This window comes from Cucumis sativus, chromosome 1 (assembly GCF_000004075.3).
Source record: "Cucumis sativus cultivar 9930 chromosome 1, Cucumber_9930_V3, whole genome shotgun sequence".
Lineage (NCBI taxonomy): Eukaryota > Viridiplantae > Streptophyta > Magnoliopsida > Cucurbitales > Cucurbitaceae > Cucumis > Cucumis sativus.
The window spans coordinates 23,202,857-23,274,061 of NC_026655.2; the positions used below are offsets into that span (position 1 = coordinate 23,202,857).

Below are 71,205 nucleotides of genomic sequence, written 5' to 3' on the forward strand. Positions count from 1 at the left end.
TCTTTATTTTTTTATTGCCATATGTACTATTTTTTACTCTAAACAAAAATAATCTACATCTCAAATACAAAATTATTATAAAAGCTATGACTAAAATATCTTATACTCTAAACACTATGTATTATAATTTATTGACTATAACAACTAATTCAATGACTCCAAACACTTTCTGGATGTTATAAAGGCAATAACTGGGTGTGGAGCAAAATGTACGTACACAAGTGTCGTATATTGTCACATGAAAACTTATGACTAAAAATTTGCATGAGCTACATAAAGATTGGTGTCGTTCGAAATACAGATGAATACGTTTTTACAGTATAATTGTTTAGAAAAATTGATTTGGCAGGGATGAGTTTGTATGGGCAAACTTTTAGGATGACCTAATTCTAATTTTGTAAGTACAAGATTATCTAGGTAATGGGTTTAATTGAAACAAAACTACAAACACATGTTTGTAAAGAATAGAATAAATTAAAGTAAATTAAAGGAAGAAACAAATAATTGGGGTCTCCATTACACTATGGGTTATTAAGCTTTACAACCCAATCCAGCATTTTGTGTGGAATATTCATATTTATATACATTACCCAAATTGACTTCTATGTTTTATAATTCCTATCCACCATGCTTTTGCTTTTGCTTTTTTATTCTTATTATTTTATGAATTAAACATTCCCTTTTACATTCATTCATTTTTTTTATAATATATTTACAAAACAATTAAGTATTCATATGTTTGTTGTTTTTTAGGTTAGTGGGATGAAATTACCTTATAAAACGAATCAAAATATAACAAAAATTTTATATGTGTTTCTTACATTGTTTATCAGTTATTGGATAGTAATCTATGTATCAATGTCTACTATTAGTATAATTTAAATTTGTGTTATTTTATCTTAAAATATTTTTAACAGTTTTATCATTTACAATATAATTTTTCTTACAATTTAGAATTGGGAAAAATTCTCTTTCCATGCATATGCTTCTCTGCGTGAAAAATTATCTTTTTAATTTTTAAAATTTGATAAGTACGTGAATTTGGTTATTTAGTTTTGAAAATGTACCTTTTTACTCCCATGGTGATAAATAATAATTTTAATGATTTGGTTTGTAAGAATTTTGGTGAGTATTGATGTTTTATCTCTATATTTATCATACAATTTAGTTTTATAATAATAAGTGTTAAAAGCGTTTCTATTAATGTTAAATTATTATATAAAATGATTATGAACCAATTTTGATTTTGTATTTAAAAATACTCATTGGGTCAATTTTTTTTAGTATAAGATCGACTTAGTTAGTTGTTGGAGTTGATGGTTGAAGTTGTCTATTGGAGGGGTGGTCGCATGGATAAAATGAAGTTCACAATGGTCATTGATGAAGACTTATAGAGTTGATGAACGAAGCCTTGAGAAGATACATCAACTCATCTCAACTCAACTCAAGTTGATGACCAACACACCTCCTTTATGATTTGAAATCTTCCTACAATAATGCACTAATATTTATACTTCGATGTGAGAAATCAACAAAATGAAATAAGTTGAGTAAGGCCATCAATGAACTTGAAAATGCATAAATTAGTTTGTTTCCAATTATATATGGGATAAGAAAATGAAACCTCCCGTATCCAAATTGATAGTAAAGTTTTATGTAAGTTTAACTATGGTTATAGATTAAGTTTTCTAATAAATATGCAAACTCTCACCACAAACACTATTAAGAGTGAGTAATGTAATGGTAAGTGGTAAACTGAACCTATAATAAAATCTCTCTACCACCTTCTCTTTCAATCTATTTTCAATCAACTCATATTCACTCCTCAACATTTATTCCCAATGTCAGTGAGATTTGTATCAAAATGACACCTCAAACACACAATGGTAAATATTGAAATTACATTTAAAAAGGAAAAGAAAAACACTAACAATAATTCAACTAAGAAAACCCACAAATAGCCACTTTTTTTATACATATATATTAGATTAGAAAAAGTTGCCAAATTAATGAGAAATCTTTTTATTTCAAAAAGGCATATTCCAAAAAGAAAAAAGTGGTGAAAAAGACAAATTGAATTTTTAAAAAATACATAGAAATAAAAAAAAAAGAAAAAAAAAGAAAAGTTTTTTTTCTTGAGTAGTGACCACTTTTATTAACCACACAACCCAAGGTTTCCCCCATACACAAACAATACATACCATCATGATAAGGACTTGCATTAGTAAAGACAAATTATGCCCCACGTGTCACTCTTTTATTGGCTCACACATGGGGTCCTACTCACATTATATTTTTCACCTACTCCCCACCTCTCTCTCTTCTCTCTTCTCTCTTTTGTTTGAGCTGGACCAATGAGAATTCAGTCAGCAAAGGTCAGCCCTAGTCAAAAGGGAATTGTGGGTCCTTCTTTTCCTTACGTGGCAATTCCTTTATATATATATGGAGAAATTTGGTTTTCCTTTCACACATTCATAATAATATTCATGAAATTACTGAGGAGGATTCAATATACCATTCTCACACTATCACTCTGTTCAATTTCCTCATTGCTTATCCTTGCAATTTTAAATTTTAAGGGTTGGTTTGGTAACGTTTTTTTTGCTTTCTATAATGAAGAACAAGAATGCTTGTGTTTTTTTTAAAAGCAAATAGAATTAAATGAATGATACTTTTATTTTTTTAAAATAATATATTTGGTAGTGTCATTTTCATTAATTAAATACACTTTCTATGTTGGTATAGTTTACTCTTTCAAGCTTCATAAATCACATCCCAAGTTTCCCAATTATTAATTTACATGTTTTAAACAAACCTAATAAATTCACCTAATAAATTTATAAGTTCTATTTTGGAAGGTCAAATACTATGCTCAACTATCTACTGATAAAGTCAATAATTTGATAGTTTCCACCATAAATTAACTCAATTTAATTAAATATGTACCATTGTTTTGAAAAATATATTATTAGATTTCAAACGCATGTAAATTAAAATGACCGTGGGTTGAATTAAACGCAAAGTCTACTTAGTGCAATATAGATCAAAATGTTAGCTCTGAATAGAAGAGTAAAAGAGTAGAAATGTATTTAAATATGGATAAAAATGTTTAAAAGTATAGTATTTGATATTACAAACCCAATTATATATTTTTTAGAAAATACAATCTGAAGTATGTTTTCAGTAAATCTCTATTTCCAAATTGCTAAAAATTGGTGGTAAGGAGGAGAAGAAATTTGGAAGACCCTCCATTTTTCATTGTTGGCGGGTGAAATACTATCATTTTACTTAGGAAAATCTACAGCATTTTCCCGCGTCGCCTCTTCTTTGTTGTCTGCTGAGCTGACACTGAACCTCCTCAAAAGGAGGAATCTAAATTTAGCTGGTTTTTTCTTTTTTTAAATTTAATTTTATTTGGTTTTCCCCATGAATTCTCTTTCCTGTTTTTCTTTAATCCATAAAATGCTTAAGCAGAGTGGGGTTCTTGTTTGGGTCACTCACATGCACTCTCACCTTCAGTAAAGAGGGTTTGTGACTGTCTACTGAAAGAAAAACACAAACCCCATTTCCCTTTTTCTTCAGCAATCTCCTCCAATCTTCATTAAAGAACAGTCTCGAGTTCTTTACTCTCTAAAACACCCTAATCCCACTTCTGTTTAGGGTTTTTGGGTGGCAAAATCTTTTGGTTTTTGGTCCCATCTTCTTTATTGCTCTCTACTTCTTTATTTGTAGACCCATTTCTCCCTTTTTCTTTTGTTCTTCTTGGGTTTTCTTTGCTCACTGCATTGTATCTCAAAGCTGTGAGAAAAGGTATGGAGTAGTTTTATGCTCTTTGAAGTCCCAAGGTTTTGTTTTTTCTTCTTCTTCTTCAGGGCATTGGTTAAGGGTGTGGCTACATTGCTCTGGCAGAAGGGGTTTTGTGAGGAAATGCTGCTATATTTGTGCTCAAATCTCTTAAAATACAAGGCTGGTGTTGTTTATTTTGCTTGTTTAAGTATTGGTTTATTTTCTGCTGAAGATTAGAATTTGTGTGGTGGTTGTTGTTGGAATGCCCTTGAGATAGTACATTTCTGTATTTGGGTTGTGAGCTTGCTGTTGAGTTTGGTTGTTTTATCTTCTTTGCTTTATTGGTATTTTTGTTTTTTTTGGGTTTGAGCTCTTTGCTTGTAAGAATCTAAAGCTTGAGGGTTGTCTTGGATTTTCTGTTTTCCTGAAAAGTACTTTTTGGGGTATTGGGGAAAGTCTGCTGCATTCTCTCTTTGTTGTTGGTTCTTTTGCTTTCGGAGTTGCATTGAAATGAGGGCCTTGAGGATTTTGGCGGTGTCCTTCATGCTTGTTTCTGCTATGGCTCAGCTCCCTTCACAAGATATATTGGCTTTGCTTGAGTTCAAGAAGGGTATCAAGCATGACCCAACAGGGTTTGTTGTTAGCTCATGGAATGAGGAGTCCATTGATTTTGATGGCTGTCCTTCTTCTTGGAATGGGATTGTTTGCAATAGTGGAAGTGTTGCTGGAGTGGTGTTGGATGGTTTGGGCCTTTCTGCTGATGTAGATTTGAATGTGTTTTCAAACCTAACAAAACTTGCAAAGCTTTCCTTGTCAAACAACTCGATAACAGGGAAGATGCCGGACAATATAGCCGAGTTTCAAAGTCTAGAGTTTCTTGATATCTCAAATAACCTCTTTTCTTCATCCTTACCACAAGGGTTTGGTAGGTTAACCAGCTTGCAGAACCTATCATTGGCTGGCAACAACTTCTCGGGTAACATCGATCCAATTGCTGATCTTCAATCAATTCGATCATTAGATTTAAGTCACAACTCATTTTCTGGCTCTCTGCCTACAGCATTGACTAAGCTGACAAACTTGGTATACCTGGATCTATCTTTCAATGGTTTTACTGACAGGATTCCAAAGGGTTTTGAGCTCCTTTCAGAGCTTGAGGTGCTTGACTTGCATGGTAATATGCTTGATGGCACACTAGATGTTGAATTTTTCACTTTGTCTGGTGCTACTCATGTTGACTTCAGTAACAACATGCTAACGAGCTCTGACATGGGGCATGGGAAGTTCTTGCCTCGACTTTCTGATTCCATCAAGCATTTAAACCTCAGTCACAACCAGCTTACTGGATCGTTGGTTAATGGAGGCGAGTTATCACTGTTTGAAAACTTGAAAACATTGGATTTAAGTTACAATCAGTTTTCAGGAGAGCTACCTGGTTTTAGTTTTGTGTATGATCTCCAAATTTTGAAACTGAGCAACAATAGATTCTCTGGAGATATTCCTAATAACCTATTAAAAGGAGATGCTTCAGTTTTAACTGAACTGGATTTGAGTGCCAACAATCTCTCAGGTACCTAACTTTCCTCTTGTTGTTACATTAGTTTATGTTGAAGGTAGTTTCTTATATTGTTTAACATATCATTTTGTGGTTCCACTTTAATACTGTTCTAACAAATTGGTTTATCATTCAGGGCCAGTAAGTATGATCACATCAACCACCTTACTTGTCCTCAATCTTTCGTCCAATCAGCTTACCGGTGAACTTCCATTGCTGACCGGAAGTTGTGCTGTTCTTGATCTCTCTAATAACCAATTTAAGGGAAATTTGACAAGGATGATAAAGTGGGGGAACCTTGAATTCCTTGATCTTAGTCAGAATCTTTTGACAGGGCCAATCCCTGAGTTAACTCCACAGTTCTTGCGGTTAAACTTTCTGAACTTATCCCATAATACTCTGAGTAGTTCACTCCCAAGTGCTATTACCAAGTATCCAAAGCTTCGAGTCCTTGATCTTAGCTCTAACCAGTTTGATGGCCCTTTGCTGGCTGACTTGCTCACAATGTCCACTTTGGAAGAGCTCTATCTGGAAAATAATTTGCTCAACGGTGCTGTTAAGTTCTTGCTTCCTTCCCCTGGTAAAGCAAACCTCGAGGTTCTTGATCTTTCTCATAATCAGCTCGATGGCTATTTTCCTGACGAATTTGTATCTTTAACTGGCCTTACAATGCTGAATATTGCTGGAAACAATTTTTCTGGATCCTTGCCTACATCCATGTCCGATCTGAGTGCATTGATCTCATTAGACATGTCACAAAATCATTTCACAGGTCCCCTTCCAAGCAACTTGTCTAGTGACATTCAAAACTTTAATGTTTCATCTAATGATCTTTCGGGAACTGTCCCCGAAAATTTGAGAAAATTTCCACGTTCTGCATTCTTTCCTGGAAATTCAAAACTGAATCTTCCAAATGGTCCTGGATCAAGCAATAATCAAGATGGTAGATCAGGGAGAAAGAAAATGAACACAATTGTAAAAGTAATAATAATTGTTTCATGTGTAATTGCATTGGTTATTATTGTCCTCCTTGCTATCTTCTTCCATTACATCTGCATATCAAGGAAAAATCCACCTGAGCTTGCCAGTACTAAAGACACTCGTAGACATAGTTCTCTAAGCTCCTCGGCCATTGGCGGAACTGGAGCTGGTAGCAATCTGGTTGTTTCAGCTGAGGACCTTGTGACTTCAAGGAAAGGGTCGTCGTCTGAGATAATCAGCCCCGATGAGAAACTAGCAGTAGGAACTGGTTTCTCCCCAGCAAAAAACAGCCATTTCTCTTGGTCGCCTGAATCAGGTGATTCATTTACTGCTGAAAACCTTGCAAGATTGGATGTGAGATCACCGGATCGTTTGGTTGGTGAACTTCATTTTCTTGATGATTCCATCTCATTGACACCAGAGGAGCTATCAAGAGCTCCAGCTGAAGTGTTAGGGAGAAGCAGCCATGGCACTTCTTACAGAGCAACACTAGAGAGTGGGATGTTTCTGACAGTTAAGTGGTTGAGGGAAGGTGTAGCGAAGCAGAGAAAGGAATTTGCTAAGGAGGCTAAAAAGTTTGCAAATATCAGGCATCCGAATGTCGTTGGCTTGAGAGGATATTATTGGGGGCCTACTCAGCATGAGAAGCTCATTCTTTCGGACTATATCTCACCTGGAAGCCTTGCAGTCTTTCTATATGGTAAGTCTTGGGTTAATTCATTTTTCCATTCTGCTTGAACTACAATTTTTATTGCCAAATGAAAAAGAAAATTACCTTTTATTGAGTTGAACTAGTACCTCTTGTGAATACATTGCTACTTCTACGGGATGGAAAATTGAAATAGACTAACATTTTCTATTTGTCTGTCACATTGAAAGAACTAATTGGTAGTTAGGAAGATTGAATAAAGATACTTGATTTGGAGTGTTCAAAACTTTCTTCTTATTGCTGTGCTGATTCAAACATTAATTGATGAAAGATTGCTTGTTTCATTTTCAAGGGATCTTTCAGTACTGATCTTCAGACGATCTTTTTCTTGCTTCTATTCTGAATGGTTTCCTGCCAATGTAACATTTTTTCAGATCGTCCGAGTAGAAAAGGTCCTTTGACATGGGCTCAAAGGCTCAAGATAGCTGTTGATATAGCACGTGGCCTGAACTATCTCCATTTCGATCGAGCTGTTCCACACGGAAATCTTAAAGCAACAAATGTACTACTAGATGGAGCAGACCTGAATGCTCGAGTTGCTGATTATTGCCTTCATCGCCTCATGACTCATGCTGGCACTATTGAACAAATTCTCGACGCTGGGGTCTTAGGCTACCGTGCACCGGAATTGGCAGCTTCCAAAAAGCCACAGCCCTCATTCAAGTCTGATGTCTATGCATTTGGAGTGATACTTCTGGAACTTCTAACTGGAAGATGTGCTGGTGATGTGATCTCTGGTGAAGAGGGAGGAGTTGATCTAACAGACTGGGTGCGGTTACGGGTGGCCGAAGGGCGGGGCTCCGACTGTTTCGATACCTTATTGTTACCCGAAATGAGCAATGCGGCAGCAGAGAAGGGTATGAAGGAGGTGCTTGGTATAGCTTTACGATGTATTCGAACAGTATCAGAAAGACCAGGTATCAAGACTATATACGAGGATCTTTCCTCCATATAGATAGAAGCTGGAGTTTGTTTTGTTTGATATAATTTTTTTTCCTTTAATTGGGAATTTAATGTCTCATTAGCTTCTCATTTCTGAATTAGATTAGGGTCTGTTCTTTGAGGTAGATAAAGGAAGGGCTTCTTCCATTCCCTCAGTTTCATTGACATTGTTAGTGTAATCAGTTGTACTGAAAGTTGGTTGTAAAAAAAGAACATGCTTTGATGGATACAAAGAAATTCCCTACTTTTGCCCCTTCCCAATATGGGTCTTTTTGACCTTGTGAACCTTAAGGCAAGGGCATTTTTTGTCTTTTCTTTTTGGTTTTCTTGCCCTTTTGTTTTGTTGGTTTCTTTGCTTTTCTGTTTTGTTTGGTTTCTTTGCTTTTCTGTTTTGTTTGGTTTTGTTTGTTTTTTCTTTCAAATGGGCTTCAGATGGCTTCATCCACTGGTTTCTTTGGATCATTCTACTTCACCTCATATGTAAAGGATTGAATCTTTTGAACTGTGAAAATTCTAGTTTTCTTTCTTCAAATTGATTTGACAATGCTTGCAGTTTTGAACAAAAAAAAGTTATTAGCCCTAAAGAGTTTTTTCTTTCTTTGCTTCATTGGAGAGACGCACTCCTTTCCTTTCACCCTAAACCTGCATTTTTAAGAGACTTCACTCTTTCTTATTTTAAATTTTTGTTCGGTTATTTTTAACTTTTTAGTCATAGAATATGTTTCATTAATTATAAATTAATACAATTAAGTCAATATTGTCATAGAGTTCATGGTGACTTATAACAGTTTATGCTTGAAGTGTAGACTATTATTTTAGCTTTTATCTACGTTGCTCTTTCTGTAGGATAATATTGAGCTAAGAACTAAACTAAAATATCCCATTCCACTCCTCTCTAATAAAAAGCCCTTAAAGAGTTTATATATAATAAATTTCAATGTTCTATTACGGTAATTGGATAGATATTTTAAATTATAATAAAAGAATTTATTTGTCGAGGTTTTGATAGGAGTTGGCTAATGATCATTGAAAATTGTAATCAGAGGTAGGCGACAATGATTAGTGTAAAACAATTATAACTAGAGGTTGGCGAGAATTGTTGTCAAAAGTCAACCGAAAAAGTTAGAATAAACAACAGTAAAAAAAAGATTATAAATATAAGACGAATTGTAAAAAATAGCAAATTTGACAAAATATTTACAACATATACCATAATAATAAACATTGATATGCTTCTATCAGCGACGTTGATAAATGATAGACAATTTCTATTATCGATAGAATAAAAATAATTTGCTATAACGTATAAATATTTTAATTTATTTTGCTATTTTTAAAACTAACAATTCAAAAAAGGTATTAAAAAAAACAATAGTTGAAATTTTATTATAACTTACAACATTTATCAAATTATAATTAAAGAAGTTCGAAATTTTATTTTGGACAAATGAGTAAGAAAAAAATATTTGGGTTTAACAAATCAAATATTACCAAAATTCAAAACTAATATTAAAAATAACTATATATATATATGAGAACCATTAATTTTTAATTTATATTTTCTAAATAAAAATAAATGTTTTAAAAAGGGTAAAAAATAGAACATTTCAAAAAAAATATGGAAGATAGATAAAATATAAAATATGTTAAGAAAAAAGAAAAAAAAATCCAATTTGTTGTGTTGTCAATTCAATTGTGTCAAACATCAAACTCCATAATATTTCTTCAAATACAAGAATAAATGTAATTGTTTCACAACTTCTTTTATAATTCATATTGTAACAAAAAAGGGCACATTTTCAATCACTATCTTATTTAGTCTTTTTATCTTACAAATTAGATATAGATTATAAATAAAGATATGGATTGATAATACATTTATAAATTAGACATTAATAAAAGAAGAGTCCTTTTCGTTAACGTTTACTCTGTTTCAGGTGATGATGGACGACGTGTCGGATCAGCATTATCCCGGAGAAGCTGCCGACGTGACGTCTGACTCAAAACTCAACAACACTTTCTTCTTTCTTCACTCATCATCTCTTCTTCTTCTTCCCATCGCCGGAACCACTTTTCCGTCCTTCAATGGCGATTTTTAGGGCTGCAGCTTCTTTCAGGCATTATATGAGCAAATCTTGTTTCAAATCTTTTCCAGTTGGGAACGAGACACCTTCTATTCGTAGATTCTTCTCTGCTGATTCTTTGGCTTCGTTCCAGGCAAGTTCTTTGATTTTGTTTCGTTTTTGAGAATGATGGGATGGGATCATCATCATCATCATCATCATTATTTGTTGTTTCTCTCTCCCTTTCTGAAATGTTATTTCTAGCTTGTAGAGCCAAATGATGATTGGTATGTTTAGGGATTGAAGAACTAGCAGAAATGCTGTGTTTGAACTGATGGAAATGTTTCCAAGTTTAAGTGAATGCTTTTGTTCTATAGGATATGATTAACATAGTCTACTGATGTTTTGCAGCCATAGGATTAATGCAAAACTTAAAACATGTATTTTGTTTTTGAGAATTAAGCTTATAAAACACTTCTTTCACTTATTGTTTGTCTTTTTTATAGTTTTTTTTATCTTAACTAAGTTGACACATCCTTAACACCCTCATCGTATCCAATACAAATCAAAACATAAATGACCTTTCAAAAGTTTAAAAAATACTCTTAAACTTTCTAAAAGAGTTTAAATTGCAGCTCTTTTGTGTCTCTTTTTAGCTAATTATTGTTTCTACTTTGTTTTGTATGTGTTTCTGATTGGATAGACGAGTTTGTATCTCTTTTTTGGGCTGGTAGCCATATTCACGAAATCTTGTGTACTTGGACTTTTATGTCTTAGACAGTAAGTTTACTTTCTGATATGATGAAGGTGCTAAGGGGCTTCAACTTTGTCAATACATTAAAGTACTAAAATCCTTTTGTGCTTCCATTAATCTGTTTCTTCCTTCATCTTTCCACCTTGATTAATGATTCAGTTTGGGCCACGATCTCTGATGCTTCTTTAATTTGCAGCTCCTTTGTTTGACTGTATTTTCATTCCTAGTCTTTTTAGAGTTTGTTTCTATGTTTCTTATTGAGCTGTATTGGCTGTGGTTAGCCTCCAGTTGGTCTTTAATTGTTGTTTGGTTCTCTATTTTGTTTGGATGTGATGAGGGTGTTAAAGGAGATGTCAATCTAGTTGAGATATTTGGGTGCACCTCTTGATTCTTGCTTGGTTTTGTTTTGTATGCTCATTGTATAATCCTCTTGTATTATGAGCTTTTGTCATTATCAATAAATGAGGATATTTCCTTTTTTAAAAAATATAGACCTTATAAAGTGTGCAGTTTTATTCATTTATTTTTCTTGGATAAATAAATGTCAAACCGAACAAAGAAGGGTGTACGTGTTGAAGAAGATTGGGGAGGAAAAAAAAAAGGAAATAGAGAAGTACAACGGTGTCAATGGTTTTTATTCATATAGCATAGGTTTTTTTGTTTTTGTTTGTTTATTTTTTGTTTTAATTTTTGAAATTAAAAGTTGAAGGGTAGTTTTTACACCGAACTCTAACGGTTTCCATCCAAAACTATTTGTAATAGTTTTTTTGAACTCATTTTGGAAATTCTAGAGTATTTTTGAAACTTTTGAAAGTCCAAGGATATTTTTCACACAAACTGCAAAATTTAGGAGTATTTTGTATGGATTAGCCTAATTTTTAAAACGTGGTTTCTTATGGATGATAGAAAATAAATTTCTTAAAAACTCTCTGATTTCCGTATACGAAATCTTATAGTAAGGACTAATCTGACATAAAAATTTGTACTCAAGAGTTTATAGAATGCAATGCAATCCATTTAGTCTTGACTCGGACCTTATTTTAATAGTTTTTGCAACTTGATGAGCGATATGGAATTATACTATTAGGTTGCCAACTTGGCATAAGTAAACCCTATTGCTCTTTGACAATTGTGATCTGGCAGTGGGGCAGTTCGCATTCTTTTTCGAAGACTCAAGATCATATACTTTTTGACTTGATAAAATGTTGCTTGCTGCATACTTCTTTAATTCTAACTCCTCAATTCAATAGTTAGGAAACATGGATTCCATTTTCTTTCACGTTCCTGTTTTGACATTTTTCAGACTAAAAAAAAGTGCATTTAACAATGTTTTGCAGAGTATTGGATTCATTGGACTGGGAAATATGGGGACCAGAATGGCAAATAATCTAATAAAGGCTGGATACAATATGGTTGTACATGACATGTAATTTACTTGAATCTTCTGTTGTAACTAAAGGCCATTGTAAAGATTTTGTTAAACTGTCCTTATTCTAGAAAATGTCTGTTGATCCAAAAATAAGTTCATAGTTGGTTGGTGATGAACCTGGTAGGAAACATACATGATCTAGGTGGATTTCACCTGATATTTTTTTGTGTAAAGCATTTTTGCTGTTCTTTCATTGAAAAAGTGACTTGGTTTGACTTACATTGACTGTGCATAACTTTTTTTCTACTAGAAACCGCAATACAATGAAGAATTACTCAGATCTGGGAGTTGCCACTAAAGAAACACCTTTTGAAGTTGCAGAAGCTTCTGATGTTGTCATTACAATGCTACCATCTCCTTCTCATGTGAGTTGTTACCGGCTTTCCCCCCCTTCATCTTGAAGGGGTCTATTTTATTACTTGGATTGTATATTTATTTATGTTGAGGCTGTGACATGCATGTTTTATGCTTTGACTTTATTGGCTTCTCCTTCACTTAAGTTGGAATTTTATGTTCCATGATAGGTCTATTTACTTTTTGGTATGTACATGACAATCTTACTTAGATTTCTGACGTACATATGCTGAGGAAAGCATTGTGTTATCTTAATTTAGAATTGTATGGAGAAGATGGACTATTATATATTCTGAAGTAGAATTTAATAGGCATTTTATGTGTTTTTCTTTAAAAATGAGTTTGAAATGGAATGATACTGAAGAACTGTTTGCTCTAAAGTGGTTATCAACTTTGTTATGTTGCTTCAGACTCGAATATCACCTTCTATACCATTTTAATTTGTTCAAGTTGATCACATGACTTGTGCCTTGTCAATGAACAAAAAAACCAAGAACAATTACTTCAAATTGGTCAAAATAAATAGCTACATCAGTAGAATTTAAGCTTTAAATGTACAAGCTCAAGTTTTGTTATGAATGGTACTCGTTTGTATATGATACGCTTGTTGGTATCTATATGCTTTTATTTTGTAAGAAATTTAAAATATTTTTGAAGATTGCATGGTTCCATAGTGTGATGATCTCATTTTTCTGCTGCTTGGGTTGTAGAGCTTATCTTTCTTTTACATATGCTCTTGTTGATATCATCCTTAGTTTTCTTCTGATTTATGCATGTAGGTTCTTGATGTGTATAATGGTTCACATGGTTTGCTCCATGGTGGCTGTCATATAAGGCCGTGGTTATTAATAGACTCCTCCACCATTGATCCACAAACATCAAGAGAGCTTTCCGCAGTTGTCTCTAGCCGTATTTTGAAGGAAAAGAGAGGTAGCTGTTTTAGATCAACAGGAACTTGGACACTTTTCATATGAACTCAATGTATAGTATGACTCATCTTGTAACTTGTTTGTCTGTAAAAAATTGTAAACTCTGCAGCATACTAATCACGGAATAGCCTGAATTGGTAATTTTTTAAAGAATTGTTAGAACTTCCATATTAGGAAGAAACAATTATATTAAATACACTCACACTTAACTAAAATTAACATAAAATAGTTCCATTATGTTAATTTTAGATTAAGAGTTGGTTTCAATTTGTGTTGAGTGAGCAAGTGAAGGAAATTAATAGGGAGGGTTGCATATTTATGACAATCATTGACACCATGACTAGTTCTCTGTTTGTTTTGTTTTGGTACTTTTTTAAAAATTACAATTCACATTCTCTCTTTTTCTAATCTATAATGTTATATTGTTTATGGTAATCCTTTGTGTATCTATTTTCTAGTGACTCAACGAACAAGTCAACGTGAAAAGATAAAATAAATTTTCAATCCTCAATTTACGGCTATTCCTTGTATCTTATGACTGTTTTTAATGTAGGTTCTTGGGAAAGCCCTGTCATGTTGGACGCTCCTGTATCTGGAGGGGTTTTAGCTGCTGATGCTAGGACACTAACGTTCATGGTATAAGTTCATTATTGGCCTCTGTAACTTTGTATGTGCTGTATCTTGATGGAATTATGTCATTTTGATTTAGAAGATGCATATACTGCTTAGTGAAATAGTGTGGAATATTATCATGCATATCTAGTTTCATTTATCCACTTGATCTTGAAGTGTGAAAGGAATGAACATAGAGACATTAGACAAATCTCCTGGACCTGTTGAAACTTGCTTGATATAGCACATGGAAATATTTTCTGACGGCAATGAATTAGGCAAAAAGAAAGCAATAACATGTGATGTTGCCTTGGCTAGCACTCCGTGGTCAAGCATTTGAGGGTCTTTTGCCACTTCAAGTTTTCTTATGGGTTTACTCTTTACTTACTAATAACTTTTTTCTTGTACTGTCTTTGAAGTAATCTGATTTGGGTGTCGTAACAACATTGATAGAGTGATGAACATGAACGAGGTTACTGATAGAGTAATGAACATGAATGATGGTTCCTGCAGGGAGAAGCTGTGTGGGTGTTTGGCTTGTCGCCTCTCTAAATAGGAGACTTCTTGTGTCAGCCATCAAAGAGAGGATCTCATGGCCAATTTTTCATATATATAGGACACGTGGTTGTTAGTAGCAGTTTTTTGATGACCTAAACAGTAGCCAGTTTGTTTCCCCACCCTGCATATTGTTTAACAAAAAAAAAGGTCATGCCAACTCTTCTTTTGTTTTGACACGGTGAAGTGGTTTTATGCAAATTTATAAGTCTGTAGATTGATCGAATATAATCTACCCTCTTGTTAGTGGAAGTTTGCATTTATCATTTGTGGTGCTCAAATATACATAAGCTTGTTTATTACTGCATTTTCTTCCTCTTCTTTTATTCTGAGCGAAGAAGCACATGTACAAATATGAGACATGGGTACGGTACAATGGGGACATGATAGCACGCCATATTTTGAAAATCTAGGACACGTCACAGGAATGACATGCTTATTAAAATATATTTTTAGTAATATATATCATTTTTATACCAAAGAGAAATTCAAAGTAAATGGATTGATGCATTTATATGCTTAAACAACTTAGCTTGATGTATTTCATGGTCAAAAGTTATTATTGTCACATGTGTTTTTGTAGTCTACTCAACAAGTGTTCGATGGATGTATAACATACAAACACACTGTGCTTTTTAGATTATGAGAAACAAACACATGTCTAGCAGTCCTCTAGGCGCGCACGTGTGTGTGTGGGGGGGGGGGGGGGGGGGTTAGGCAGGGGTTTAATAGAGCATCTTTCTAATTAGATTCTAGTTTTTAGCTTTGTCTTGCCTTCTATATTTTTCTTCATTAACTTTGTATTTTTTCTTTCTTTCATCCTATGCTAAATTTTTACTTAAGAGATGACAATTCATCAGGTTGGTGGTCTTGAGGAAGCTTACCATGCTGCAAAAGCCTTGTTTCTTTCAATGGGCAAAGGTTCAGTTTATTGTGGTGGATCTGGAAATGGATCGGTGAGTTTCATTTCTCTCCTTTTGTTTTATTTTTGTTGTATCTGGTGATTAAAGCTGTGATTCTATAAATTATCATAGCTACAGTGCTTTGGATCTTGATGACATACTAAATATTGACATTTTGCAGTTGTTTAATGAATAACTAGTTTCTTAATTTTATGGTTCATTTTAGAAGCATTCTGTTTCACATCATCATTACTTGATTGTTTGAATAAATATTCATATGTAGTTTATTTGTTTTCCAAATTTCTGTTGCTTTAAATGCAAAACAAATGCTTCTGGTTTAACGTGATAATAAAAGTGCCTGTCCCATGGTACACAAATGCTTATTTGCACATATATATGGAAAATCAACAAAGTTGCCGTTATTTGACAAAATTCACCAGTAGATGCCATGTTCTCTCTATTTAAAGGACATCCTATTTGGTTGTAATGCTCATTTATGTTTATAAAATCGTAGACTCGTAGTTTGTTAGCTATGGAATTTCAAACCACCATCTAATATGTTTTGACTTACTGTAGCTTTCTTTATCAATTATCCTTAATCATCTTGAGCATTTACAAACATTTTACCTAAATTATTTCTTCATCAAGAATAAGTATTGTATGATTTCAACTTTTGTATCATATGTGAAAATGTCATTCTCAGGAGATCTGTTGCTCGACTCTGATACATGCAGTGTGTTATGTCATAGGCAGCAAAGATTTGCAACAATTTGGCATTGGCAGTGAGTATGCTTGGCGTTTCAGAAGCTTTGGCTCTAGGCCAGTCTCTTGGAATTTCTGCTAAAACTCTTACAAAAGTATTCAATTCATCAAGTGCTCGCTGTTGGAGTAGGTATGTATGTGATTCATATGAGATCATAGTAACATTTGCCTCTCTGAAGATTCAACCCCTCATCCCCCCCCTCCCCACACCAAAAAAAAAAAAATCGCTTCTTCTAGCCGTGCTTTGGTACTTGCGCCTGCAGGGTATTTTAAACTATTCACTATTAGAGGGTAAATACTTATATTTATTTTGGTAAATACTTATATATGACAATTTAGGTGTTTTATCATCTATGACAACTTTTTAGTATTATCATCTATGATATTTTGGTGAATATATATGACAAATAAGGGTTCTTGGTATTAAGCTCACTCAAAGAAACAAACTTGGAACCTCTTAGTCAAACCAAGAGACCTTAAGTGCTTAGTAATGGGCGCGGGCAGCCCTCCTTGGAGGCTATTCTACTGCAAATTCTTATTTGTTTCATTTCCTGATCCAATTAAATTTTAGCGGCAACAAGTTTGGTGGCATGCTAGGGATATGCAATTGATCTTGTTTAGATTCATCTAGCTTTTCTATTCATTGGGTTAGGCATTAGATGGTTATGCAATTTACAAAAAGAAATATCTCTTAAAATTAGTAGTTTCTTCCTTTTAGGCTATAGCATTTTGGAGACATAATTAGATCAAATTGTTATCAAGTTCTTTTCTCATGCTAAAACTTCTCTATTAGTGAAGTTTATTAACGTCAAGTAATTTCCACGTGATAGTGAAAGTTACAATCCAGTTCCTGGGGTGATGGAGGAGGTGCCCTCTGCAAGAGATTATGATGGTGGATTTGCGACAAAGCTTATGGTTAGTCATTTAAACCCGTTTATTCTTTGAAGGATAAGTATATGCCATTGACAACTCTCTTGTTGGGATATTCCTCTCTCATCCCTTTTTGGATTGGTTATCATGCGCTAAGTAGTTGATCTACGCTCTTCTTTAAATAATACAACCAACCTCTTAATTAAGTTTTAATTTGTTTTTTTTCCCTAAAAAGGATATATTACAAGCGCTTGTACTTAAATTTAGGCTAGGAAGCATGGACAACGAACACCGACATTGATACGGTGACAAGCCAATTTAAAAAAAAAGTAGGACACGACACGTTGGAGATACATTTTTTTATTAAAAAAATTAAATATATGTTGTGCATATAAACATATTGTGAAACATTTCATTTGAAAACATCAAAATTACAAGTTAAACACCATAGAATTCATGAATTTATGCATGAAGGTTTGAACGTGAATGTTTGGGCGTGAAGGTTTGGACGTGAAGTTTTGGGCTTGGAGAAATGAGGGATATCAATCATGACTGTGGGATGTCTGTTTTCTATGAAGAGAAAAGGGCAGAGACAATAATAATAAGCCTAAAATGTAGGGTTGATGGTCTGTCTTTGGGCGGGGCATTTTTCGCTTTTAAAATGTTAGTTTTAGTAAAATTTTTCTTCCCAAATCTGCAGGTTTCATGTCCCAAAGTGACCCAGACGTGTCTATTAAAAAATAATAATAAAATAATTGACACACCAGCTGGCGTGTCGGAACCATTTTAGAAGTGTAGGTGCTTCTTAGAATTTAGGAGCAGTTTGCCAGTTAATCCTTGGGAATTCTAACATGTGCCATGAACACATAGAATTTGACCGAGTTTAGAAGTATAATTTTGAGATTATGAGAGTTGTGCTTCTAAATGAAATACTTTTTAGTTTTTATGTTTTGAGTTTTATCATCATCATCGTACCTATTAGGAATGATTTTCATGTGCTTAAAATTCCTTTTTCATCTCAAACTGGTCAACATGTGTTCAAGTGCCTTTAAAGTCTTCAAAATTCACTTTTGGCCATGATCAAATACTGAAAAAATTGAAAAATAATTTAGTTTGACTACAAACATATTCAACGGTCTTCTAAAAGTCTTACTTCAATTGTACTTTTTGTTGAACGCAGTTTAAAGATCTAAACCTTGCAAAAGCATCAGCTGGTGAAGTTGGCCTCCAACATCCACTCACCTCCCAGGCGCAAGAGATGTAAGTTTAGAGGGGAAAAAAGACACGTTAATTTCCTTTTCTTCTTTTCTTCTCCTCTCTCTTTTTCTAATGCCTTTTTTGTGTCACATTGCCTGAATCACCCTTTTAACTATACAGTTAACCTCCCAACTCTCGCAAAAAATTATAAGTACTTATTAGGCCTCATTTGGTAATCATTTCGTTTTTTGTTTTTGGTTCTTCCACCTCTAGATCTTTGGCTTGATATCTACTTTTTGAAAACTAAAAAATGTTTTTCTTCTCTTTTTAGAATTGACCTAAGAATGGAACTCTTCTACTCAGCATAACAAACCACGCCAAGAAATAGACTTAATTTAAAAAATGCAACTCTTTCACCTTTTCGGCTCTACCCACCCCAGACCTCTTTAACTATTTCTCAGAAAAATATGTTCAAAATTACGTTAAATTTTTGTTTATAAAATATAAGTTCTAACATTTCATAAATGAAAATTTTGAATTTTCTCTTTTACCTTTTCTCTTCCCCCTATTACTATTCCTCCAGTGTTCCCTCAACCCTTTGCTCTTTTGGTCGTCTCTCTACTGTTTTGAATGTATTTATATCCATTCTACTCCTATTTTGGTACAAGCTTGATGAAAATGTTAGTTCATATAAATTATTTATTTGTCAGATACAAAAAACTCTGCGAGGATGGATATGAAAACAAAGACTTCTCCTGTGTTTTTCGTCATTTTTACTCTGGAGATGACGAGTTATAACCTGATTCTGTGTCAGCCCCCAAAGCTACTGCGTTGAGTAAATCATTTACTATACTACTCTTGATGGAACAAACCATGTACTTGTAGCAGCAGTTATATGAACCATTAATAAAAGGAGTAGAATAAGTTATGTAGTTTTTTAGGGGGCTCTAATGCAATACATTATTCTTCTAAATGCTATACTGATTAACGACTTGAATTACTTGGCTACTAATTTCTATTGGAAGAATCATCGATATCACAAGTCTAAGACTGAAACAAGACATGTTTCTACGGGTGTGCCATGAGGGTGTGTTATGGATTAACAACTTCAATTACTTGGCTACTTATAACTTTCCACTAAATATAAGCAGAAAATAAGTGACAGACAATTTAAAAGAAAGACTTTAAAAATACAATGCAATAATTAAGGTGGAAAAACTCTAAATTTGTGAGAAAACCACATATTAGAAAAAGTTTACTATGTGACCAATAACATAAGTATTTTCTCCAAGAGTATTCTTTCAAAAGCTTTTATATCACTCACGTCATTATTTCACTCTCAAACCAGAGAATATTTTATGAATCTAACTAAATATGTTTTTATTTGAGACGAATCTTTCTAACGTGGAACGATTGTATTTCTAATATTTTTTCAAAACTTCAAAAATTTCATCTTGGCAAGATATTTGAAGAATTCATAGTTTATGTAAAATCTATTGTTTTTATCGACAATCATGATTCTCAACTCAGAGAATTACAACTTACTCTATCATAAATAGTAGACTACTTTGCATGTTGTGAAACCTTGTTGAAATTTATGGTGTAGACTTCTACTTACTTGACTCACTTGAAAGTTCTTTAGCTACTGACGTAACTTTTACTATACATATTGTATAATCATCAAATCAATGGTATGTGCAAACTTACGAAACTCCTGACACTACGTCTGCTATCATGGTAAAACAAACATAGAATGTTGGTAAGTTTTGTCTTTTATTAGAAGAAGAGATTGCCATCTTTTGTGAAGAGCTATTAGTAAATATAACTTTTCATAAAATTTTAAATCTTTTTATCAAATAAAATCCCTTTAAAAACAAACAAAACAAACTGATAATATTTTCATTTAGAACAAGAAAGCTTTTAAAATAAAAATGAATCAATTTATAATAAAATCAAGAGCTTATTTCTAATACATATATAACTACTATCCAATTTCCCTTCTTAAAAAAGCACTATATATATATATAAGAAACTATTGAATTTAAATCTGAATGTGACATAAAAAAAAAAAAAAGTATTCAGTTTTGTATGCATGTAAAAAGATAGACATAACAGTCAGATACATACAAAACTAAAGGATCATAAACATAAAGAATTCCATTTTGAGGTGTGCTTAATGATGAGAGGGGGCATTGGGTGTGGAATCTGATTCTGATGTGGACGCGGTTTTCCTTCGCTATTTCTCACATATCTTTTGAAACCTCTCTTCCTTCCCAACAGACTATGAATGGGGGATGCATTCTTGTGGCGTTACTGAAGCTATGAATGCTACGCACTGCTTGCAACGCCTCCTGGGTCGGATGGCTTTTCCTCTGTTGTTTTATCAACAATATTCTATTGGGATATTTAAGAGTGTCACCATGTCTTAAACCAGCGAAAATCACGTCGCTGTGTGCGTTTGTTTGACTTCAAAAAGAATGTGAATGGAAGATTATCATGATAACATAACAATGTGTTGGCAACATTATTTAACAGTTTCTATGGATGATTTTGAAGAAATCTATGTTGCACCAATGATAGGGAATAATATATTCAAATCAGGTTGAATTTTAACGAATAGTACTCAACAATATATCATCTCAGAAGTTCATTTATGAAGTTTTGGCATGGAAGAAGTTCTATATTTGTTGGCATGAAAATTGTGGTGGAGGCCAGATAAGTATATATATCAACTCTGTATAGATGAGGTTGGTCTCATTACAAGTGATAAGGTACAAGATTCAAGCATGGACAAGCTAAGGGTGATATTTCATTTACAATTCACGATCACCATCAGTAAGAGACAATCATCATTAAGCATATCTTCAACCCTCAACTTCAAGTATCTCTATAAAATTGCAAAACACTATATAAGTATAAGTTTTACTCTCCCACTGTCTTACACATATCCTAATTTATTACTTAAAGTATATCACAAACAACTTACAAACAAATATAACAAATATTTATGAAAGCAATACAACTATTATATAATTATATTTGAATGCAAAATTGTATAAAATACAGTTGAAGAAACTCAAAAGAAGCTAAGACTTAATTATTACTCAGAAACGAGAAAGTTTCCATGAGAAACCCATCAGGGGTGGTGAAGAAATCGGTGATTGGCTACCCCATAGTCAACTAAACCAAATTTAAAGTCCAAAATTTAGGGATGGGTACGTAGATTAACCTCAGTCAGGTATGATAAAACAAATAAGCTACGAGACTAATTATCAAGCTATTGGAGATAAGCAAAGAAGGCTACAAGACATGATCAATTAGCAACGATATTATCGAACATAACGAAATATTAACAAAGAAGATTGATATGACGAAGCTATGTTAGGAGATAATATCCTAAAGGTGAGTTTGGCACAATTTAGATGAAGAAGCACATTGAGAAATCAGTTGAACCTCATAAGGGTTTGACTTGATAGGCCCAAACAGCCCCCCTAGCAAGTCCATATTAGGAGGGATAGGAGGGTGTGAATGTACTCCTAACATAGGTCTTATGATTAAAATAATCATAGTTAAAAAGACTATAAACCCTAACTTGGGAGTGAGGTTAATTAATGTTATGGGTGAATTCCAAAATCAAAGATCAAAGACTACTCTAAGAGCCAAAGATCAAAGAAATAAGCAGAGGGAAGTATTTTAAAGTTTTCATTCTAATTTATTTTCTAACTAATTCAATATAATTTATCCATCTATTTAACAAACGTAAAAACTAAAATGTTTGTTTTGAAACTACCGACTAAGTAGATATGAAATTCAAAAAATACATTTTACTTGAATAAAAATGAAATTAAAAAAACGTTCTAAGTTCGCCTAAAAGCATAGAGAAAAAGTTTTGGATTTTGGGTTATTTTACGAAATTACTATCTTGCCCTCAACCCAATTCTTTTTACAATTGGGTTTGGCTCCGCTTGGACGTTCTTCTTAAGCCTCACCGCCTCCGGTGGTTGTTTCTTCTATCTTCCTTTCTTCTCTGGCCAGAACGGATCACAACTTTAAGCTCTTCGTTTCTCAGACCATATCCCAAACCAATCTTCATTTCTATCAGCATTTCCGGAATCCTTTTTCGTTTTCCGGTATTCGGAAAACAGTGAATTGCGTTTACCGGCGGCGATTGAGTGAGAAGAACTGGCTACACAGGGCGAGTTTCATTCCTTTGGTAAAGTGTGCAACGAGATATAGATATCAATTTTCGGTGGGCTTTGGTTTTCTAATAAGACAGTACGTTGAGGCTTTGCTCTTTTCTCTAAACTTTTCACACAACTTTCAGTTGGTGTGATTGCAATTAGTTGTATGGTTAGGCCTTCTGTGTTGATGAACTGTTTTGAATTTTTTGTTTTCGTTGGCATATGGTCTTCCTTCATGTTGTCTAATGTCCTCTATCTCTGCTTGGTTACGGGCAGGTTAAATTCAGGTTTGCAGATAATGGGAAGTTTCTGGTGGTTTTTTTGTTCTTTAGTTTAGCTTCCTTTCTTTTTTTGGTTTTTTTCTCTTTAGGGAACGATAGGGGATTCTGGGTTCTCAGATTTTCTGCTTTACTATTCTCCCCCTGTTCAATCAAGTCTGACATTCTTAGTGTGATAGGTAGTACTGGGTGTTGTAACTTCTAGTATAGAGTTGACAATAAGGGGAATGGATTATTATTTTCATTTTTTTGTCATTTGGATTTTGATACCTTGGTTGCGGTATTGCAATGTGTTGATAAGTTTATTGGTTAATATGCTGATGGTTTCTGTTTTTTTTTCTTTTTCATGTTGATTTGTTATGCTGTGAGAGAATTTGTTTTTCTTACAAATTTGGGGGTCTTTTAATGTGTGTTTCATGTTCTGCTTCTTAAACTATTGACTCATGCGATTTCTTTGTTTCACATTTAGATGGCCAGATGGGATGAAATTTTTTCTCTTCCAGTACAGAATCCTCCAACCTTGGAATTTTCTTCAGCTGATCTTGTGTGGTCTAAGGTTGAAGGATGGCGTGACAACATGGATAGAGTTGCTGTAATCCCTTTTGCTAGAGTTGGTGATTTTGTGCGTGGTGAGTCTTCAAATAAAGAATGTCCAACCAGATTTCATGTTGAAGCAAGGCGGCGAAGAGCCTTGAAAGCACCTTTCAAGGCAAAGGTTGATGGTGTACTGGAATACATTTTGTAAGTCCCACATTCATTAATTTCTATAATATGTACAGATGTTTTCATGTAATTATTTTTATTGTTTCTTCAAGTTTAAGAAGTTTAGTTATTTCATTGAATATGTAGGTATTGGTGTTCCTTTGGACCTGATGACCACAGGAAAGGGGGAGTCAGACGACCCAGTAGAAGTACTTATGTACCAAAGAAGAAAAATGCTGGACGGCCAAACACTAAAAGGGGTTGCACCTGCCACTTTATCGTCAAACGCTTAATTGCTGAACCATCTATTGCACTGATCATATACAATGAAGATAAGCATGTAGATAAGAAGGGGTTGCCATGCCATGGTCCTCAAGACAAGAAGGCTGAAGGTACTCGTGCTATGTTTGCACCCTACATCTCTGAAGATCTTCGTCTACGTATATTGTCGCTTCTGTATGTTGGTGTTTCTGTGGAGACCATTATGCAAAGACATAACGAATCTGTAGAGAAACAGGGTGGTCCATGCAATCGTGATGACCTTTTAACTCATCGATATGTAAGAATACAGGAGAGAAGCATCAGACGTTCCACTCATGAACTTGATGAAGATGATGCAGTAAGCTTATCTATTTGGGTTGAAGGCCACCAAAGTAATGTCTTCTTTTACGAGGATTTTACTGATACAGACACCTTTACTTTGGGAATTCAAACGGAGTGGCAATTGCAACAAATGATAAGATTTGGCAATCGTGGCCTTCTCGCATCAGATTCAAGGTTTGGAACAAACAAGTTGAAGGTATGTCGGTCAATTTTTATGTCTTCGTTTTTTCAACATTATTAAATTATAAGATTCAATTTCAATGCCAGATGATGCTAATTATTCCTTTTCTGCATTTTTGTCTAGTATCCAGTTCATAGTCTTGTAGCATTCAATTCAGACTACAATGCAATTCCAGTAGCTTGGATTATTTCAACGAGATTTGCTAGTGGGGATGCCCATAGGTGGATGAGGGCTCTTCATAGTAGAGTTCAAACCAAAGATCCTTCATGGAGATTAGCTGGCTTTGTTGTGGATGATCCTCTTGCTGATGTACAAACAATAAGGTTATCCTATTTTTCTCTGAAGTTCTGAAATTAAGGGTACTTTTGGAAGCTGAACTTGACTGACCTAAAAATCTGTCCCAAATCTGTAAGATTAACATGGGGCCTCATAAAATGAGATGTTAAACAGCTTGATAGGTCATGAAGGATTTATAAATTTTGGAATAGTTTGTTTCTTTGTTTAGTCTTTCTGTATTGGTTAAAGATGCTTATTGATTCATGCTGTCTAGCTAAAGTTTTGTAGTATTGGATATGAGAAGAATATGCTGGCTTCTCTTTTTGAACCGTTTGTTGGATTTAAAACAATGCACACCTTGATAAATTCACTTAAGGAACTTTCTTTCTTGTGATTCTTAATAGGAGCGGCTTTGACATCTGTTTTCTGTTCAAATTCTAGCACCTGCCTTAGGTTTACTTGATTGGTTTGATCTAATTGTTTCTATTGGTAGTGTGAATGTTTCTAATTAATGAAAGTCAAGCCATTATTCGTGATTGAAGTTTCAATACTTTTCTGTATAAAAATCATAAAATTCCTTCTGTGACCATTCAAGTATGTTGCCCTCTGATGTTTGAGTTTTGAGAGTATTTCTTTGCTTTTATTCAGGGAGATATTTCAGTGTTCTGTTTTATTAAGCTTCTGGCGGGTCCGCCATGCATGGCATAAAAACATACTGAAGAAATGTTCTGAAAATGAGAAACGAGCTGAGATATTAAGACAACTTGAAAAAACAGTGGATGGAGTTCGCCAAGGTGATGAAAACGTGGATTCATTTGAACAGATGATTAAAGATCAAGCTGATGATCCAGAATTTGTTGACTACTTTAAGGCAACCTGGTGTCCGAGACTAGGTCTATATCCATCTCTGCTTTAATCATGAGTATTTCTGAGAAAAAAATTGTTTCTTTCCAGTTTATCATACTTGCTAGATGTGATGATTTTTTTTCCGTAGATATCTGCATAATCTACATCATCTAAAGTCTTCTGATGACCACAACTTGATAACTAATGTTAGGATTTTCACAATGCCCTTGTATTTGAATTTAGATATCATTCAGACACGTGCCTTTTGTGTTTTTCATTCTTTTCCATTTGAAGGAGGTACATGTTTTCGGGTCAGAAAACAAATGAGTTAAAGGATTTACAGTTTTGCAATTGTGAATTTTAGTTTTTTGAAGGCTAGATTGTATATTCCTTCATGTGCAACAAGTTACAAAATCTTGGTGGGTAGGAGCACATTGGAGTTCTCATCGTCTGAATTTTTTTGGTCTTAGGGATGTGGACTACAGCACTAACAAGCCTTCCACTCGCCAGTCTCGAAACATGTGCTGCAATGGAGTTTTACCACAGCCAGTTGAAGCTCAGATTGCTGAATGAGAAAGATTGTGCTGTTTATCAGCGTACAGATTGGTTGGTTGACAAGCTGGGCACAAAGGTACATTCTTACTTTTGGCTTGATGAGTACTCGGAGAAGAATAATTTTTCTCGGTATTGGAAAGATGAGTGGATGAGTGGTTTGACATATTGGCGCAGAGCATTGAGAATTCCAGACTCGGATGTTATTATTGAAGGTGGTATTGCAAAAGTAACCGACCAAATTACTCGAGACAGGAAGTTTGTTGTTTGGAATCCTGGTTCGCATTTTGGTATTTGTGATTGCCAATGGGCAGAAATGGGTAACCTATGCGAGCATATGTGCAAAGTTATTAACATGTGCCGTAAAAAAGGGACAACAAGACCGTCGGTCAGTTTATTGCAGTATCAGAAGGCCTTGACTGACATGCTGCATCGTCCACCTCATGATTCTTTAATACGTGATCATGCTGTATCCTTTGCAATGTCTGTACAGAAGCAGTTGAATGCACTAATCAGTATGGGAAATGACCTAGAGTTGAGAGGTCCTTTTCAGGCTCGTATGATAAAAACCCTGGAAAATAAAATTGATAGGGAAGTATCTACTGGTGACACAGAATCTTTTAGGGATAATGTACTTAGAAACAAGTCCAAATTGAATCAGAACGAGAGTGACTGTGCCTCTGGACAGGAAGCTTCTAATAATATTACTGATAACTCTAGTAGTGAGCTTGTTGATTTAACTGTGACTGGAAACCGCGTGGATGGTGCAACTGCTGAGGAAGAATGCCCTTGTACTGAGATGGATATTGATACAACTTCAATCTGTATATCGCCACCTCGACTAAGTTCTGTTGAAGAGGTTGTAGGTGGCAATTCCTTCCAACAAAGTAAAAATGGAGTACAAATCGATATGGAGTTTGATATTCTACCTTCCAGTTACGATGCTGTCTGTAGTTTAAATAAATTTGTAGACAATCAACATCACCATGAAAAGATAGAAGTAGATTCATCACTCATGAATGATCCTGTAACAGCAGCCGATTTTTCGGTCCAGTGCATGATGAAATCTCAGAATGGTATTCACAATGATGGTCCAGAGCCCACTATTGCGTCATAAAAGATTATATCCTGTTAGATATGAACTCTGGGAACTATTGAAGCTCAAGAATGCTGTTGTGATGCAAATTTTGCGGGTCTAGATGAACGAATATGGGTCCTAAATTCTTCATGGCACAATTCTTCCCGCGGCTAATAATTAAGCTGTTCACAACTTATTCTGTCTGGCCACAGTAAGATTTCACTTTAATCTACCAATGATGGTTTGATGAAGTTTGTGCATTGATGAACTTTCATTTGACGGAGAGAGGTTGAGGCCTCTGAACTAAGAACTCTCAGATTACCTGCCAGATACGATATTTTTCACATTTAAAATTCTCGAATATGAAACCATGAGATTCTTTCTGCACTTCCACAAGGCTGTGGCTGTGCCTTAGTAGCATCTGAACATTGCTAACTGGGGGGATACTAAACTCTGGATGATACTACATGAATACTTATTTTTTATATATTGACTTCACAAACGGAGTACTCTTGCGCAGACCGGCACTGGCAAATGAAATTAGATGACATGTGGTAGAGTTTAGGAGAGATGTGGAACAGTAATTCCGATTTCTGTCATGTGGTTACTTAACCTTATGTTTTAGGCGAACAGTGAAATATCCACCAGTGAAGATGAAAATGTCATTTCATGGAGACCGGTGAAGCTTTCTTACTGTTCTTGAGTTATATTGTAAAAGATTGATAGAGTGAATATGGTTTGGCATGGCTGCATGCTGACAATAGAAAGCAGGCAGAAATTCGACTCAAATTTGACGGAATCCTGACTTTAGGCTCTACATTGGTAAATTTTAGTTGTTCAGAATTCAGAATGATGTTACTACCAAATTTGTTGATTTACTTGAAGTCTCGGAGGCTCATGTGGTTTGTTATCGACCAAGTCTTTTGCGGTTGAGGTGAAAACAAAGCAGCAAAAGTTAAAACTGCATAGAGTTAATGTAAATTTGGCCAGAGGCTATTGATTTGTCCTAAACAATGAGTTCAAAATCCTTCTGAGGTGATTGACTTATTTTGTTATTTTTCTTATTAAATCATATGGGTTCTGGATTTTTTTCCCCCTTAAATTAAATGAAGGGCTGACACTGAGCAGAGGATCACAGTTTGATGCTAAATTTTGTGAATTTGCCTGCCCTCTGTCTCTGCCTTGTCTCTTCCCATCTAGGTAATGTACAATGATCCTTAACCTTCAAATATTTTTGTTTTAGCCTCTCGATGCTGTTACATGAGATCTCAGAAATACTACTCTAATATTCAAAATATTACTATCTTTAATAAACATTGCAAAACTATCCTTACAATTTCAAATAAAGTTAAGACTTGGAATAGTGTTAAAGGTGAATCGGTGACTTAAAATAGAAGTTTGGATTGTCATATTGTTTTAGATTTCAATTTTTGGCCAAGTTTTCACTCCAATGGTAATTTTGAATCGATTATGATAGTTAAAGATGGTTTGTAACGTTTGAAACTACAAGTGACAGTTTAGTCAAATCTTTTAGCATGTAGCTGTGAAATTGATTCTTTGCTGCTCTTGCTTCTCTCTCCTTTCAACTTTGGCCCCATCTCTTCAACAAATTTCAACAAATCTATCACGACCCTAGCAACTTGACATGAAATCAAATCTTGAGACACAAATCTGTGGACACTCTTACCTGCCCAAAGAACATCAATTATGACATGCATTCAGTTAAGATTTACCCTTGTGCATATCAACTTTTACACTGACTTAGAAAGTCCTATAATTTTGACTTTAAACTTCACTGATTATCCACTTTTTTCTTAAATAAATATTCTCATTTCTGCTGAATGAATTATAAAATTAGTTCCATATGAAATAAATGATACTTCATCAAGGAGAATATGTCGTTGAAATTTGATGAGTTTTTTTTAGTTCAACCATGGTAGGATAGAGCATTGAATCATCAATGTTTAAGATGAAAATTGGTCCGGTATATATGAAGCTATTTTTGGAGGGTTTTTGTTTTTTTTTAGTAATATAAAATCAACATAAAAGTACTAATGAGTTATCAAATTTCGTAAAATAACCAACTTATAAAGTATAATCATTTTGTTAGATACCTAAGATTAAAAAAAATTAGAGAGATTTACTTCATTAAAAGGGGAGATTTACTTCCATTAGAAGTGGACGAAACTTGAGTTAATGATAAAATTTGTTACACATAAACAAGTTTAAGATTTAACTTAAGAAACAAAATGAACATAGTTTAGCTAACATGTTACAAAATCAACAATCACATATGTATACGTGGTTTACTAATAAAAATTAGTTTTCTTTCTCACATATAATAATAACACTTTTTAATTGTAACATGGTCTGTTTTTAAGATATAGTGGACCAATCAAAACTCTCCTGAATCTTCACCCAATCACTTTTTTTCCGATGAAAACCACATCAAAGAGTATCAAAACAATGCTAAAATTTATAAAAGTTTAAACGGTAACTTTTGCATATTATTATGGGGACCCATTGAGATAAACTTTCAAACTAGAAAAAATTACATAATTTGAATTAATAAAAGAAGAAAAAAGAGAAAAGAGAAAAGAGAAAAGAGAAAAGAGAAAAGAGAAAAGAGAAAAGAAAAGTGAATGAATGAATTGATCAATAAATGTAATAATGAGTAAATGGAAAATAGTGTTTAACTGTTAAGAAGAAGATTGCCTCTATCTAAAGAAAAGGGAATTCGATCTGTCGGTAAATACATAAACGCGTAACTTTTACATTTTCTTCTCTTTTCGACTTGTCGTCTATTCTCGTCAATTCAATGTCCTTGTTTCATCATTCTACCTTTTTTAGACTTTCAATTCAATATCTATTTTTTTTTCTTTTTTAAATAAATCATTTTTAATGTTTGAGTTCTTTTAATTTTAATTTTAATTTTGAACGTCCCTTTATTTATGATTTTAGAAATGAGGTTAAAATTAAAACTTGTTTATAGAAAAAGTGAAAAAGTAATAAAAATGGGAAAGAAAGAAGGAGATGAATTATTGTAATATATGGTTTAGTTGAGAACTACTTAGGTATACATATGGACTTTTGAAAGTATTTGTAATGTGTGAGTTTGAAAGAAAGTTCTCGAAACACTTAAACGTTGATCGAAAACAATTTGTTTAATGCATCGTGTTATGATTTGCTCTCTATTTCCAAAATTAATTGGTAGTTACTTAGTCGACCGTCTTTAAAAAGATAACAATATTAGCAAAATCTTTACTTTTTATATGTTATTAGACTCAAATAGGTACTTACAATGTCTATTTAAGTTTATCTCAATCTATCACACATATATAAGTAAAATTTTGTTATATTTGTAAATAAGTTGACTCGTTTTATTATATTTAAAAATATCTAAATAAAACATTTGATGAGTTTTTTCATTATAGGAATTGAATTGACTAATAGTACAAACTAAATTGTCATTCTATTATACTTATAAACTAAATTAATACAAATTTAAAAGTGGAACTAAATTGTTTCTAAAATTGATTTTTCTTTCACTATTCATCTAATAAAAAGGAGAAACAATCTATTTTCAGTCTTTGAATGTTAATTATTCTCTCAAATTTGTCAACAATTGAATGATTGTGAACAAGAGCTTCTTTTGCTTAACCAATAAGCAAAAGAAAATTCAATGTTCATTGTATATATCTTTTTTAATATTCATATTAAAACAAATACTACTTTTAAAGTTGTTCCATTAATATTTTGGAGTTAATAAAACTCGTATTTAGAAAGTAGACTTATAAGATTATTTTTCTTAATGAATGTGTAAAGTAGAGAAAGGTAAAGCTAATCGATAAATGTGAAAAGTAGAGATAGAAGAAAGATGAAATTTTACGATAATCGTAATATATATAGAAAAAGGTTGAAGATGAAAATACTACAAAAATATGTAAATTTTAATAGCCCATACACTTCAAGAAGTTAGTAAGTCGAACGACTTTTTAAAGGTATTTTTTAGGAAAAAACTAAATGAGATTGTATTTTCAAAATGTTCATTTTAATCCCTTTTAACTTTGATTCATTTTGGTCCTTGACATTTCAAAAAATGACAAATGTTTATTTTTATTTTATTTTAAAGGGATCGAAATTGCCATACAGAATGATCAAAACAAACTAAAATAATGAATATTTTAATCAAATTAGCTTAAAAGTAAAAGAATAAAATGTTTTCACTACCACATGTTAATATAATATCTTGAGACCAAAACTAATGGGAAAAGATAAAAAAAATTAATTATAGTAATCATAGAGTATATCTATAACATGATTTGTCCTTAATCATAATACTAACTTAAAAATTAGTTATTAGTTATAATTATAGTAATAAAAATATTTTGTAGTGTCTTTCAATTATATGAAATAAACATATTTAGGGACCCCAAGAGGAAAATTAAAAAAAAAGTAGAACTTAACACAAAAGGTAAATTGAGGGCCCAAATTAAAAGAAGAAAAAAGATGTTTAGTAACCAATTCATTATTGAAAGTACAATTACCTATGGGGAAAAAAAGACACTATTTATTTTTTCTTTTACCATTCAATTATTTATTTGCTAACATTTTTTTTTTCATTTTTTTAAAAAGGAATCCAACTAACCCAATTGTAAAGTAGGAGCTAAAATGTAAAAAAGAATTATGGTAACGTAGAATTTCATATTAGAATTTAGGGTTTGTGGCAAGTTTAGCAATGGAAATCGACTAAAGTACAAGATTTTAAGAGTTGTTTGGTGTACTATTATTTACCATGTTTGCATAAATGTAATGGACATGTCCATAAAGGTTCATTATTGCACGTCCTCTTGACTAAATAAATTATTTTTTTGTAAGGACTAATTTGAAATTAACACATTTGTATATATAATTGAACAAAAGCAAGTTAAATAAATAAAAAGTATTGTTTGTAAAATGAATAGTAGAGAGTAAATAAAAAAAAAAGTGTAGGGATTTAGGGTAAAGTATATAATATATGAAATCATAGATTCCGCCCCTAATTGATTTTTGTTAATAATACAATATTATGGTTCAACCCACCCCCCTAATCACGGACCCTAACACTAACACTAAACACTAAAACACTCTTTCTTCGCTTCACCCTCCCCTTTCCACAAATTACATAAACAGACAACCAACAAAGCGGCGCTCTTTCTTTCTTTCTTTCTTTCTTTCTTTTTTTCATTTTCTATTAACATTCTAATAATGTAAACAAATACAAACTAAACTTTAACGAATAAGATAAGAAAGGTAAAATTTTCAAAAACTAATTAAGACCTTATAACTTTTTGTGGTAAAAAAAATGAAATTACCTTAAGGTATGTTTCCCGTGAAGCCCCTTCTCCTCCACACCATTCTTCCTATCTCTACAACAATAATATGACAAAGCGAAAATCCGACGTCGTTTAACTTTTCCCCTTCCCTTCCTCCATTCCATCATAAAACCAACTGCGCCTTTCCTTACCCTTCTCTTTCACAGATAAAATCAATATTCAACCACACACCAACCAAAACCAAATGGCCATTCCCGTGTCTCAGATTCCCTCCATCGCCGCCGCCCTCATTCTTCTCCTCGCCGCACTCTCCAATGCCAGAGACCTCCGTCCATCAGAGCACGGCTTGGACTACCAAAACCCTGACGCTATCCACAGCTCCTCTCCTCAGATGCAGTCCTTCTTCAGAGGTAACTCCTGGTCCAACTCTGATGTCGCTCTTCCCAAGGCCATGAACACTTCCCTCCCCCCACAGTGGTCCAATCGTGCCCATCGCAACCGCTCTGGAGCCTCCGCTGCGGATGGAGATCACATTCGCGGCGCATTGCTTGTCGCCAGTTTGGTATGTGGAATTATTGGCGTTTCTTTGCTGGTTGCTTCTGCTTTTATTTACTTCTTTAAGTTCAGGAAGCAGAGTAGATCGTCGTCGTCGTCGGTCTCTGTCTCAGAAACTACTAACATTATTGCTAACAAGTGATTGTGATGAGGAATTTGCATGTACATATAGACGACTGTACTGAGATGAGATCTGGTGGCTGTGTTCCGCCTGATATGATCTTATTTTGTTTTGCTTCTTCTTTGATTGAATTTTTGGTGTTGCAGAGTGGAATTAATGTGTTTAGTGCTGATTTTGGAGATTAGATCTTCTTCTTTCAGACATTCTAAATCAGATTAATTATTTTGGCAATTATATTTGATGCGACAGATTTGGATTCCATTGAATTGAATAACGTTGAAATATTAAATTAGAGAGGGAGAGGAATGGAGTTGAGAGTGTTTAGAAGAAGTAAGACAAAAAAGATGGGGGGAAGCAGTCTCCGACTCTCAAATTCCATGTGTATTTCTCTCTCTCTCTCTCTCTTATCCCCACCAATTTGATATTGATATCATATTGCTTTGAGTTTTAGAAATTTGAGCTTTGAAGAGAAGTAGGTAAGTAAAGGTAGAGAGTGAGTGTGAGAGAGACAAAGGGACTGATTGATTCTCAATTCCCAAGTGATAACTTTTGTATTCTTATATCTATAAACTATTATTATCAACCTATGTATGTTTTATTATTTTTAGTTCTTTCCATACTCACCTCAATTTCCTTTTACTCATTTTATTTTTAATCCTAAAATTTATTTTCTTTTTTAGTCTTTCAAGTTTTCAATTTTTAATTAAAATTTGGATCACATCTCAACTTTTGTTTTCAACCTCTTGATTGTAATCATTATGTCACATTCATATTCTAGTTCACTTTCTTAGCTCATATGCTAGATGCAATTTTATCCGTGTGCAAAATTTTTAATGGCTCAATATTTTGCGATTCATTTAGGTGTTTTTTTCCTCTTCCTTCCAATTCTTTCATTCTTTTTATTTGTTTCGTGATTTATTTTGGTAATATTTATCTACCTTTGTTTATAGTTTTGGAGAAAAAAGCAAGAACAAAATCAGTTGATTCAAAAAAAAAAATAAACAAATAAACAAATCTAGGTTTATTTGATTCAAGTGTGTCTTTGTTGGCATAAAAGAACAAAATTAACAAGTTTTTTTTATTGGTATTTTTTAACTTAATTAATACGATGAATTTAAAGTCTAATCATCCAAATATATAAGTTACACTAATCCCTATCATTCATTACGAGTTAATGATATAAATTAGACATGCACGGAAAAAAAATCAAAATTCTACCTTAATTGCACTTGATTAACGAGTAAACCCTAAATCGAAAAAAAAATTAGAATTTCGAGAATACTTATATTTGAAGTTTTGATTTTTTTTTAACGACCACTAAAGTTGACTTACTATCCTTCGGACTCAGAACCGGATTGTAAGACCCGTTGGATGAAAGAACCGAAAGAGAAAAAAAGATGGAAATAGAAAAAAATAATCTGTGAGATTGAATTTTTAGGGCTTGCGAATTTTTTTTTTTTTCATTGTTTGTTTTAAAAACAGTAGCCCAAAAACTTCTAAAATCAAAAAAAAATTTCAACAAATAATGAATGTCCTTATTTATAGTGAAAACCCATATAAAAATGGATGTAACAAATTCATTACGGACTAACATCTCACAATCTACATTCTCTACTGGACTTTTTGTCTTCATCAAATGACAACACCTAGACCACTAGCGTTAGTGAGATTATTCAACAAAATATGGATTTTTCCACTAACTTTGGTCAAAGGGCAAAATAGTCATTTGGTCAAAAGTCAATATTTTGACTTTTTACTATTTTGTCCATCTTGACTAAATTTGACCTTTCGAGCATAAATCCACAATCATTTTCTTGAAATTCAAATCATATTTGAATATATTGTCGGTCAAAATTTGACTTTTCAAAGTCAAAAGTCAATATTGTGACTTTTTACAACTTTGACTATTTTCATCATTTTCGAGCTTCAGAGTATGAATCTGTATCCATATCTTTAATTCAAATATTATTTAAACATAAAGCTCTATTTCTAAATTGATAATCGACGACTATATCACATATACTTATCGGTTTCTCTTTCCTCACCTAAATCAAACCATTCGACTCATTTCATCATACTATTCTAAGTTTATTTCATATGAGCTAGCAACGAAACCTAATGGACCTATATATCATGAGCTTCAACAATTCGAGATTAAATGTCTAAACTCTTTTAGACTGAGTTAATAAGCATTCGTTAACTAACGGGCCATTCCACTATAAAGTCCCGTAGTTGCACACCCCTCACTATATATGTGTCCATTTGATAAAATCATATGTTGAGTAAGAAATTTTGGCAACGTCATCACAACAAAATTGTGATGACTATAATTTGATTGAATTTGAGTAGTCAAGTTTTCTCATATCCAACCCAATGCATGCCCCTGATGAAAAATCGGGCCAAACAAGGGGACCGAGCCCACCAAGAAAATGAGCCCAAGTCCAAGCTCAAGCCCAATAGGAAAATGGGTCCAAGACCAAGCCCAATAAGCAAATGAGCCCAAGTCCAAGCCCGCCAAGCAAATGGACTCAAGCCTACCTAAAGTCCATGAAATTTCTCTATAAATAGAGACCCTTGCCATTCATTTGAGAGGTCTTTGGTTGAAGGAAGAATTGAAGCTCTGAAGTATTGAAGCTCTGAAAAATTGAAAATTCAAACTTCTACAAGCTCTCAAGACGTGCAAGTTCGTATCAACCTTGAGATCAACAACTTCTGAAAAATTGAAGACTTGGAAGATTAAACTTTCCTTAGATTTCAGAAGATCGAAGTTCAAATCGACTTGCAACTACAACATCCTGAAGACCGAAGATCAAAAAGTTCTAAGTTTTAACTTGTATTCAAGAGAAAACATCAAGTGAGTAAATAATAGAGATTGCATTCGTTATATCAATCAATATACAAAGTTCAATTCCATGAATTACATTTCTTCGAAATCTCGTTGAACACTATAATCAGTAAGTTAATCCTTCACAGGTTGTTCGTAACCTCGGTTGGGTCAAAATACCATTTAATCTCAAGACTACATCTTACTCTTTAAGTCCCACACTAATTCACTATTGAACAATTGATTTAAGGTTCAACCTACAAACCGAATCCTTCTCAAGCCAATGAGAGGGTGGGGCCCCTTATTCAAGATTTGAATTTAGTTTTTAAGAGAACAACCTATCTACTAACCATAAAGCGAGTAGAAGTGATTCTGTCTTGCACTCTATGTTCCTCGTTTGTAGTAACTACAAAGCGGCTCACATCCATAGTTTCTCTGAATAAGGTGTCCAACATTTATTCATATACTATAGACTATTTAGGATATATATTCGAACTTGGTTCACACGTTTATGTCTCTACATAAAGTTAAAGTTTATTCAAAAATAGGCTTGGGACTTAGTTTATTGGATTTAAGATTATAGTATTCAATTTCTTAATAACGATTTTATTAAATAAAATATTATTACAAACTACGAGTTTTAGAACATAAATTCCAATAGTTAATATATTTTTTTTAAAAGTTCAACATTAAAACAAAGGTTTTTAAATGTTTAGAACTAAAATAGAAAAAGACAGTTTAGAGACCAAAATAAGATTTAAACCTAGTAACTATATTTTGATTAAAAATAAAATATCACTTTAGTGTATATATGAGAATGACGTTGAGATACCTTATAACACTCTTTTTCTCCCCAAAAAGAGCTTAAACCAAAATGGACGTAAATCAAGTATGCACTATCAACTTCAAGATCGTATACTTGAATCTTTCATCCACGTGTTGTAAAAAATATTACAAATTATAAAAACCACTCTTTGCTGAATTCATACTATTGAACTTTCAATTTTAAAAATTGAGCCCTCAAACTTATATAATTATTTAAATTATATTTTCAAACGTACATATTCGTAGAAAGTTTAACAATTGTATAAGCTTGAGGTGTTCAATTTTTATCACTTAGGAGCATTGAATGAGAAATTTTGGGTAACTACATGTTGATACATCATGGAAAAAATTTAATTTGATTGAATTTAAGTCTAACCGAGCATTATTATCTCTAAATTGAAAGGTAGAGATAACAACTAAATGGGAACTAAAAAATTTCATACCTCCAACTCTCTAACAGTCAGTTTGATGGCAGAAGTCTACGTTATATAAAGGTAAAACTCTAGGGATTGATTCTCTTTTCGCCTCATTTAGTAGTTCTTTTCTCCCCTCGTAAAAATTAAAATAAACCTAATCTAAGTATATTAATATTTATTATTATATATAAAATGTCGAAGTTTTATTATATAATCACGAAGTTAAAACTCATCCTTACTATAATAAAAAAAAGTTAAAAGGGAAAGAAGTGTTAACTTAAAAAAGAAAATCAGTGTAAATTTTAAAATAATTGAATATTGGTTTCTTTGTTTCGAATAATTTTTTTTTATTGAAAAAGAAAGAACCAAAACGAAAAGAAATAATAGTTGTATCAATAAAAATTCTACCATGGTTTTTGAGTCCTCGATTAAGAAAATTTCTTAAAGTAGACCTTACGAAAGAGATCGAGTTTTACTCAGCCTTGCATTATCTCCTCCTTTTATGGAAAAAAGCATATTGAAGACAGAGAAAAGCATATTCATATTTAGAAAATTTCCTTCCCGACTTTCTAGATTTAGGGTTCAGGGTTAATATCAAATATATGAATAATGTAAAAGAAAAGAAAAAGAGAGAAGTGAATATCAAATATATGAATAATGTAAAAGAAAAGAAAAAGAGAGAAGTGAATATCAAATATATGAATAATGTAAAAGAAAAGAAAAAGAGAGAAGTGATACAAAAAGCTGTTAATACAGTGATCAATGAGAATAAGGCATTGATGGCTTTTCTTCTTATATATATATTAACAATAAATTATTCTCTCTTTAAATTTTCTTTAAAGTTTAAGGGTTTATTTTTTGAATATTTAGGATTATTTTTTAAACAAGATACTCTAATATTCTCCAACACACAATAAAATTATTTCTTTAATTATTTTGAAATTTTAAACTCATTCTTTTAAAGATTTAAAAGTTTAGATATCTTTTTGACACAAAATACAAAGGTTAGGAGCATTTCTTTTAATTTATGATGTTTCAAACACGCTCTAAGATGGAAAGGAACCTAGAAAGTGAACACAAGCGTGTATGCATGTGTGCAAAGGAACACGAGAAAACACACGGTGAAGAGAGGCAAAAACTTGTGACAATCCCAGAGAGAAAATTAAAAGCAAAAGAAAATGAAAAAGGAAGTTAGGCAATCAAAACAAAATGTTATAAAATTTTGCTTAAAACACAATGTTATAAAATTTTGAATAAGAAGTTGTGAGACCAATCACAGATTGTTGATGAAACATACAAAGAATTGAATTTGGGACTAATTAAAAAATTGGCATGTATTCCAAATTAAAATTTAAGAACTAAATTGGTCAATTCTAATAATGTCACATGTTTTCTTTATAACCATTGGTTGAGTTCATGGGTCTGATCCATGGACCAACCAGGCTCAAGCTCAGAAAGAAGAACTAGAAGACGCCCTAACTTTAAGAACATCAAGTGTCGATTCGCTTCTTCAAATCAAATGTAAGCATCCAATTGAGAGAGAATCAAATGATCAAATATTAGAGATCGAACCATATCACATCAAATCAACATAAATACAACATCAACACAAGTTTAACTTCACAAATCAAATTTCTTCGGAAATCTCGTATGAACAAACATATCAAAGTATGGTATGGTAGTAGTTGGATTCTATTCGGTCACAATCTTTGGGTCAATATCTCCAACCAATTAATTAATATGTACCATAAATTATTGTCCCTTTTTCTCGTCTCAATAAGCTTTTATTATTCATTATGTTATTTAGGTATGGTTGAGTGTTTGAACATTTCATGAAATTTTGGGTGTAAGAGATTTATGTTAGTTGGAGGAGTTTGATGAGCCTTTATTATTTGGGGTCATCTATTGTTGGCAGTACCTTCTTAAAAAGGTTTTTAACGTCGGTAAAAGAATCTCGTTAAGGTCATTCGTTGACTTAAAAACTCCACAATGAATTCTGTTAACATAATTTAGTTTATATATGTATATATAATAGATTAATTTTAGATCATTCATGTCAAAATGTTAAGAACAAAATTACATATAAGTTTCCATTGAAGAAGTCTATTGTCTTCCTCAACCAAAACTCTAAATTAGTGGAATCTTTCTCTAAATGGTCAAGAAAGATTGGATGTTTGTTATGTTTTGGTGTGTTGAGGACCATAGAATAAGATATCGTTGTATAATAGTTTAATTAAGGTTTCTATTAAACCCTAATCAATCTAGGAATAAACTTCTATTATCCATTTAATTCATACTTAATTAATTAGAATTCTAGGAACTTAGTTCAATCTAATAAAACATTCCAATGTGATAAATTATTAATTTACATACATAGCACACACCTTAATTATACGTAAATACGTCTAACAATTTCATCGCTATTTAAATACAAACATTCATCCCCATATTGGAAAGAACCACTATGATCTATGTCTTAGAGTATTGAGATTGTGTTTTAATTAACTTTTGAAGTGTTTAATTTATAAACATGTCATTTTAAAAGATGTTTAAGGTGTTTTGCAACCTCTCTAAATAAATTTTAAAAAATTGAGCTACGGAAATAAACTATTTTAAGGAAGACACTCGAAAACCAGATCTTAAAAGAAATAAATGTTTGTTAGTGTTAAACAAACCAAACAAACTTACATATAAACACACAAACAAACTTACATATAAACACATTTATGAAAAGGTAGAACCGAACTTGCCTAAACCTTTCAATTCTAAACAATCTTTACAAGAAAAAAAAAAAGTAGATAAACAAAAATGCATTTTTGAAAGTATTAATTAGGACAATATCATACAATTCACACTAAAGATTTGTTTTTCATAAATGTTAGTGAACCCCATGCTAATGTTAGAGAGTCATGTTTAAATTTTAGAGGTACGATACACAATAAATTAAGATAGTAGGAAGAAAATATGTATTCTCATACTAACAAGCAATATCATTATCATGTTTACTCAAACATGTAAGAGGTGTATAGAGCAAAAAGTAAGTTACTATAGTATTTGATAAAAATAGTTTGTCTTTGAAATGTAAACTATTTTAAATTTGAATTATAATAGTATTTGTTTGAGTTGTAGACTATTTTAGTTTGCCAAAAGAATAGTAAACACTAATGTAAAGAATAAAAAAATAAAAATTGTAAAATAGTAAAAACAATGATGAATAATAATAACACTAGAAAAAAAAATGAATCTCTAGCTTTACACCACAAATATTACCATCTTTAATTGGGTGATTGAAAATTTAAGAACTAACTAATAACATCAACTCTCATACAAAAGAATAAATTTCATTTGTAATATTTCGTATCATAAAGGAAGCATTTATTGGAGAAGTTAAAAAGGAGAAAGCAATAATTTGAAATTAACTTGTACGCATGTGTCGTAAATTTTAATTTGTTTATCAAACGAACCCACACAGATGCTTCCTAGGTTTGCTTATACATACAAATATGGTTCAAATTTTACTAAATTGCATTAACAAACCGAAAATCATATTATTGATCAATAGGTATCCATTCTAGTTCCAAGTGCACTTCACCTGATTCTACATTTTGGAGCTTGAGTGACACCTCTTGTTTCACCTTCCCATCAACGATGACGACAGCACTGTCATTGACGAGGGCATTGTCATCTGACTTCAACCATTTTCCAATCTGCATATTCTCAAGCATTTCAGCATCTCCAAATGCTATTGCTGATGTTATCATCGGTTGGAGGTCGATTTCTGCTTCGCCCATCAAGTCATTAGATAAAATTATGTCGTGATCGAACACTTGCTGCAGTGAAAATGATGTGATCAAGGGATAAAAAATGGATGTACACTTCTTTCTTCAAAAAATAAGCTCAAATTCATAGCACATATTCAGTTGGTTAAATCAAATGCATCACACATCTTAAAATAAGAGACGAGTAACTACTTGGTTGTTGAAAATTGTGTTTGTTTTACACAATTTCTTGATCATGGTTTTCATATTTTCTAAAAACATATGAACTCTCAGCCAAATTTCATAAACAAAACAAAACAAGTTTTTAAAAACTATTTTTCCTAGGCCTCGTTTGATAACCGTTTAATTGTTTGTTTTAGAAAATTAAGCTTATAAATACTCTTTCCAGCTCCACCTTTAAATTTCTGTTTTATTATCTACTTTTTACCAAAATATTTTTCAAAACCTAAGTCAAATTTTGAAAACTAAAATGGTTTTTAAAGTAAAAAGTCAAGGGAAAATAGGTTTAATCTCATAAAACAAAACAGATACCAATACCAAACAAGACCTTGGTTTTCAAATTTTGGATTGAATTTTGAAAACACTTCTTAAGATATAGACAACTAAACATATGAATCAATATGCGGCAGTGATGTTTATAGGCAAATTTTCAAAATCCAAAAGCAAATGGTTACCAAACTTGCCACTCACGAAACACTACATAAAAGCAAGGTCTAAAATTATTAGATTGTGCAACTACTAGCAAAAATCTGCAAAAGCTTACCAACTTCAAGGGTCCATATTCCAGAGGAACCGAAAGCATGAGTTCCTCGTTCCAAACTGGATTCAAGTTGCTCTTTATCACCGTTGTTTTAGCAGTCTATCAGCAACAAAAGCAATTGACATTGTCAATTTCAATAAGAATAAGATTACTATTTTCATTACTAAGTCCAATCCATCTTCTATGTTGGAGCATGTTTAAGAGTGATTTTGAAATTATTGAAGTTGTTTTTTTCATGTTCAAAATCACTCCGAAACGGGTCTATAATTACTAAAATAAAATAATTCAATATTTAATTTCACACTTAAAATTGGTCGGGAATGACTTCATAAACATGTTTAAGAGTAATTTCGAAAAATAATAAAAGTGATTCTAACGATATCCGCCCAAACATGCCCTCACTGTTTTCATTACCTCCTTTAATTTGAATAAATCCAGTTAAAAGAATGTATAACTATTGGAAAATAAAGACGAAGAAGGAAAACGAGATCTGCGAAGAAACCATAGTACATTGAGAAAAACTACGATATATATGTTACTTATTATTTTCTGATAATCATAAATGTAGAAAAGGGGGAAAATTTATAGGCAACATAAGCCTAATTAAAAGAATAAAAAATTAGAACAAAGTAAATCTTAACTACCCATCGGCTTTCAACAATGCCCACTATATCTAACAATAAGCATGCACCCTTGAAATGATCAGAGAGCTATGACTGACCTGTTGTCCAAGAGTTAAGGTAACAAAAGGATCACTGGTCTTCACATCTCTCACAGCTAAGTTTGTGCCTTCAATCACCTTGACTTTCAATAATCCCATAAATTCAATCATGCCTTCCTGTGGCTAATCTCAAAAGCAGAAAGAGTTAAGAGTTAATCAGATTACAATCAATTGATGGCTAATGTACTAATCAAGGCCAGATCTTAAATAATAAAAATGTTTTCAAACAGAATGTTTTGCAGTGAACATGGATTATATTGATAGACCTCCAATTGTAATGCAATATTATAGGAAGGACAGGAAGGGGAAAGCAATAGTTTGTGGGAGTATGGCTCATGTTGCTTTGCTGGTGATGAGCTGGAGACAGAAGGAGGGGCCACTTTAGTAGAGGAGTGATATTATTAGGGAGGATAGGAAAAGGGAAGTCAGTTAGTTGGTTATATTGTTGGGGACTCTTCTCGAGAGAGAGAGAGTAGTAGTTGTTCATATTTCCTTAGGGCGATTATTTGTTCAATAAAGACTTCCATTGAGATTCCTATCATATATTTACCAACATATTATTCAAAACCAATCGCCACTTTAAGGGAGAAACAATTTGGAAAGCTACATTCTATCATCTGGTATAAAATAGAATACATAATAAGACTTACTGATTTCTTTGAAGAACTTGAGCTTCGAAAGCTATCAGTGATCTCTTGAAAATAACTTGGCTCCTCAGAACTCTTTGAGGAGTTATTGGATACAATTCGCAAGCTCGGTTTTAAAAATTCTTGAAGTTCATATTTAGACCTACGTGAAAAGATTGACTATTATATTATGGTTTTAAAGAGATTAAAAACCAAGCAAAGGCATGGCTACTGAATATCATCATCTATTCAAGGCCCGAATTCCTTACTATACATTTATTGATACTAAAATGCAAGAAAATGGCATCTTAAATAAGCACAAAGAGTGTAAGCTTACCAAAAGTACATGGTAGGTTCTAAATTAAGGCTGAAATGGCCATAAAAACAACAGACTGGTTACTAGTTATCAATTTTGATGCACAAACATGAAAACGCTTCTTAGTGAGAACTACCTTAGGGTGGATGTAAAGCAACCAATTCGAAGCTAAATCATCTCAATTTAGAGTCTTACCGAATGAAATTTGAACGCTCCTCATGGTTGGCACTTGGTCCAGGCTTTGTATATCCATCAGGGATAAAAGCCTCATATATTGCATTAGCTGAACCATTTCCTCCAACCTCTATCATTGCATCAATCTCATCGTCAGACCATTCATCCAATGTTATTGACAAAACCTAAACCAAAACCAATAATGTCCTCAGAACTACAACTTTTATTTTACCATCACAACTCAGAACCAAAAGGATAGAAGCTCTAAGTTCAAGCATAGTTTTCTAATACGAGAAAGGAAGTAAAACCCTCTAGTGTTCTCTTTCTTTAGAAATATTCAAACAACAGCATCATTGACCAATCTTTAGCATAATTAGAAACTTACGTAAAAATAACTTTTGTTCCAGTGACACATTTAAAGAAATGCAAACCATAATCTACATCTTTGGAAAGGCGAGCATTACCTTTGATACATGTGTTCCAAGGCTTCTGTGCACGCCACTACATTTTAAGCAAATAAACACACCGATATTCGCAGAGCTGCATAGGCAGTGATTCATACATCATACTTTTTCAAATATTCATATAAACAGAAAAGAAACACACAGAAGTAAATTCATCGATGAAAGGCACTGCAATTTCTTACTTTGTTTTCCACTTCTTATAAATGTTTTAATAAAAAACAAGGTAAGTTTTCAAAACTAATAAAAGTAATTTTGAAATCTTGTCATGCTTTTTAGAATTTGTCTAAGAATTCAGCTCATTTACGTAAGAAGTGTAAGAAACTAAAGGAGAAAGGCTTAACTTTTAGAAAACGAAAACCAAATGTTTAAGAAAAGGCGTCTAAACGGTCAGATCCCAGTCATTTACATATGAAGTTAAAGAAACTTACGCCCATTTGGGATCCGGGGCACCACAATCCGCACAAAGTTGATTATCTATCTGAAGCAATAAATCTTTCAATCTACTTTTAGCTGCAAAAGAAAATTGAAAGGATAAGGTTTCTGAAATATGCATGCAATTGGAAAGAGAGACTTCAATATGCAGAAGCACACACACACACACACACACACCACACCACACCACACCTGATTCAGGTCTCCTCAAATCCCCAGGAAAATGACTCATATCTGTGCCTTAGAATATGAGTGAATCATAAACCAAATTTGTTCAAATTGCGTGGAGAAACAAAAGTGGGGGATTGAAAGAAGCTGTAAAAGAGAGAAGAAAAAAGGAATGAAGAGAAATGGATTAAAGCGAATGAATATGGAATGAGAGAAATAGGATGATAGGTGAAGATGTATGGAGAGATTATGGAAAGAAAGAAAAAATGGTTGAGAGTATGAGAGTGATTGAGAAATGAATTGTAAACAAAACCTGTTGGTATTCAAAAAGAAACTCCCCATCTTGGGCTCCACACAAAAGAAGAAACCCTTTTTTAATATCAACCTTCCAATTCAAACTACATTAATTATATCCCTAATTTCTCTAACATTCATTTTTCTTCATCTACCATTCTTAGGTCTAATCTAATGTTTCTTTTTTATTTATGATCATAAATTATATTGAATTTGTTGAAAAATAAAACCTTTTAAATAATCAAAAGCTTTAAAATATACTTATAAGTTTAAAATCTTTTATCTTTTTACTAACTTGTTGGTAAAAAAGAAAATACATTTTTTAGCGTTAGTACTCTGATTTAGTTCTTGTTCTTGTTGAGTTAATCTCGACTAATTTTATAGTTTTTCGTGAGCGCCTTCAAAGAATCTCGACGTTTTCATGAATCTTGGTTCGTGTAAGTGATGAATCTCAGTTGAGAATTATGACTTTGCCCCAAGTTTCATTGAAGGAGTCCTAAGATTAGATGAGTTTCACACGCATTTTATAGGGTAATTTCGGAGCTGATTTTTTCGAGATTACCACACATAATGCATGTAAAATCCTAATCTCATGGCATCCTGGTGCAATCTTGCCCAAGTTTTATTGCTTATTCATGTAATCGGTTTTTTCGAGATTCATTACATAATATAATGTTGATTTACGTGTGTTTTCTTTTTTCTTTCGCAGATGTCTCTTATCACAAAATGCAAAGTTTAGGAGTGTTTTTTTATAATTTAGCCAAAAATTGATCTTCGTGATAAGTGGCATCTGCAATAAAAAGAAAACACACGTAAATCAATATTTTATGATGAATCTCGAGAAAATCTCAAGGCATTCTACGATGAGATTCATCATATAAATGCAAAGTTAAGGAGTATTTTTTTATAAACTCAGACATCTTGAAACAATCTGCCTCGAGAAATGACTTATGTGAATTCCTTATTTAAAACTCGGGACATCTCGAGTCAACGATGCCCCGAGTTATATACTCTAAAACAATAAATAATAGATCTCAATGGATCTTGGGCTACCATTGCACCGAGATATGCATTCTAAGATTATGTACAAGGAATTTTAAAAGGTAGTAATTGCAACAACGAATTTAATATGGTCATTGATTGGATGAATGAATTTAAGAATCAATCAAAATTGTACAAGTCCAAAAACTATAAAATATTGAATGGAAATTACATCACTAAGATAATCTAATATCATATTATATCAAAAGTCATAGACTACAGTCCAAGGCAACGAGGAAGATGAACAACATTACAATAAAAGACCAAGCTCAACACCAAACGAGATTGTGCAAACCATCAAACCTAGTAATGCTAGAAAAGAAAATTTCCTGTAAAATTATCATTGAAAATACAAAAATTCATGGATTTGATTTTCCAAATTGAATCATATTGTTAAAATCAAATTGTACATACAAGTTTTTTTTCTTCAGAAAATGAACCCGGTGGTAAGGTGCTTTTAAGGCACACCGGTAACGTAACCTTTGAAGTAGAAAAATCAAGACACAAAATAGAGAATTCCAAAGGAAGTGCTAAGGAGTAGAAGCCATATTCTGAGGGGAGAAAGGAGTGTAGAAGATGGCCAATGTTCACGAGCCTCGTGGGAGTAGGTCACCCCAGACGTTCGACTGGAGTCGCTAGCGTATCATCAAATGATTAAGTGATTTTCCAACTAATTAAATGTAATTAACATGTCATCAAATGAATATTAGCATCCACATCATCATACAACAGTAAACATTCCGTGAACTAAAAGTCAACTCATGGATTCATTTAGAAGTATTTAGCAAACATGAAGACCAAAGTGTTTGTTTTGATACTTAAGTGATTCAATAGATATGAACTCCAAACCTCATAGACAAAAAGTGCATTTTGTCCAATATTTTTACATCGTTGTATTAATTTTTTAAAAAATATTTTAGTGATACTAATTGAACCTTGAACATCAAATTTTCACCTAAATTTTTTTATTAGTCATAATTTTAATATTCTTAAAATTTTAAATTTATTGGGTAACAATTCGATTGTTTGTATCCATTTTATTTACTTTATCATTGTTTTAAAATTATTAATGTAAATTTAATCTTTAGTTTTTAAATTTATGACTAATAAATATATAAACTTTCACAAAAAAGCTATTTAAAAATGAATACACAGACCAACTTTTACTTTAATATTTAAAAGACTAATAAAATACCAAAAATGCTTAAAAACTAATGGTTAAATTACCTTTTTTTTAATATCTTTTGCTCTTCACGTGTTTGGATTACTTTTTAAAGTGTTTAAATTTGAAAAAAAAAATTATTTAAAAAAATTTAAGTTGTTGGGTAACTTTTTAAAATGTATTTTTAAAAAATGGAATAAAAAAATAATCCATTTTAAAGATTAAAAAAAAAAAACACTCCAAACCAAAGTTTGAGAAAATAGAGTTTTAAAACAAAATTATGTATATAAATATTTATAAAACGATCTAACCAAACATGTAATTGTTTAAATTTTAACTTACTTTGAAAAAAGTGTTTAAAACCAAATTTATTCTTGAAAAACATTTTTTATAGATAACCCAAACACACTCTGAATCTTGAACTTCAAGTTTGTCGCTAATGTTATATTATTATTTTAAAATGTAATCGAGATTCCATGACCTATTATATATTTTTTAAAGTTCAAGAACTATCTGTGGCATAAAGTTAGAAGATAATGAACTAAATTTTAACTTCGTGTAACTTGTGTTACCCACCAAAAATCTTGGATTCATTGTTATTGTTGTTCTTACGTCAGTAATTATATTTGTTTTGACAATATTATATGATTTGAATATTACATTGATGTACATGAAGTTAAATTTATACGAACTTGTGCCTCCCCTTAGATAAAGTTGATCAACTACTTATAAAAAGTCTGCCATTGTCCTCAATTCGTTACTTCGATTGTATTATAGATTTAAATGTAGACCTACGAGTAAACAACCCAAAAGTAATTAAATGGGTTTTTCATTCTTTTTATTCTCATTGATATATTACGTTTCTACGGAGATAAATGTAAACGTATATCAATTAGCATAAATTTACGTTATTGAAATGTATGAATGTTTGATTCTTTCCCTTCTCATATAATAAAAACAATAAATAAATGCATAAATGCTTATGATTTTCATTTACACTTAGTAGATAATAACTGTCTTAAATTAAGGATTAAAAAGTTGGTGTTAATGTCAATTATAGTTTTACAAATATATGATTTGATATATTGAAATAAAAATATATTTATTTAAGAAGTATTTTTAAAAATAACAAAATAAATTAAAATATTTATAAGTTATAGCAAAATTTTGGATTCTATCAAAGATAGTCTTTTATCACTATAACATATCAATGAGTATCAGTGATAAAATTTGTTATTGATTGTAAATATTTTGTAAAATTTGTCATTTTTTAAAATTCTTCTTTATTTAATTGTAAAATATAATTATATTATTTTTACTCTCAAACTAAGTTATAAATATTGTTATTAGTATTTTGTTCATATTGCACTAAATAGACAACGTTTTAGTATTTTATAAAACTAAAAAAATATTCATAGATATTTCATATCGATGTCGAATATTTCAACTTTACTTGAGGTAGACATAGTGACATATCGAAAAACTCATTTTAGAGGGCACAATTTCATATGAATATTTTTTCTTCCAAATTCATATGATATAAGAATTTGAGTTTGAGGTTTATATCAATAAAATTGAAAGTTTAGAGTTAAAATTAATATGAGAATGTAGAAAGTTTATAATTAAAATTGGAACAATTAGCCAAATATTTAAATAGATGAAATTGAAAGATTACATTTAAAGTTGATACAACTAGCTAAGCTTAGGGTCACTATAGATTTTGTTTTTCTTAGAAATTTTGGACCAAATACTGCCCAATTAATGATAAAAATTACATGTAACTAAATATGGGACTATTAAAAGTTGGCATATGTCACAAATTGAAATCGAAGATGTAAATTAGAAAATCAGGAAGCCATACGTAAATCAAAGGCAAATTGAGCAAATAATAGCCTTAATCTAATCTAGAGGTCAATTAATACCAAAATCTAAAGGTTAATTAACAAGCACAAACAAATATAGAATTCTATAAATAGATGAGTTTTCTACTCTTTCAGGTGTCAAATATTTGAGGCTCCAAAGGCCCTCTAAGACTGAAAATTTAAGTTTTGAAACAACCATTTAATCCTTCTTCAAGTTTTCAACTCTAGCTTTTGTTATTGAGCTTTTAAGTTTGCTAAGCTTCACATTTATATGGTTGTTATTGAGCTTTTAAGTTTGCTAAATGTGCTTCACATTTATATCGTTGTTATTGAGCCTTTAAATTTGCCAAGTGTTGTTATTGAGCCTTTAAATTTGCCAAGTGTTGTTATTGAGCCTTTAAATTTGCTAAGTTTCACATTTATACTGTAGAACTTCATGATCTCTTGTTGATCTACTTATCATATACTTTCCACTTTCATACATCTGATAGAGAAACGTCAAACTAACATAAACACAAGTTCAATTTCAGTTTTCTTAAAAACTCTAGGTGAAAAATGATTTAATCAGATTCTAGGTGAAAAATGATTTAATCTTCTAATAAAATAAGGATCTACAAAAAATGTTTATATATCTTAAGTAATGAATATTGAGCTAAAGCACACATTGATTTGAAAGGAAAAAAATGATTTAAATTTGTCTTGGTAATAAAGATTTAATTATTAGGAAAAGAACAGGTAAAAGAAAGAAGTCAAATATGAAGAGATAAGCCGAATTTCAACCATATTTGAATTGGTCTATTTGGAGACATTGATGCAATGAGCCTTTTCCCATAATAGCTTAATACCAAATGTTTAACCAAAAACAAAATCACAATGCACATTAAAGTTAACCTTCAAATCCTGCAAATTACATTCACATCTACTAATCTTTTTGTTTTGATTGATATTTTATAACAACTTAGTAAATAAATAACCCAATCTAACCCCATTTTTCGATCACATAAAGGACCAGTTTACAAACATGAAAGCCAGACAGTGATGGACATCATCATCATTCAGAACCTTCCAGGCAATAGCCTGTTCATACGACACCGGTCTGCCCATACTCGAGACGCATATCCCTGCTGGAAGGTATGCAAATCCCTGCATAATGTTTGTACCTTTAGATTTTAAGTACTCAAATTGGCTGAGTCAAAAGCATGTGCAGTTCAATAGGAACAGAAATTTACCTGTTGCATTATCTTGGAGAATTCGGAGCATAGTATCTTCCTACCAGCATCATCGAGGATCTTCTCGAGCGTTATATCTTGAAGAGAAACAAGGGTAGTTTCCAGCATGTCAAGTCCAGCTTGGTTTGCAAATGTGAATACCGGAGATGCCTGCAAAGTTCATTGATCGAGTAAGTATTTTGTGCATTGGTTTTAGAACTCATACACCGGGCAATCATATTCGTGAAATGGAACAGAAGAAAGACATTTCTTATTACATTTGTTTTGACAGAGCAGCACAAGATTGTATCTGAGTGGTGCCAAAGCTGCTTCAATATAGCATCACCAGATTGAGATTCAACTTGAAAGAGCTCTGCCCCTGAGTGGATTCTGAAATACAACATATGTTATGAACTTACAAGAGGAACCAAAAAAAAAAAAAAAAAAAGAAGTCCGGTGTGGGATACCAAGAACACAAAACTTGAACCGATATTGTGCAAGGTTAAAAGTTCAAGGAGTCAGGTTTTGAATATGTAACATCGATGACCTCATTCACCCTTGCGTGAAACCAGTGCAGGACAAATACCGGCGATTCTATGCTTTAATTCTCAAACATATAGATCCAAATGATGCACCTCATTCAGAATGTACATGGTAAAGATAAAAGTCGTACCTATAGCTTCGTGTGATCCACTGAGCTAATGTGAGAGCCTCAGGGGAGGCAGGAAGGCTTTTTGGACCGATCTGGGAGCCAAGCTGCGAGGGAGCAATAGCCATGGCAACCCTTTGAACTGACCCCACAACAGTTCGCACATATTGTCTTGCCATAGCAGCCACACTATCCCGCATGTGGTTCTCAAAAGTGAATTGGAATGCAATAGTCAAGACCGACCTAAGGTTGTAGTTTGTAACATCAGTTTCACATCCTGGGCGATTAGTCCCAGGTCGGACTTCTAGAGTAGATGCCAAATCCAAAGTTCGAGTAGCCCCAGGCATCTCCTATAACATACAAAAGAGAAGAAATACAACATTAACAAAGATTGCACACAAAGTCAGATTGTTATGGTCGAACCTTAAAGTTAAAAAGTGGCCTTTAAAAATGTTCATATTTCATAGAAAATTGCAAATCTCCAGTGAAAGCATAGTGAAAGGAAAGTCACAAACTGCTTTGGACTCCAATGGTATGACACGAAAACCAGACGGCAGCAAGGGAGCATCATCAGCAAATGATTCGTCTATAGGTGCAAATACAAGCTGAGCACAGGCACCAACTGTGTTTTCATCGACCCCACTACACAGCTGCTAAAGAAGCATTTGATCAATGATTTTCAATGGAAAGCAAAAACATTTATAAAAGAGCACCTGGTAGATGAAGCACAACTAACCTGCAATAAATACATATCCCGTCCTCCTAAAGCAGCTTCTTCAGGGAACATAGCATGGCCCTCTAACCGAACAACCTCCAAGAACTACACAAGAACAGCATATGGTAAATAAATTGAAAGGAAATGAGTTTATGATCAAATAAAAGGTTGTTACCTCCTCATTCTCAACCGTATGTGCAAGTGGTAAAATGACCTGACCACCAGGGAAGCCACCAGGTCTTGCACACGGAACAGCATATGCACTGGCTTTAAGACATGCAGCAGAGTATGCATCGACTCCATAATCAGCCCATTCTGAGCGATGCTCCCGTAGGAAACGAACAAGCAAAGCAGGGGGAACATTCTGAACCACAAAGTAGTTGAAAAGTTCATACTTGATGGCGACTAGCCTAACATTTGAAGGATACAGTAGCCTAATACAATACCTGGAGCAACATTGATGCCTTGGCACATAATACACCTCCAAAAGTAGGATATAATGATGTGTTATATTGTGAACCGAGGAATTTGTTTGGAGATGAATTAATAACAACTGTCACGTCCTCAACTCCGTCGCTATCCATAAGCGACCAACCATCATCCACAAATCCATTTACTGCATCATTAAAACCCCTAAAACCATTTCCATAAAATATAAGTAACTTGAGAAATTAATGTAAAAAAATGTGTATTCTTCAAAGTTCAAACATGTCAAGCCTTGACCAAAAAAATCCAGCATGGCCTAACTTTAAGACAATAAGTTTAATGCCTTACCTACAAAGTCTTTGACTGAAAGTCCTTAAAACAGCAGGTTGGCGGCCCCCACCCAGCTGAACTTCACCACTCGCCTCTTGAGCAATTTGCCGAACATAGCGTAAGGCCTGTTAGGCACAATATTCGTGAGCATATTCGAAACAAAGAGAGGATGAACTACTAAGCAACAATTCTTACAGCAACGGTCGTTCTCTGAGCTAGAATCTTTGTCGATTCATAAAGGGGCCTTAGAACTTCAGGAACACTCCAAACCTGGACGTGAAGAAAAAAATTTACGATACGATTGATGATAGAACAATATAATATTGATTTGACCGGGGCAGAAAACAGATAAATCATCGGTGGGCATTTTGTTCTTTTCTTTCTTTTTCCTTCATAAACAATCAGAGAGCATACTTACATCTAAATCAACATGATCGACAATGTGAATAAGAGAACCACCCTCACAAGCTCGAATAAGGTACCCACTTGGAAGCATTTCAGCTCTTACAAAACTGGATGGAGGGGGCCCTGATGGACCACCAGTAGACGATGTTAATGATCTCTCACATATCTGCAAATAAGTGATCATTGAATATGAGTTTCCAAGCATAAATGACCAAATATAATGGTGCATGCTGAAAATAATATATGTAGCCTTTTAATTTTGCTCCATTAGAGTAAAACAATAAGAGCTAAAATATAACATAATGCATGGGCATCAAAACATAAAAAAAGTAACTGCATTCAGGAGAAATGTTTACCACAAGGCTGCCATCTTCCAAGCTTGTAGTGTATCGAAGAGTCCAAAAGTCACGTGCTGCGGCTAAAGTTGTAGGTGCATATGTCTGGTTTGAAAGCAAGAAGGCTAAATAGGATAACAAAAATCAATCTTTATAAAACATAATGATAAGAGTAGTATACCTGCATATATAAGAGTTCTATGGTCCCTCCATTTCCTGTAGAGATTACACTTAGAACATCAACACAACGGCAGTCACGAAACCATGACAGACGATCTTTGAGAATTTCGGCCACCTGCAATAAATATATACTTTTAACATGCAGGTAAATGCACGAAACTGAATAGGGTTCCATCGTATGATCCAAAGTACCTTCATGGGCTCAAGACTCACTAAACCACAGGCTCGTGCTGCTACCCCATTGCAATTTCGGGAAACAGCAACAATCCCAATTGAATCCGGACCAGGCTGTACAAGGTATAAAGAAATCATACTTTTGAACAGATATAAAAAAGAAAACTGTAGAAATGCTCCCTACAGCCTTCAACCATCAATATTGGTCACAAACGATTCTCAAACTTACCTTCATCCCAATCATTTGTACCCAGTCGACAGCAGTCCCTGTTGCCTTGGAAAGGAACTCTGCCAAGGTCTCCTCGGCTATCGCAAGAAGACTATCAACAGAAACAACAGGAATATGAATTGACGAGACCAAGGGATAAATCATGCTCGAAACAAAACAAGTCATTGAAACTGTTGGTTTCAGAATGTGAACTTACCCAGCTGGGTTATTAGCATCCTTTTGAGTATGCTTAGTTGGGTTTTGCTGTTGATGCTGTTGACCACTCATGACCACAGACTCACAGCTATTGTCTGTGGTTGTTCCAGATGCCTGAAAATAAACATCACACGAATCATGGAAACTCAGTAGGACATCTGCATTGTGATTTTGATAAAATATCCTCAAGGAGAGGAAACCCAACCAAGTAGATATTGTACCTTTGAAATTCTAAAATGTTTATTTAGAGTATCAAATGTCAAAATCAATAATTGTATGGTCTGATCTGATTAGTAATCAAACTAAGATCACGGAAAACTATTTTAGAAAATTAAAGTAAACAAATTCACAATGAGACAAGAAAATGGAGAAATAGGGCAGTTTAAAAATAAGATAAATATGATAGATTACATATCACATTAAATTTTTCCTACAAGGAAAGCGTTGGAAATTTCTTAAATGAATTTTACCATCCCAATTCTGAACAATGAAATTCAACTAAATTCGGCTTTATTCAAGTTTTGATCCATTATTCAAATGAGTAATAGAATTACCGATTCAATGAATTCTGTAAAGCAAATTCCATAAAATCTTAAACGAATCCAAACAGACAAAAAGAAGCTTACAGTATGCAGTTGCTGTCTCATGTATCCATTCTCGTAAACCAAACGAGAGACCTGCGTCTGCAAACGGTCATTCTCTTCCATCAACAGCTTGTTCATCGCAGTTAACTTCCTATTAACTGTTTGAAGACGAGAAGCTTCCTTCCTTTGCTTTTCACGACATCTAACAATATATACATTGATTTATCAAAAAGAGAAAAAAAAATCCCTTTGATACTCCTTTTTGCACTTTTTGATGAAACATATAATAAGTCTAGCCTTGAAGATATTGTGATTTTGTTGGGATCATAAAAGGGTAGAAAAGGATTCCTTCTTCCCAGGAAAATTGGTGACAAATGTTTGTTAATAACTAAATCATCAGTAGGATCAAGTTTCATTCATTTAAATAATTGGAGACATTGAGAAAGCAATGTAAACATCACTCTTTCTTATAGAATAATCGTATTTCCTGATGTAGTAATTTCTGTTACAAACTTCAAACAGGGTTACATTCTAGGTCTGGCAAGAATTACGACTATAATAATGCATGACCAATCACTACCACATTCAACCAAACATATAGATTTGGAAACATTTGAACTTGAAAAGTACTCTTAAAACCAACAAAACTTTGTCAATTACAAGGCGGTTGAATAACCAACCCACTAAAACATGATAATGTAACCAGCACTAGAAAATATTGTTGGAACCAAAGATGGAAGACAAGCTTATTTGCTGGTTGGACAAATGTCTAAAATTGCAAACTGAAGTTTTCCCAACCATGACCAAATAAATTTCAATTTATTCTTCCTACCAAATGAAAAATTGAAGTCTTGAAGAAATGGAGAAATAAAGTCCCAAGTGGAAAATTGATAATGGCAGATTTCAAAACGTTTGACTAATATCATAGCCATCACAATGTCCAAGACAACATAGAAAATCCACTAAAGAACGTCCCTGTCAGTCAAACTTGCAAATGTTTGCAGAAGGACCAATAGTCCCCCCTCCCCCAAAAATAGTAATAATCACAATAATGATCATAATAAAATAAAAAGCGAAAAGACACAAGAAAATTCAACAAAGTTTGATTAGATCAGATTATCTTTCTAGTAGATGTAACCCTGTGGGAAAAACACTAAACATTTATTCCAGAGCAGACAACAATATCATAGCTAATCTTGTTCAAAGAAAATAATTCCAAGAACTTTGTCCTCAGAATAGAAGTGGGAAAAAGTGGAGGGTGTGGTGGGGTTTGAGGACCTAAAGTGCAATACAAGATTTCCCAAAACAGAATGCAAGAAAAGTAAATAATGCAAAGTTAAAAATTGAAAGAGAGACAAAATAATTAGAATACATGGCTTCTCTGCACGCCTACAATAGAAAGCTTCCATACAAAGTAATTTTTAACAAAGAAAATCTCAAAAGAAACTATTAAAAAAAATCAAATGACAAGCAAGCATGAAACAGAAGTCATGTATGAAATATGAAAAGAAAAGTTTTATTTTATTTTATTTTAGTGATCAATAAATCTATGCTTTTCCTAAATATATAGAATCAAAGTATACCAACTAAAGCAGACACATTCCTTGTATGCATTCGACAAGATCTAAAAAGTTAGATACAAACTGAAAGAGGTGAAACTATCTCCACAAGAACAATTAGCCCTGAAAAGCTAAACCAAGATATAATTTATCATCATCTAATTGATTAAGTTTCAATTTTTTCAGGAAAATGGAGGGAAAATATGCAATGAAAACAGAGAAGACAAGAAAAACACGAACAAACTTAAATGATTGCAACAAAATCCTTCCAGTTCTTACTTTCACTTCTTTTTAAAAAAAACCTCAAATGACATGCGTACTCTCAAGAGCCATTAGCTTGATAGTGTCAAAGAACAGGAAAAACAGAAATTCCACTGCCAAAATTCCCTTAGTCTTAACGCTTAAGCCATTTACCTGCGATTTTGGAACCAAACTTTGATCTGCTTAGGCTCAATATTAGAGAGAATGGGACACTCCCGAATGAGCTGTTGCCTCCTCAACGAACTGGGTTTCGGACATTCTGCATAAACCCTTTCTAATGCATCGACTTGTTCAGGCGTATATCTCACATACTTGCTTGTATCCATCTGCTTATTCAAGGAATCTCTATGCATGACAAGAGCCATAAAACAAGAAAAGAAAAGAAAATGCGTCACAGCAACTCAGAATCAGCAAAGAAAAGCCGACCCAGAAAGTACTTTCTGTTGCTCTAATCAACAAAAACCTTGTTTGCTTTATTCTACAGCCTTTTTGGGAGTGAAATGGAAATGGGTATCTCAAATGTTTAACAAAAGTGGTTTTGAGTGGTGGGTTCTTCTTGTTCTTCGTCTTTGGTGGTTTGATGATGATGCTGTTTGTTGTTGTTTTTGTTGTTCTCAGGCAGGCTCTCACCATGAGAGCCTCCTCTCTCCATCAGATGCTAATATTACTCTCTGTTTCTGCTTAAAAAAAAAACCCAAAAATAGAGAGAAGAATGAGAAGAAGAGGAAGAGGGAAGTGATGGAAGTCTCAATCAAAGACACTAATCTCGAGGATTTCTAAGAAAAGGGTGAGAGAGAGAAATCAAATCAACCCACGGAAAAAAGGTTTGAGGGGAAGAGGGAATTTGTGTTTTTGTGTTTGTGGGTTTGTACATGACAGAGAAAAGCAGTACAAACAAACAAACAGCTAATGGCAAATGAAAGGGCAGATGGGCTAATCCTTCAATTCAACTTTTCTTTCTTTTTTTTTTCTTTTTTCTCTTTGGTTTTGAGTTTCAAAAGAGAGAGAACAAGGGAAGCTTTTCCCAAACTGTGATGTGAAAATTCATGAAGAAAAACAAGAGAGAAGAGGGGGGAAAATGGAGGGAGTAAATTGGGAGCAGAGGCTCAGGTTTAGGACAGACAGACAGAAATGTGGCTGATGATAAATGAACAAAAAAAAATGTCTCTTTTTTGTTATATATATATATTATTTGAAATGGAAAGGAAAATGTGGCAGAGGGGTTTTTATTGATGACTATGAAGAGGGCTTTTTGGCTTTGCTTTTATCTCTCTTATCTCTCTTGCAAGGAAGATACCCTTTTGTACACCTTTGTTGCTCTCTCTCTCTCTCTCTCGCTTGTTTTACTCAATGAGAAATTATTATCAAGGGTTGGAATAATGTGGCTTACTGTTCTACTTCGTTGAATTTAAAAAGATGTTTCTCATGTTCTGTGATGTTGTTCAACCAAACTGCTATTTCAAATGACTCTTCTTTTCTTCCACTTTTATAATTTACTTGAAGAGATTGGAGTATTGTACAATTCTTCGTTGATTTTACAACCGTTGATATATATGAGTGAGAATTTAAAGTTTGTGATTATATAATTGATATTAGAGATGAGGATTCACTTACATCCTAATTCATTCATTTTTTTTTACTGATTGGCCTTCTTTTTTATGAGAAATTTGAAATATCAATGTAAGTAAGTTAGGACTTGCACGATTAAAGCGTGGACGTGCAAGCCAAGTTAGGGAATGGAGAATCCAGTCATAAAGTAACCGACTAGAAGTAGAACATTGCTGGTTTGACAGAAGACAGCCTCGCTTGAAAAACATGTCGTATCTTCTTTCTTATGGATTTAATGTTTCTTTCTTTTTTAGAGCTAAGAAATGTTCTTCTCTTTCCTACCTTTCTCCGACCGTTACCGTGTGCTTGATAATTTTCCATTGTTTGTTTATTCGTATGAGACAAAATCCACGCATATTTTGAATAAGAATCCAATAGTTATTACGAGACATACAAATTTAAAATACAAATCAAATTATTGCTAGGACAATAGACAGTAAGAGATACTTAATATTTTTTTAGAATGGACACGTCGTGCTTAATAAGAGAGAGAGAAAAAAAACCGATAGGTATGGATGATGATGATGATGCATGGAGGATGAGATGGAAGTATGTATCTGTTAGGGAGAGAATGTATGAGAGGCGTGAAGGCATGGAAATGGGACAATGCAATCATTTGCTTTGTTTTAAGGTATAGTGTGTGCTTCATTCATTTCCCTACCACAAAAACCACACACAATATGGAGACAATACCATCATTCTTTTTTCTTTTTAATCATTCTTTTTTCTCTCTTTTCTCCCCCATTTCCCTCCCCAATAATACAAACCCATCAAATAAATAACTAATTCATTTGTCAAATACGTGTTATATTGAGTTTAACTAGATGATATAGTTCAATGGATAAGTAAGTCGTTTATTGTCAACTCTAAAATTGATGCTTTGATCATTCACCTTTGTGGTAGTTGGATTTGAGGGAAATGCAATTTAATTACCATACATATTAAAGGTTTTGTAAGATTGGAGTTATAGCTTCGTTTATGCTTGATAGAAATTAGTTAGTTGATGATTGAAATTGTATAATTTCAAATACGTGAGCAACTACGCTACTTGAACTTTGTCTAGTAGAAAACTCGTGACTTTAATTTATTCGAATTGACATATAATTGAAGAAGAACTAAAATTATTGATAATTCTATATATTGTTTTAGTTTTATTTTATGGTTAGATCTTTTATCATGGCTTGTTATGATTGTTCTAAAGTTCACAATACCTGGTACTTCAATCTATGTGTAACTAAGAATTATAACATTCTAATGTTTACAAGTGAAAATCAATGAGTATTTTTAGGGCAAAAAATTGAAAATAATCAATATTTTGTTTTAAATTTTGTTGATATAAATTCAATATCCGAAACTAAAATGTGATTATATTTTGGAATGAAATGAAATAAACAATACCCATGAAAAAAAAATGTCAAACTATGGATTTTTGTTTTGAAAAATCCAATTGGTTTATGTTGAAAACTAAATAACTTGAATCATCCAATGAGTTTGGATAAATGAAAAACAATATTTACCCAAAACTGCATAATTATTTTGCTTCTATAAAGTGACGTTTCTTTGCAATAACATAAATTTAAAACAATAATATGATTGTATTTACTACAATTAATTTATTTTCAAACTTGAACAATTCAAAATATGTGAAAGAAGCATAATTTCATTTTTCAACGACATTCACAACTTTTCTTACAAATATTACCATAAGATCTCTTAAATAATACTTATACACTAAACTTTAATTTATACTTTTCTTAGAATAAACTAACAGCTCTTCATATTCTTTTCTTCTTAATTATGGAAGAAAAATATGTTTTTTTTTTCTCTTTATTATTTATATACTATCAATGTCATTGAAACGGATGATAATTTATAATTTTGTGAAGATTTTTTTTAAAAGAAAGAATTATAAATACAAAATGAATTTACCAACCACATATATATCCTATGAAATTCTTATATAGGTATATTATTCAATATTAAGACCTAGCTAGGTCATATTTATTAATCATACATTTGACTCCAAATCCTCAAATATGTTGACTATTAATTCAAATTTAGAGGCAGTTAACTTCCAACATTCCATTAGCTTTTCTAATCATATATATATATGTGTGTGTGTATGTATATATATTAGGTGTGATAGGTCAAAAGAAAAAAATAGTTAGGCATATAGGTAGAGTTGTAATTTATGGTACAAATTAAAGGAAATTAAAATAACACTAAAGTTTGCCATCTCTTTTCAATAATATGAATAGATAATTACATATAGTTTCCATTAGGAAAAGAATCTTCAAATAGTACTTTGGTCTTCTAATTAACTACCATTCAAAACACCCTAACAACATATATAGATTATAGATATAGGTTAATTAATTAATTAATTAATTAATGTGAGATAAAAAGAAGTGATATGATCATTATACAAAACTTAGAATTTTATGCTCTACCTATGGACTACTTCATTAATTAGTAAATAATGGACCTTTTAGGCACAAGAGGTGTAAGTTATTATCGGTCTTGCATTGTAGGGTACAATTTATATAGAGTAAAAAACACTATTTTCTTTTTACCATGTTCAAAAAGAACTTTAAAACCCATGTTGCAATAATTTCGATGTCATTTTGAACGTGTCAAAATAGATTTTCACTCTTTTTAAAATCATATCTAAAGAAAAAAGAATGACACATCTTACTTATTAAAATTACAAAGTAATTAACTTAATGTGTGCAACTAAACCAAGTTGGGGTGAAAGTTTGTTCGATTTTTTCGACTTTCGGGTGACCAACCAAACAAAATCAATCAATTTTTTTTATATATAAATTTGCATGATCTAAACCATTGTTGAACTAAAAAAAAAAAAGAACAAAACCAATGAATAACTTTTCATTTGGTTTCTTCTATTATCAATTTGGTTCTCAACTTTTTGGCATATTTTTCTGTTTCTTCTTATCTTTTTGTTTGTATTTCCCCTTTTTTAGGTTGGTACCTTTTGCTTCAGCCTTATTTGGTTTTGTATAAATGGTAGTTACATTTTTGTTTCTAACCAAAACAATAATTTTACAATGGATCATAAATAATTAACAGTTTATTTAGATATACTTGTTCAATTTGATTACCATTACAAAAAAAGAGTGATCTTTCGACACACAAATGTGTAGAGAGATGTACAAAAATGAGTTGGAAAAGAATCTCCTGACGCCTAAAAACCCGTTGGAATCAGAGTCGGAAAAAAGTCTGTTAGGAGATCATGGAGAAGTACTCCTAACACCGTCGGGGTTGAAATATTACCACTCAATGGAGATCAACTCGTGACTTTGTCCACTAACATATGAAAGCGTCAAGGTTCTTCCATTTCTCTTTCGACACGGGTTTGGTTGCGTCGGAAGATAGAGTATGTCTCAACACTTCGCTTATTACATCAAAAGATTACATATCCCTCGACACCTATTCTCAACTTGACAATGTAATTAACTGGCGTCAAAAGATTCGAAATTTATGTAGTGTATGATTGTTTTTCCTAATAAAAACCAATCCAAACCAATACCTTTTTATTTTCTCTAAATACAAATCCAAATTTATACTAAAAACTAACTAACAAAACCAATGGATGGGTTTGATTGTTTGCTTTCTTTCATTTTTTGTTGCCCACTCACCAAGAAATAAGTAGCAGTTGGGAGGACAAACAAACTTTATATTATAATTAGGGTAAACTTGTAAAAGCTAGGGATCATATGTCATAATAATTTCAATTTGTAATGTCAACACATTTATTTAATAAAGTCCCAACAATTTATAATCCTAACCCTACTACTTTTTGCCTTCTTGGCAAGAAGAAAAGATATAGATAATGACACATCTCTTTGTGTGTTTCTCTCACAAAACTAAGTTTTTGGACAAAATGGAGCTTTTTAGTAAACAGTCTCTCTTCTACATGGAAGCCAATAAGCCAAAATTAATATAACATGTGCAATGTCATTATGAAAGGAACATTAAGCATATCCAAATTAAATCTTGTAATGAGAGCTAATTAAGTTTCCTAAAACCACATTTATTACTTACTAATACCACAATCTTATTCATCTTCATTAATACCCATTCTGAGGTCAACTTATCTCTATCACCTTCAACCTATTTGTAAATAATCACATACTTTCTTTTTCCTAATTCTTTCCGTATACTTTTTATAAAAATTATACTATTCATTTTGATTACATATTATCGTTTTATTTTGTCCTTCTTAATCTATAGTAACATGACCTTCATGTTGTTACGATATTCTTTCTTTGTTTAAATATTACGCATAAATTTAATATTAACGAGGTGTTGGAATAGAAAGATGAACTATAGGAAAAGAGTTTGTTGAGAGATTGTTTACAATATATATCTCTTTCCTTTTCACTTTGATGAGATATGAAAGAAAAGGGGAAAGCAACAACTGATAAAAGGGAAAGAAAAGTAATTGACTTTGTTTGGATTTTAAAAAGGTTGAGATTGATCCAAAGTTAGAAATAAAAATAGAAAATAATCTTGAGATTAGATTCACTTCTCTTTGTCTTTTCACTTAATATAATTTTATATGTAATATAGGAATTAAATAATTAATAGGATTTATGATGGAGACTCCACAAAAGTCAATGGTTTTATATCAACATCTTCATTTTACTACTGTTTTCTTGTCTCCTATTAGTCTATGTTTGGACAAAAATTATACTCTTTTTTCTTTGCAAAATTAGTCTTTATTTAAAACCTTAAAACTTTCTACGAGTCACCTAATTTATATCATTCGTACCGATGTTAGTTTAAAGTTTATAGTTCAAATTGATACAAATATTAGTTGAACTTTAAAGTTTTAGGTATGTATGATTCTAAGTAATAGGAGAAGTCGCTTCATTTTTTAGACTCTAACTATAATCATTGTTATTTTCAACTATAATTATAATTTTATATTTAGCTGTTTTATTACTATTTTAATTTTATCTTTATTTACGTGTTTTTTCTTTGCTATATATGTACTCGTACTAAAATGTTTAATACTCCAAGCATGTCACACTAATTATAGCCTAAATTGAAATAGTATGCATCCCAATCACAAACTATTATACTATAATATCCACTTTACAGGCCGATTAAGATAGACTATGATAGTAATTATGTGAAATTATAAACAACTATTTTATAACTTGCAATTAATCATAGTAAATACTATTTCAAGACCCTTTTAGCTACAACATTTACTAATTATTGCTTCACTATTTCCTATTTTTTCCTTCTATCTTTCTTTCTTCTTTGTTACTATGTTTACTATTTTCTACCCAAACAAAAACAATTTACACTATTTAGATATAAGTATTATAATTCATACTAAAACACTGGAAGTTCCTTTATCACAACCAATTCAATACCTAAAACACACTCTAAATATTGAGACAATCTTACAAAAAGATGTAGATTGAATTTTTTGTACTAGTTTTTGGAAAAACAAAAAATTGGGTAGAAAAGAACACATAAGATAAAAAGGGTTTTTTTTTCTAGAGACCCACCAATATAATAAGGGCAGGTTCCACTGAAAAATGTTTTTTAAAAAATCAAGTTGGCAAAATATTAACAATTAATAGTGGAAGTCTTTTTCCAAAAACCCTACTAAGGGACCCCATTTTTGCCATGCACCAAAAGTTAATATATATATATATATATATTACCCACACAAAACCCTAAAATCTTTTGATCATTCAATACACTACCATACAACAACTTTTATTTTTATTTTTTCCTTTCCCTTTCTTTGCTTGCATTTTACATTTCTCTTTATCTCTATCTCTCTCTCTATGCTTTTTGGCTTTTTTACAAATGAAAATTTCATAATACTTAAAGTCTACTCCTAATCATAACCTTTGTGTAAAACATTACATGATAATGTTTTTAGCTATTAAATTTTACACAACAAAGATTTCAAGATCTTCATATGTTTCCTCTTTATGGATCCAAATTCTACCTTTACACCAAGAGGAAGATTGAGTTTCATTTAGATATACCAATTAAGTCTGTCATTATATTCATTATTTACTTTCATATATTTTCCAAAAATATCACTTTTCACCAAAACAAAAACAACTTTTCTAGCATATTTCTTTAATTCTTTTAGCCTTTGATCAATCCACGATCAAGGAAAGCGTATTGATATTTTATGTATACGTTGCTACAAATTTAAGTAAATTTATTATGGATCAAAATTTTGGGTGTGTTGATAACAAAAAGCAGATTTTCTATGAATACCATATGAAACAAATTTTGGATTAATTTAAAGGGTATGTTTGATGAAATTTTGGAGTAATAGATTAATTATCTTTAAAAATGGCATTTAAATTTCTATAGGTTAATTATTTATAATTGTTATAGACTAAATTAAATCACAAATTATATATATGATAAAAGGATAGAAAAAAATAACTGTTATATGGAATTGGAATGAAAAATGTTATAACTATAAGTACAAACAAAATATAAGAAAAAAAATGGTGACACATATAGTATTTTTCAAAATAATACACAACTATTCTTAACATTTATTTTATTATAACTTAATTGTTTAAAAAATTGTTGGATATATACGAACTGCAAAGATATTTTATTTAATAAAAAAAAATAGAAAAATAAGTTGTTATATAAAAATGTTGAACAATTTAAAATTTTATTGATATAGAATTAAATAAATGTGAAAGAAAAAATAACTATACGTATATAAAAGAGTGATTATTATAAATTTAATGCTAATTAGTTAGAAAAACTACTTTAATATTTTCAAAAGGTGGTATATGGGAGATTTTGAACTTATGAAAATGTACTTGTAAAAGGAGAATAATTAATTTGTTTTAATATGTATTGTTAGTTATTTATAAAATATAGCAAATATTTTTATTTTATCAATAATATCGAGGAATGTTAGCAAAATTATATGGACTAATTTAAAACTAACCAAAAATTCCAAAACACAAAATCAATTTTTTTTTAAAACTTTAATTTTTAATTATTAAATTTTGGCATAGTAATTTATAATAGGGAGAAAATTAAAGTAGATATCAAAGGGAAGAAGAGCTTATAGGCTTACTTTTCAAAATGGAAAAAAAAAAATTGAAATAATTACTAAAGTAAATCTTCAACCATAAAAAAGCTTAGAAAATTATGTTGCTTAGGAGTGAGTGGCATGTTAGGGGTAAATAAAAAGTTTCTTTGAAAAAGTGTCTTATTTTTGTACTTTTATTCTTTTTTTATAAAAAAAAATATTGCCTCTTTTTTTTCAAATTTCTTTTCTCTAAAAAAAAATTAAATTACTTGAAATTTTCTTCCACCATTTATGCATTTTAATTTGTATATACAATCAATTATAATTGTCGAATAAAAGAAAAAAAAATAGGTTCATAATTATTATGTACTCGAAAGAGTGATATGTATTTAAAAGAATTAAATTATTGTCATAAAAGAATTATATTATTTATCATATGCTACAATTGTTTTTAGATTTTTCAAGTACTCATATAAATGAAAAGGATCTTTATTATTAACCTATAATAAATGTATGCACGTTAAGATATTCTTATAACTTTCTCAATTTTTCTTTTTTATTTTCCATTTTTGTAATAAATTGATAAATTAGAATTACTTGATGTATATATTACTAAAAAAGAAAACTAGTTTTTCACAAAATGGATGTGTTGAAAAGTTTTGAATGAAAAATATTTAAATCTGTATACATTTTAAAATTTTATCCTAAATTAAAAAAAAAAACATAGAACTAGTTTAATGTGGATACTTGCATAACTTTTAAGAGGTTCATTTAACTATTTATATCAAAGTTTATTTCATAAATTCACACAAAAATTTGAATTTGTTCATCTAAACAATGAAAAATATTTCTAAGATAAATAAAGAATTAAAATTAATTATTAAATTAAATAATTAATTTGGTTGGAAGTCTAACTTCTTGGATTTGAAGGTTTGATTTACAAATCAATACATATACATCAATAACCTAAGGTTGTATAATGCTCTTATAAAAAAAGTTAGTTATATGATAAATATTAAAATAGGGAGGTTCATGTCATTATCTATTAATGTGTTTAGTGATCATAGTCACATGTTAATCAGTTTCTTAATATCTACCGTATGTCAAGCAAACATGACCTTTTAGTGGCTATATAATGTCACACGATGCTCGTCAAATTGCTTATAAATAGTGACATTTGGTGGAATTGTTAGAGACACGTTAGAGAAAAATAAAAAAGAAAAGTGTATGGAGTACTTTCACAAATTTGAATTTTTCTTAATTTCTTATTCTTTAATCATTTATTTATTTATATATTATACTATTATTTTAATATTATATTTTTTCGATTTTTGTATTTTGGTTGTACTCCGTTTTCACAACAGGTTATCAGAATGAGCTCCGGTCGTCTCCTCTGCCAAAGGTAGGTCATTTCCTTCGGTCGCCCTAGCGGTATGTCAATTTTTCCCTACTTGTTATAATCAATAAAATAAATATTATTTTGCATGTTTGATATATATTAAATTTCTATTATTTGATTCTAATAGTAAAAGTTTGATACATTGAAATGTCATTAGGAATATGATTATGAGAAAGCAATTATTTTATATTTCAAATATGCTCATGCTGTATACCAATATCGAGAGAAATATTTTGAAGAATGTTATCTTAATTTCTTCTTGTGGTTGAATGAGATAACAAGTTATTGGTTGAAAAATAATAAACATTAGTCGACTAAAGAAACAACATTTTCCTGAAGTGAACGTTGTAGATTTTAAATAGCGATGCATGAAATTAATCAATCTTGACCGACTGGAACAATCACATTACAAGTGAATGTTGTGAATTTGACGATTGTTATAAGAAACAATTATTTTTCGTGGGTGGTCATTATAATCGTCCAAATCTCAAAAGAGCCGCATGAAATGATGTTCATAAAAAGAAAAGCTCCACAAGAAAAAGACAAAAATGTGGAAGCAAATTTTGCATATCAAACTGATAGTACATTTGGTCCATCCGGTATGACAAATTTGGATGCAGTAAAATTTTGAATCTCTTGAAGAAATTATCATATTTGATAAACATTAGGCAACTACTCACACGATACTGATGGAAGCAAAAGTCAATACAATATCAGGTTCTGCAAACCTAATTGAAGGGATTTGGAAAAGCAAATATTATTTTGCCTAGAGGAACAAAATTCACAATTGATAATGCATTGTCGATCTAGTCCATCAAAGAAAAATCTATTGAGTTTTAAAGAGATACGTTGCAAGAGTTATCATATTGAGACTATAGAAAAAATGAGATAGAATATATTTATATTATATCTACTATCTCAAATGAACGTATATTAGAAAAGTTGTCTGCTTTATCATAGAGTAGTTGAAACATATGCAACAATGAACCTGAAGTTCATGAATCCAGACATATTTACAACTTGGCATAATCGATTGGGTCATTTAGAATCCATAATGATGAGAAGAATTATTGAAAATTCACATGCACATCCATTGATGAACCAACATATTATTCAATCTAATGAAATATCATGTGATGCTTGCTGTCAAGACAAGTTAATAATTATACTATCACCAGCCAAAGTGGAAATCAAATCACCTACATTTTTTGAACGAATTCAATGTGATATTTGTGGATCAATTAACCCACCAAGTAGACCATTTAAGTATTTTGTGGTCTTAATAGACGCATCCAACAGATAATCGCATATGTACTTATTATCTAGTCGAAATCGTGCATTAATTAAGTTAATAACACAGTTTTCTTTGATTATACAATTAAGAATATCCGACTTGATAATGCTGGTGAATTTACATCTCAAACGTTTGATAATTATTGTACATCTATTGGGATCAGTGTTGAACATCATGTAGCTCATGTTCATAAACAAAATGGTTTAGCATAATCATTTATAAAACGTTTGCAATTAATTACTACACATTTGCTTATGAGAGCTAAACTCCTACATTTGTATGGAGACATGATATTTTGCATGTTGCGTTACTTATGCGTATTAGGCCAACAACTTATCACAAGTACTCGTAATTACAATTAGCATATGACCATGAGCCAAATATTTCTCACTCGAAAACTTTTGAATGGCCACGATTTGTTGATCGTCATTTGAATGAGGAAAATTTTGCTAAGTGTTTATCTTAAGTTCACGAAAAATTTTGAATTTATTCATCTAAACAAATCTAAATGAATACATTGAAAAATATAAATTTCTATGATAAATAAAGACATTACTTTCTCAACTTACTCTTTTTCAGTTCATGCACTCAACTCTAATAATAAATTTCCTTTTATCTCCATTACTTCCACGTCTTTTAGTCTTTTACTTTATTTATTTATTGTGTTCTAATTCACATGGTAAAAAATATTTAATTTACCTAAAATTTTAAAATTAAAATTAATCATTAAATAAAAATATTTAATGTGGTTCAACTACGTAGTCTCTCTATTATAATGTAATAATAATAAGGTATTACTTGGACTCAAGGTTTGATTTACAAATCAATACATATACTATAATAACATAATGTTGGCTATAGGTTATAGATTATTTTAACTATATAAAAATGTTGGTCACACACTTTAGGCAAATGAATTGATTAAATTTTGGATAAAATCATATAAAGTAAAATATGATAAGATTCTAGTGGCCCCAAATTTTGTATCTTTTTGCCTTCAATTTTAAAATGCTTCCACATCCAACTTCTTCTTTCTTAGATTTTTTTAAAAAATAAATCTATACTATCAATTTAACATGTTTTATGTACTTAACCAATTTAATTTGTTTCCATTTTATAAATGAGATTGATGATTTGATCTTTGTTTGTTAGACTATATTTGAATATGTTTTGAGAATGATTTAAAAATCACCTCAAAATATGTTTAAAAACACCAAACTAATAAATAGTTTTAAAAATTAAGACTAAGCTATCAATATTATTAAGCAAACACCATGCAACCTTTACAAAAGAAATAACTAAAAATGTGAAGAAGATTTTTTTATAGCAAATTTGATGAATAAGAAATGGACCATCACCAAATTAGTATCAACTAGTAAACAACGTGCGTGATGCACGTGAAAATCACACACGAACAAATTATAGTTTTAACTTAACATTATGAAATTGAAACAACCACTTCAATATTATATTTTCATATTTATATCCTTTTTATATTCACGTCGTAACAAGTGGAAAATAAATTTATTTAGTAAAGGGATAATATTGTCATCTTTCGAATGAATATTTGAATTTGATTTGTTTGCACAATTTAAATTTCATTTCTTAACATCTTAAACTTACACGTTGCAAACTTAACCATCTAATTATATATATCCAAAACATAATTTGATTTTTTCTTTCACCTTAATATTTTGTTGTGACTTATGAATATGAATGAAAAATAATAATGAGATATTTATAATCAAAATTTGAAAGATAAAGAGAAGAATGCGAATATATTTAGATAGATTTAAATGACATAATTAATACGTAAGGAGAGGAAGATGTTAAATCACAAAATTATTAGAAATATTAATTTCAAAACTTTTGGTATTAGACTATATTAGTTATATTTGAGCGCATGTTCCAATAACTGACGACACTAATAAATATAATTTAATTAGATTTTAAACGTAATATAATTTAATTAGATTTTAAACGTAATATAATTTAATTAGATTTTAAACATTACCTTAAAGTTAGTTTTAATTTTGAGATCGGTTTGAGTTTGGGTTACATTTTAGTTCAACAAGTTTAATATAAGTTTTTAATATTATTAAAATATATATCATAATTCATAAATATTGTTATTATGTTTATTTGAAGTTTGTAATAAGTACGTTGATTTTAGATCCTTAATTAGTATTTGAATTTTATGAAATTCTAGTGATTAATATGTATTGTGTAGATAAATTTAAGAATTTTAAATTAATAAAAATATACTTTTAAAAAAAATAAATAAATAATCCAAACAATCTAATCCAATTGGTATTTTAAAGTAACCCAATCCAAACTCAAAAATTCAAGTTTCTAACCAAACTGATTATTTATTTAATCTTTTTTTTTTTATATTACTGCTAATTTAATTTGATTTTTTATAACAATTATTGTGATCATTGTGTAAAATTTTAAGTAAAAATATTAAAATTAACTATCGATATGATAAAAAAAAAAGTAATAATAATCGTCACCATTTAGTATGTATTAGTATTGATTTATTAAAATTAATTTAGAGTAGACGTGATAACAATTATTTTAAAAACTACAACAAACTCTTTTTATTTTATGGTACAAAGATTGATGAATGTTTCGATCCCTTTTGTGCATTTAGGTTGATTTTCTTTGATGGTGTGTTTTTGCATTTATTGAATAGTTTTATATATATATATGAGCAATTAAAAAGTGTGTCATCCTTACCCTTGGAGATGAGATAATGATATTCCAAAGGGAATGAATTTCATCCATAAGAACCAAATCATAAAGAAAACACAGGCACAAGCTTTGGAATGCAATTACTATGCTCTTTTTTAAAAGCAAAAACATGAAAAACAAATGTTATAAATAGAAGAGAGAAACATATTCAAATGAGAGGATCAGTTCAAAAAACCTGGGTAGCAAAATTAAAGAAAACTTCAAAATGTTCAATCCATTAGTTCGTGTGTGTAATTCGAATGTCGTATATGGAGGTACCAAAGGCTAAAGAGTGAGTGATTGTACAATTGTCAAGTGAGAGAATTCTCAAAATTCAAAGGGATCAAACATAGGCCGAGTCCCCAAGCAATAAATCAAACATATCATGGGGAGTGAGGAAGGTTGTTCCACCAACAATCAGTTCTATATCTGGTCTTCCACTCTCAGATAATGCCTCTTGAGCTTCACGAACCTGATCGAAAATCAAAAGTACATAAATCATGTTTACTTAACATTATCCAATCCATAATTAAATGGATGATGTGCAGGAGACAACGTGTTTGTGTTCGAGAGATGTGTAAGGGAGGAAGAAGTTATTGGTTGCACTTCTAAATGAACGTAGGATCAAGCTACAATTTGGCTAAATTAAAAGTTCAATTTTAAAATGTCTGGCAGGTTCATGAACTCTTCAAATGTGTATAATTGATCTTTAAGACCTAAACTTTGAACTTTGTGTCTAATAGGTCATAGACTTGAACGATATGAGCTACTAGACGCAACATGACACGCAACTTAAATTATATTGAATATAATCAATTAATTTTCAAAACTTTCAAATATGTTAGGGCCTATTAAACACGTGATTGAAAATTCAAATCTATTTGGAGACCTATGAGACATAATTTC

At 31.7% G+C, this 71,205-nt stretch overlaps 7 protein-coding genes across 10 annotated transcripts in view; 4 read left to right on the forward strand and 3 right to left on the reverse strand.

Annotated features, from left to right (window-relative positions):
• Positions 1-3,458: 3,458 nt before the first annotated feature.
• On the forward strand, positions 3,459-8,284 carry LOC101210080 (LRR receptor-like serine/threonine-protein kinase GHR1). The gene is made up of 3 exons (XM_004135497.3): positions 3,459-5,356; positions 5,478-7,022; positions 7,406-8,284. Exons 1-3 carry the CDS (start codon positions 4,297-4,299, stop codon positions 7,984-7,986), a joined length of 3,186 nt encoding a protein of 1,061 aa, XP_004135545.1. The 5' UTR covers positions 3,459-4,296; the 3' UTR covers positions 7,987-8,284.
• A 1,547-nt stretch (positions 8,285-9,831) lies between these two features.
• Positions 9,832-19,448, forward strand: LOC101210819 (probable 3-hydroxyisobutyrate dehydrogenase, mitochondrial). 2 transcript variants are annotated; one of them, XM_004135500.3, is made up of 10 exons: positions 9,835-10,190; positions 12,128-12,216; positions 12,470-12,584; positions 13,353-13,503; positions 14,056-14,138; positions 15,530-15,625; positions 16,321-16,463; positions 17,164-17,248; positions 18,384-18,463; positions 19,111-19,448. In XM_004135500.3, the coding sequence occupies exons 1-10, from the start codon at positions 10,059-10,061 to the stop codon at positions 19,196-19,198; spliced, it is 1,062 nt and encodes a 353-aa protein (XP_004135548.1). In that variant the 5' UTR covers positions 9,835-10,058; the 3' UTR covers positions 19,199-19,448. The 2 variants fall into 2 exon arrangements, with proteins under 2 accessions (XP_011659096.1, XP_004135548.1); XM_011660794.2 differs by lacking the exon at positions 12,128-12,216 and having other exon boundaries at positions 9,832-10,190.
• Positions 19,449-22,361: 2,913 nt separating this feature from the next.
• LOC101211068 lies at positions 22,362-28,356 on the forward strand. 2 transcript variants are annotated; one of them, XM_004135501.3, is made up of 6 exons: positions 22,362-22,675; positions 23,329-23,600; positions 23,709-24,360; positions 24,469-24,668; positions 25,270-25,514; positions 25,938-28,356. In XM_004135501.3, exons 2-6 carry the CDS (start codon positions 23,329-23,331, stop codon positions 27,134-27,136), a joined length of 2,568 nt encoding a protein of 855 aa, XP_004135549.1. In that variant the 5' UTR covers positions 22,362-22,675; the 3' UTR covers positions 27,137-28,356. The 2 variants fall into 2 exon arrangements, with proteins under 2 accessions (XP_004135549.1, XP_031745229.1); XM_031889369.1 differs by having other exon boundaries at positions 22,362-22,613.
• A 4,144-nt stretch (positions 28,357-32,500) lies between these two features.
• On the forward strand, positions 32,501-33,461 carry LOC105436136. The gene has a single exon (XM_011660804.2). It carries the CDS (start codon positions 32,657-32,659, stop codon positions 33,107-33,109), a length of 453 nt encoding a protein of 150 aa, XP_011659106.1. The 5' UTR covers positions 32,501-32,656; the 3' UTR covers positions 33,110-33,461.
• Positions 33,462-40,492: 7,031 nt separating this feature from the next.
• LOC101211569 (ADP-ribosylation factor GTPase-activating protein AGD12) lies at positions 40,493-44,897 on the reverse strand. The gene is made up of 8 exons (XM_004135503.3): positions 44,618-44,897; positions 44,422-44,503; positions 43,994-44,069; positions 43,551-43,714; positions 43,064-43,202; positions 42,414-42,536; positions 41,696-41,791; positions 40,493-40,983 (listed from the first exon to the last, which is right to left on the reverse strand). Exons 1-8 carry the CDS (start codon positions 44,655-44,657, stop codon positions 40,702-40,704), a joined length of 1,002 nt encoding a protein of 333 aa, XP_004135551.2. The 5' UTR covers positions 44,658-44,897; the 3' UTR covers positions 40,493-40,701.
• Positions 44,898-49,716: 4,819 nt separating this feature from the next.
• Positions 49,717-57,365, reverse strand: LOC101211318 (homeobox-leucine zipper protein ATHB-14). 2 transcript variants are annotated; one of them, XM_031885422.1, is made up of 19 exons: positions 56,666-57,365; positions 56,356-56,547; positions 54,425-54,584; positions 53,800-53,912; positions 53,604-53,694; positions 53,393-53,488; positions 53,202-53,315; positions 53,042-53,125; positions 52,699-52,851; positions 52,476-52,550; positions 52,299-52,405; positions 51,971-52,157; positions 51,700-51,888; positions 51,546-51,629; positions 51,325-51,462; positions 50,834-51,159; positions 50,439-50,550; positions 50,182-50,331; positions 49,717-50,095 (listed from the first exon to the last, which is right to left on the reverse strand). In XM_031885422.1, exons 1-19 carry the CDS (start codon positions 56,833-56,835, stop codon positions 49,949-49,951), a joined length of 2,688 nt encoding a protein of 895 aa, XP_031741282.1. In that variant the 5' UTR covers positions 56,836-57,365; the 3' UTR covers positions 49,717-49,948. The 2 variants fall into 2 exon arrangements, with proteins under 2 accessions (XP_031741282.1, XP_031741286.1); XM_031885426.1 differs by having other exon boundaries at positions 51,325-51,459; positions 56,666-57,363.
• Positions 57,366-70,465: 13,100 nt separating this feature from the next.
• The window catches only part of LOC101211807 (sec1 family domain-containing protein MIP3), a 5,345-nt gene continuing 4,605 nt past the window's right edge, over positions 70,466-71,205 (reverse strand). Inside the window, exon 8 of the mRNA XM_004135504.3 lies at positions 70,466-70,771. Coding sequence (XP_004135552.1) covers positions 70,643-70,771 — 129 coding nt within the window. The 3' untranslated portion in view covers positions 70,466-70,642. The remainder of the gene's footprint in view (positions 70,772-71,205) is intronic.

Coding starts and splice junctions, on each gene's coding strand:
- LOC101210080 (XM_004135497.3), top strand. CDS start 4,297: ATGAGGGCCTTGAGGATTTTGGCGGTGTCCTTCATGCTTGTTTCTGCT. Junction 5,357..5,477: donor GAGTGCCAACAATCTCTCAG/GTACCTAACTTT, acceptor TTTATCATTCAG/GGCCAGTAAGTATGATCACA. Junction 7,023..7,405: donor CCTTGCAGTCTTTCTATATG/GTAAGTCTTGGG, acceptor ACATTTTTTCAG/ATCGTCCGAGTAGAAAAGGT.
- LOC101210819 (XM_004135500.3), top strand. CDS start 10,059: ATGGCGATTTTTAGGGCTGCAGCTTCTTTCAGGCATTATATGAGCAAA. Junction 13,504..14,055: donor TATTTTGAAGGAAAAGAGAG/GTAGCTGTTTTA, acceptor TTTTTAATGTAG/GTTCTTGGGAAAGCCCTGTC. Junction 14,139..15,529: donor CTAGGACACTAACGTTCATG/GTATAAGTTCAT, acceptor ACAATTCATCAG/GTTGGTGGTCTTGAGGAAGC.
- LOC101211068 (XM_004135501.3), top strand. CDS start 23,329: ATGGCCAGATGGGATGAAATTTTTTCTCTTCCAGTACAGAATCCTCCA. Junction 23,601..23,708: donor GGTGTACTGGAATACATTTT/GTAAGTCCCACA, acceptor TTGAATATGTAG/GTATTGGTGTTCCTTTGGAC. Junction 24,669..25,269: donor GCTGATGTACAAACAATAAG/GTTATCCTATTT, acceptor GCTTTTATTCAG/GGAGATATTTCAGTGTTCTG.
- LOC105436136 (XM_011660804.2), top strand. CDS start 32,657: ATGGCCATTCCCGTGTCTCAGATTCCCTCCATCGCCGCCGCCCTCATT.
- LOC101211569 (XM_004135503.3), bottom strand. CDS start 44,657: ATGAGTCATTTTCCTGGGGATTTGAGGAGACCTGAATCAG. Junction 44,070..44,421: donor GCCCCGGATCCCAAATGGGC/GTAAGTTTCTTT, acceptor CTGCCTATGCAG/CTCTGCGAATATCGGTGTGT. Junction 43,203..43,550: donor GAGCGTTCAAATTTCATTCG/GTAAGACTCTAA, acceptor CTTTTCACGTAG/GTCTAAATATGAACTTCAAG.
- LOC101211318 (XM_031885422.1), bottom strand. CDS start 56,835: ATGGTGAGAGCCTGCCTGAGAACAACAAAAACAACAACAAACAGCATC. Junction 56,548..56,665: donor TGTAGAATAAAGCAAACAAG/GTTTTTGTTGAT, acceptor TGTCATGCATAG/AGATTCCTTGAATAAGCAGA. Junction 51,160..51,324: donor TACCATTGGAGTCCAAAGCA/GTTTGTGACTTT, acceptor TGTATGTTATAG/GAGATGCCTGGGGCTACTCG.